Source organism: Gekko japonicus, unplaced genomic scaffold (assembly GCF_001447785.1).
Source record: "Gekko japonicus isolate JY-2015 unplaced genomic scaffold, Gekko_japonicus_V1.1 scaffold559, whole genome shotgun sequence".
Taxonomy (NCBI): Eukaryota; Metazoa; Chordata; class Lepidosauria; order Squamata; family Gekkonidae; genus Gekko; species Gekko japonicus.
In genome coordinates this window covers 910,631-969,007 of record NW_015168064.1, presented here as the reverse complement: position 1 = coordinate 969,007, position 58,377 = coordinate 910,631, and the positions used below count along the sequence as shown (strand labels likewise).

The window sequence follows — 58,377 nt, the reverse complement described above, 5'->3', positions numbered from 1 at the left end:
TCTTTCCTTCCTTCATTCCTTCTCTCTATTCTCTCTCTCTCTTTCCTTCCCTCTTTCCTCCTTCTGTGGCCCAACTCTATTGAGAAAGAGTTTAAACTTGAAACCCCTTCTCTCTTTGCTTCCCCCCCCCCCCGGCTGGCTGGGGAAGGGAAGGGGAGGCTTTTGAAGATGCCTTCCCCCCCTTTTGCTTCCCCTTCTGACATCACTTCCAGTGATATCAGGGGGCGTTACATATGCTAATGAGCTATTATGCTAATAGCCTAGTAGCTCATTAGCATACCATATGCTAATTAGCTCCTGCAGCTCTTTTTCTACGAAATGACCCCTGCTTACAAAGTAATTACAACATTATTATTCACGTAATTCATATTTTCTGTCTCTTTACATCTTACTTAGCAAGCCTGCAGGTTATTTATAATCAATTTCCAGTCCATCTAGATGCTTTATATATTTAAACTCCTTACAGTACTAAGAGGATACCAACACCATTCCACCTATTCCATAACTTAACTCGTATTTGATCTTTCTAGGGACTGTATTTGTTTTTGCACTAAAACAATGCTTATTTTCTTATGGCCGCTATTAGAATACTAAAATAATAGAAAAAACAAGAAGGCAATAAATTTTCACATTAATGGGATCTTCACCTCAACCTATTGTTAAATTTGCATTTCACTCAGCCCCATTTTCTACTTTGCACATAAAGAAATAACTATTCTAAACTGCTAGTTATAGTGCTTAATTCTTTTCTTAATTTTATGAAGTCTCTTCTTTTTAACAATCATGCTTAAATGTCTTATCCCTTTATAGGTGTGGAGTTCTATTTTCGGATCTTCCCACCATAATTTCATTGAACAGGTTTTCAAACATTTACTTTGTTTGTGTCTATCAGCATTTCTTGCCACATACCTTGAACTCTCTTTAGCCACTTTTTCGGCTTTTTAAATGTGATTTCTTGTAGATCTCCTTTTGCCATTTTCTTCACTAGTGTAGTATGAATGGGAATATAAAGATTTTTATATATAAGTTACTTCTTCTTGATTATTCATATTCATATTTCTCTGGTTTTTATATATTTATTCTTTAAGTAATATTTTATTAGGATGTTAGAAAGGCCTGTTATATAGAAGGCTTTCCTCTTGTAGGTCTGATATTGTTAGCAGACAACATAATAGGTACAAAGTTCATGATTCTGTAGTTCTTGGGGCAAACCTTTCAATGTCTGGATCAGATAAGATTTTAGTCTCGTATCAGTAATGAATACTTTTGTTTAGGTAAGAACAAGCTTTAGCCGATATGCCTTAGGTCATGTCAAATAAATATGTGACGCCATTGCATAGAATCAATCAATTTCTTACATTTGACCAATAAGGAGATTTTTATGTAAATGTTGTTTAGGTTTTTGTAACCAATTAGCCTTTTGAATATTATTCCCATGATGATGATATGATGATGTCAGTCCATGTATAAAATATAATGTGTTTCCTGAATATGTTCAGAATATGCTCAAGAAGAAAATGAAGAAGAAAAAGAAGAAAGTTGTCAATTTTTGGTTAACTATTTGGTCTAATTGTTTTCCTATTAAAAGAGGCATGTTTTCTGATTATGCTGAGAAGAAAGAAATCAGTTTTGATGGGTCCTTTGGCCTAACTGTTTTCCATATTTCATTACAATAAAATACAAGAACTTCCTCCTCATTTGACTTCATTTTTGACATGGAATCTAATGTTTACAACACTAGAGAATTCCTTGGTGTTCTCTTAGGCTTAACAATTTGGTTGGAGAGGTTTTTAAGTTCTTTAATGTGAGGGCAATGTAACTTGTACTGTAATCCCTTGGTCATAGTCCTGTTCGTCATCAACACACTGCCAAGTCTGCAATGGCTCTTCTGTGTTTTTCCCCCATCATCCAGTTCCAAATGTAAATTCTGGTGCTTCTCAATAATTTTCTCACATGCTGCCTTAACCGCTTGCTGTACTTCGTTTAACACAAGCTTTTTAAATTGTTCCCAGGTGAGCTGAACAGTCTCTGACAACACCAGTTTTTCTGTCTCTTTAATATCCGTTACTAAAGCCATCTTTATTGTTCAGTAACCTACATAAATTTTGTCACAGTAATAGCTAGAGTTCGAATATCTATGCAGAATAGGTCCAAAGCTCTGTTGCAATTGTCATTCCAGCATCCTATTAATCGTAAATTCTGAGAGAGAGTTGTTTCTTGCCCCCAAAAATCACACCGAGAGTCTTTTACTCCTATATCTCTTCCCAGCCACTTTTTTTTAGCCTCAAGTTAGGAGACATTCAAAAGGGGGATTTTAGTTGGAATGTTCGCAGATTAATGTTTGAAAATATGCATACTCACATTGTAGTTCTTATCTTTCTTGGTAAGCGTTATGATAGAATCCGATATTCTTTAAAAACGGGTGTTCACAGCGATGCAAACATGGTGGTCATGTTTGTTCCATTCCCTCTTCTTGCTTCAAGACAAACTCGATCTCTCCCCACTTGTTGTCACTCGTAGGGTGACCGGACGAGTCTCCTGCTACCGGACCTCCCTCCAAAAGGCCCAGTGGAGTCTGGTAGGTCACATGGACCGGGGGGAGCCCCAAAGAAATTAGGAAGGTTGACGATGATCGGGAGCATCCCGAAAGTCAGCCACGGCATTACTCAGAAGCTTCTAATCAACTGTATATTATGTTAAATATAATTTTGGAAATTAAATAAAAATTTGGAAATGTGTAACTGCAAAGATACAATAGATGTTAGGTTTTAAGGTGCCATAGGACTCTTTGGCCTGGTTATCGCAGATATGGTAAAACTGGGTCTGGATTGTATTACCTTCAGATTCAAAATAGAATATTCTTTCATATCCAAAAAAAGGGACAGTATGATGTAGTGGTTATAGTACAGGGCTAAGATCTGGGAGACCCAGGTTCAAATCCCCACTCTGCAATGGAAGCTCACTGGGTGACCTTGAACCAATCACACTCTCAGCCTAACCTACCTCACAAGGTTGTTGTGAGAATAAAATGGAGAAATAGAGAATGATGTAAATTACTTTGTCCCTATTCATGAAAAAGTGAGGTATAAATGAAGTAAGTAAACAAAACAAGGGAGCGGTGGTGCAGGCAGTATGATGCCTGCGGGTAACATCAATAGCGAACAGCCACAATGGCGCCCCGAAGCAACTGCGCACCAACGGGAGTCACCAGAGCCTGCCCGGAGATGGTCGCCAGTCGTCCGAAGTTGTCCGGATCGTCAGGAACAACGAGGCCCTCTGGAGAAGGAATAAGATACGCCGCATGGGTGCTGGTAGGGAATCCCCTCCCTGCGGAAATTGTGGCCCTAGCTAGGCATTCAACTACGCAAGTAGTTCATTGTAAACCGCTCTGAGACCCATTAGGGGTTATGAGCGGTATAGAAATCAAAATATAAATAAATAAATAAATAAAACCCTTCTGCGTATAGAAAACTAGATGTCAGGAAGAAAAGTTCCAGCTTAGTCTTTTCCCTAGCATGCTAGTTTGGTATGCATGCAATGTGCAAACATCTCTGCACAGATGTTAAAAAAAATGGGGAGGGTTGGTCTTCCAGGATGTGAAGATCTAAGAAAATAAGAAGAGCCCTGTATTTCTTTTTGTCTGTCCTGAATCTACTATCCACCAGCTTCATTGAATGCCCTCGAGTTCTAGTATTTTGGAGAAGGAAGGAAAATTTTCTCGTCGCTTTTCTAAACTGAAACCTTTAAAGCCTTACATGGCCTGGGACCAACATATCTGAGGGACCGCCTCTTCCCGTATATGCCCCAAAGAACACTATGCTCTATGGATCACCACCTCCTGATACTCCCTGGCCCGAAAGCCATCCGTCTTGCCTCAAGCAGGGCTAGGCCCCATTGAGATCAGGGCCCTGTGGGATCTACTTCAGTTCTGCAGGGCCTGCAAGACAGAGCTGTTCTGCTAGTCCTTTGGCTGAGGCAGTGGACATCCATATATGGCCTCCCTGAGGTATCTGTCATTCTGTTAACTACTGGCTATAGCCAAGAACCTCCCACAAGCAGAAAATCTCCTTGCTATCTGCTGTGACCATTTTAATATTTATGATGATGTTTTAAATTTAATTTTATTGTATTAGCTAATATATTTGTATATATTTGTATAAATGAAATGTTGTTACCCACCCTGAGCCCGCTTCCAGGAAGAGCAGGCTGTAAATGTGAATAAATAAATAAATAAAAGTGCTCTTCAGCCTTTCCTCATGGCACTGTTTTATGCTTCTTTAAAGGTTGAATAAAGCTGGGGGAAATAAGCGGAAAGAGTGTGAGAAAAACTGACTTGAACCAGCTGCTGTGGTAAAAAGTGTGCAGCATCCTTTTTTTTTGCTTGCCCCCTGTGTATGTAAGCGCCATGAAGTCACTTTTGAGTTAGGGTGACCTTATGAATTAGTTCTCCAAAATGTTCACCCATTAATAGCCTTGCTCAGGTCTTGCCAGAATGATGTAGTGCAGGGGTGTCAAACATATGGCCTATGGGCCGGATTCAGGCCCTGCAGGGCTCTTATCCAGCCCATGAGCAACTGGCTCCCTCCTGCTTCCTTTTCTGCAGCTTCCTTCTCCACAGCTGCCCAGCTCCCTCTGCTGCTTCCTGCTTCCTTCCAAGTCTCCCTTGAGAGGGGGAGGCAAAAAGCAAGAGAGATCCCCAGAGAGCAAAGTCTGAGTCCCCTGGCTTCTTTAAGACCAGCGAAGTTTTATTTCAGGTATAAGCTTTCATATACTTCTTCAGGAGTAGGAGGGAGGGTGGGAGGGTGGGTAGATGGATTCTTCTGACAAGCACAATTTACACTGAGATCACTGTGCTCTGCTGTTTTCTTTGAAACTGTATCCCTCTCGCTGTCTCTCTCACATACACACATGCACAGGGGCAAGTTGAGATAAGGGAAAAGGTGAATTAAAAGGAAATTATTTTGGCTTATTCTGAAAAAGGGTTTTTTTAGACTAGATTTCTTTGTGCTTATCTGGGATTTCATTTCCCCCCCAAAAAGACCTTGATTAGGAATTAGAACACTTAGATTGGCTACCAAAGTTTAATGATTCAATTCCATTGGATTCCATTGTTTAATAATGGAAGGAGATGGCTAAGTATTTAAAATACATTTATGGTTCCGTATGTTCCAATTCAAAACGTCTCCCTTTCTCCCCTCCCACCTCGCTGGCTGCCTTTCACTTCCCCTTTACTTTTTCAACTCTTTCATTATCATCACCAACACTTTTTTTTAATCTGTTTATTAAATTTCGAACTTCATTGTAATACATTAAGTACAAAGAAGTGAAGAAACAAAACTACAGAATAACCAAAAATAAATGTTATTCAGTTGATGACACTGAGAGCCCTATCAAGTTAAAAGGCTGTGCAACCCATTATGTATAACTAAACTTCAAATGCTGAAAACACAGGTAACAAACTCTCACCCTAAGACAAGCATCTTAAATTTCGGTGACTTTATATGTTCCCAATCGAACTTGTTCAAATTCATTTTATCAATAATTGGAGCCCATTTATCTAAAGGGTTTAGTAAGTGACGTTCAGCATCTTTATCTTAGCCATATAGATGCTTTCTCCTGAAGGAAGAAATCCCACACTTTATGAAGCCATTGCTACATGGTCGGGAGGGAGTCTGTTTTCCATTTACTTGCCAGAGAGATCTTTGCAGCAATTACTAAAATATTAATCAATTGTCTCCTGTTCTCAGGCGGACCATCATCAGGCCAAAGGTGCAACAAAATCACCTTTGGATCGTACAGTATATCATATCCTGTAAGGGTTTGAATGTTAGAAATGATCTGCTTCCAGTAATCTGCTACTAAAGGACATTCCCACCAAGTGTGGATGAATGTAGCTTTTGAGCCGCAGCGCTTCCAGCATAGCGGTGACAAATGAGCGTGTATATGGGACAGCCTTGCAGATGTTACATACCACCTATGAAGAACTTTGAGAGCCGCCTCTTGTATTAGAGTCGAATGAGACATTTTGACGTGTGTTTTCCAGATGATGTCCCATTTTCCGTCAAAGAGCACCTGAGATCTTTATGCCACGCTTCTTGATTTCTTGGATTTCTTGGATCATCACCAACACTTGACTGGATTTTGCTCAATCTGAAATAAATACATTATTGCACTTGGAGATGTCCCCTTCTCCAGTTTAAGCAGATGAAGGGAAAAAAGAAACCTAACAGTTCAGCTTGCAAGTTTTATTAGTGGAAAGGAGCAAGAGTCCAGTAGCACCTAACAGAATTTGTTGCAGGGCATGAGGTTTCATGAATCACTGCTCACTTCTTCAGATACAGCTAGAATGTGAGTCCATTGGTCCTTATATCATGGAGTGTGAAGTGATTTTAGATGCCAAATGACAATAGCAGGCACTGGTAATAAGACAGGAAACCTAGGTCTCAGTTCAGCCCTGGAGAATGCATTGACATTCATTATCAGTTGCAATTCAGCAGTCTCTCTTTCAAATCTCACTTTGAATTTTCTTTGTAAGAGAACTGCTACCCCTCTGCATATCACAACTAATACAATCAAGCATGCTGTTCTCATTCATCTGTTATTGCCATCTGGCATCCAAAATCACCTTTTTAAAGTTTATATCTCCGGTACCTTATGTTACATTTTATGGTATGCATGGCCCAGTCCAACAAAGTTACATTTATGTTACAGCCAGCCCTCCTAACAAATAAGTTTGACACTTCTGGTGTAGTGTTTAAGAGTGGCAGACTAATCTGGAGAACTGGATTTGATTCCTCCACATGAAGCTTGCTGGGTGACCTTGGGCCAGTCACAGGTCTCTCAAAACTCTGAGCCCCACCTACCTCACAGGATGACTGTTGTGGAGAGAGGAAGGGAAGGCAGTTGTAAGCAACTTTGAGACTCCTTAGGATACAGAAAAGCAGGCTATAAAACCCAGCTCTTCTTCTTGCAAATTGAGGGCAGTCGCTTCCTTGATTGAGTCAATCTATCTCATGTTGGGTCTTCCTCTTTTATTTTATTTATTTTATTTATATCTTCGATTTCTACCCCGCTCCAACCCCGAAGGGTCTCTGAGCGGCTTACAAGTTCCAAATTTATCCCTAGCTACTGCTGCCTTCAGCTTTTCCTAGCATTAACGTCTTTTCCAGAGATTCTTCTCTTCTCATAATGTGACCAAAGTACAATAGCCTCAGTTTGGTCATTTTAGCTTCTAGGGAGAGTTCAGGCTCTAGAACCTCTTGTCTTTATGGCAGTCCATGGTGTCCATAAAACTCTCCTTCAACACATTTCAAATGGTTTATGTTCTTTCTGTTAGCTTTCTTCACTGTCCAGCTTTAACATCCATACATACCAATGGGGAATATTATGGTATGAAATATCTTGATCACCAGCAACAGATCCTTACACTTAAGTATCTTCTCTATTTTGTGGCTGCCCTTCCCAGTACCAATCTCCTTCGGATTTCTTGTTTGCAGTCTCCCTGTTGGTTGATAATGGAGCCAAGAAATGGAATTTTTAAAAACAAGCTGTGTAAAGCTGTGTAATTCCTCAGTAGTCATTACTTTTGTCTTCTTGATGTTCAGCTGTAATCCTTTGCCACTTTCTGCTTTAACCTTTATCAGTAATGATTCCAAGTCTTCACTATTTTCTGCCAGTAATGTGGTGTAATCTGCATATTTCAAATTGTTAATGTTCCTCTACCGATTTTCACTCCACCTTCATCTAAATCTAATCCAGTTTTCTTTACATGTTCTGCATATAGTGAAGAGAGAGGGAGATAAAATACATCCTTGTCTGACACGTTTGCCAACTGGAAACCATTCTGTTTCTCCATATTCTGTCCTAATATTAGCCTCTTGTCCGGAATACAGGTTGCACATCAAAACAATCAGATGCTTCGGCACACCCATTTCTTTTAAAACCATAGGTTTTCATGATCCAGTCAAAAACTTGGCAGTAATCTATGAAAAACAAGCTGATTTTCTTCTGAAATTTTGTTGTATGCCCTAGTAACCACAGTAACTTTGCAATATGATCTCTAGTGCCTCTTCCTTTTCTGAATCCAGCTTGAACATCTGGCATTTCTCATTCTCGTGCCCTAGAAACCATAATATGATCAGGAACTCAATGTTTTTGCTTTTCAGAAGCTACGGAATAGCACTATAAAGAAAACTTAACCTATTATTGGTTTATCAGTTGAAATTCTACATTCTGCACAACAATTTAAAATCTCTGTATTTGTATTATTAAATGGGAGAATATTGTGGTACACTAGTGTTTAGCATGTCAGACTAGGACTGGGTAGGCCTGGAGTTAAATGCCTTGTCCTTTAATAGAAGCTTAATAGGATTATATTCTATAATAGTGTCAATGACTTTTTTTATTGTGTGTGTGTACAATTGTGTTGACAGTTTTTTCTCAAGTGTGTCCAGTATTTTGCTGAAAACCATCCGGCAACCCTAACAATAGAACAAGACTGAAGGCCCTTTGTTTTGATTAAAGATGCAATTGTTTATAATTCCCACTGCTCTGACAAATTGCCTTCACTTCACATAGTGCCCATACAGCCATCTGAGACCAACACAGCCAAGGCACGCCTGGGAACCACACATCCTGTGGCCCAGCAGTCAAACATATGCTGAGGCTATTCTTATGGAGTGTTTTGAACAATAGAGGCAGAGAGGAGAGAAGGCCTGAGAAATGGATAAGCTCAGCCCACAACCCTACAGAAGTTCCAACCACATTTGCAATCATACCTGCCAATAAATGTTAGACAGAATAGAAGTAAATGAGCTAGTTCTGTAGTAGGTCCCTTTATTTTCAAATAAAAACCATTTTATTGCTAAACTGTTTTGTACAAAATATCTCCAAAATGCAAAATTAAACAGGGTGTTTACACAACTAAGCACTGTTTTACAAGAAGCCAGCTGGAAAGAACAGATTGATTACAATTTGATTCAAAGCCGTTTCTATTGGTGAAATAAAAATGTAAAACATTAGATATGATTGTATATTGTAAAGTTTTATAAATAATTAATACAAAGTTCTCAAACTTTACATATTAAATCATAAATTATTTTTCTCTTTTTATCTCTGTAAATTTAGTAGTTCAAGGGAATTACCTGACACAGTGGTTTTCAAGACCTCTGCTTACCAGGAACTCTTTCTATGTCAGCTTATCTGCCACAGAACACCAACACACTCTGCAAGGGGTTCTAGGGCATATTCTAAATCACCCACTTCGTGGAGGGGCTCTGGACAAGCCAGTCAGGCTACACAATATGAGCTGCACACTGCAGGAAAAAGTGACAGTAGGGATGGGCAAGCTTGCCTTCCCATCACCCATCATTGTTTACTTTCTTACTGAGAAACCCAAGTTTCCAAGGAACCTTAGAATACAGCTTGCGAAAAGGCACCACATGTACACCATGTAACAGCAAGAGAAGCCAGACTAATATAATTAAATGTTTTGCTAAACCTGTCTCTGTAATTCTAAGACTTTTATACCCAAATGTAGTACAAGCAATAAAGAGAAAGCTGTTAATTAAAACAAAAAACACCAGAAACCCTATCGAAGCTACTAAATACAATAATAATAATAAGTTGTATTTATATATAACACTTTTCATGAGTGCTGAAAGCACTTCAAAGAAAATGTATCAGCAGCCCTTGCATCAGCCCTGTTATGCAGGGCAGTGGTGTGATTCCCATATTACAGATAGGGGGCTGATAATGACTTTCCAAAGGCCAATTCAGGGGATTTATGGACAAGCCAAGATTGAACTTCTCTGCTCATACCACACACTTTCAACCATTACACTCTTCATCCTCTTACAAACATTATAAACTGAAAACAACAGAACCCCCCCCCCCAATTTATAGAGTTTTTACATTTATGTATTTCTATTATTGTTTTAATGTTTTTAAGGACCTATGATCATTAGTTTTTGCAGTTTAAATTGCCTGGGAAAAGTCAGGATAGATTTACAACTTTACTAAATAAATAATTTACAAAACAGGCATGACATAAGTAATGACATTTAGAGGGGGGACAAATTCAAGATTAGACTTGTCCTCATTTTTTAAATTACGTACATTCAAGCAGTAGTGTAATTCAGGAAGTTTCATTTTTCTCCATTAAATGAACAGGATGCTCTTCTTAAGACATTTAAATTTTAGACTGTCTTTTCAATTGTACAATTAAAACATTTATAACAGTTTCTGAGCTGCTATTATTCATGGCACTACCACCAAAACTACACTATTATGGGAATACATTTCTCTTAACCAGAACATAGGAAGCCCAGAATATTATTTTGTTTTGTTGCTGACCATCTGACGACCTCTAAGGTTGTTCTTCATTGTAATTTTGGTTTCACTTTTTGTGAAAAGTTAAAAACAAATCAGTTAAGCTATGATCTCTTCCTATCATTTTGTAAAATAAAAACATACAAAATAAAGCTTGACATAGCCCATTTTTCTTGTTCTACTCTCATCACATCTGTCGCAAAGTTATCTATAAGATCTCTGATGCTGCTACAGTTAGTTGTGACTATCTCCTTGAAAACAATGGAAGAAATTAGTTATGACTAACTTAAGCCTTAATGATGAATTGGTGCCATGCCTGGCAATCAGCAGAAGTTTCAGAGGCGGGGACATGGGTGACACAATGTCATGTATACTGCAACATCACTTCCTGGGGAAACCAGTTAGCTCTAGGAATCACTAGAAATTCTATGGCAAAAATACAGAACTTCCAGCAATTCCTAGAGCTGCTTGACATCACTTGCAGGTTTTCCCCAGAAGGGATGCCATGGTATGCACAACACCAACGTGGGGTTATTTGAGGGGGGTCTAATTTCATTTTTTTTCTCTCGCTGCTAGTGGGAGACCTCACAGCCCTAGAGCTAATATGTTTTATTTTGCATGTGTGTGTGTGTGTGTGTGTGTGTGTGTGTCTGCCTGTGCCTGGAAGTCATGGCGACTTCTGGCGACTCCTAATGGGGCATAGCGGATGTTCAGAGAAGTGTCTTGATAACCTGCCTCTGCCTCCCAGCCCTGGTATTCCATGGAGGTGTGACTTATTTCTGAAAAGGCCTGCTTAGGTGTGTCCTATTACACAATCCCACGGCTGTGTAATAAGGGATATCAAGAAGCTAAAGGCTGTGTGCTTCTTGCCCTTTTTCATTTTTCTAACTTTCCATCATCACACACCTTTATCCTTTTCTTACATTACCTAACAAATTAGGAAAATATACTGATGGGAGTACAGACCGTCCACACTCACTGCTGTATAACAGAACCCTCAGGGCAAATTACAAAGCATCAGCCACTCCAGATCCTCTTTTCTAAGATTGTCTCCCACTTTACCTGAGATGGAAGATGCAATAGTAAGTGGTGGTGCTCAACTCATATTTGCAATTACTACATAATTAATATAATTTGGGAACATACACTATGTTTGCCAAACTTCTTCATTTCATGACCAATTTTACAAAAAACAGAGTTTTAGCTGATGTAATGTAATGTAATTATGGGATGTAATACTGATTTTTTTTAAAATTGTTGACAATACCATAGGAATGTCACATTTTCATTCAGTGCTTCTTGCTGGAATGGCTGTACATGCACTCCTTGTACTGGCAAATGTGTTAAATGTAAATTCAATGTTTTTTTAAAAAAATTAGGCATCCTACAACTATACATTAAGGCTTTTTCCTCTCTCCCGCACAAGTCAATCTACTAATTTAGGAACCTTTGCCCAAATAATCGATCACATTTTACTTAATTTTAATTTCACAATTTTAAAATTCAAAAGTTTTCATTTTCGTATCATGAATGTAAGAAATTACTATTTTAACATATAGCAAATAGCATTTTAGCATTTATTTCGATAAAACTAAAGGAAAGCATCAGATGACTCAAACAAAAACTTTCTAACACCCAGCCCCAAATATCTGCAGAAAAAACAGAAAATACATTGTTGTTTACAAAGCCGTTTGCTTATAATATTGACTTTGTTTAAAGACGCTAAAAACTAATTCAATGCTGAAAGGTAAATCAAGTCTGAGATAGTGCTGCATGTAGATGAAATTATATAGCATCCTGAAGTTTAGGTACAGAAACAATGATACTGATAAACATACTGTTAAAGTGTATTTTTTGATTAACCACTCCCACAGGAAAGGGGGGGGGAAATAGAAAAATCCACTGAAATTTTACAACAGCCACCCCTACGGAAAAGGCGATGATTTTCTGCACTGTCATCACCAAACTCATCTCTTTGCACAGGTTTCTGCTAATGTCCTAAACTTGGGTTCCAGCTGATCTAAAAAGTCCAGTGCCTCTTCTTCTTGCTGATCAGTGCAGCAGCCTACAGAACCAGCTGGTGATCCTCTTCCTTCATAGTTATATGAAAGGACATAGTCTTCGGAATGCTTATGCTCTTCATCCTGTCCACACAAATACACTTTCTGTAAGGGGAGGGGGGGAAAACCACAGGTTATTTCTTTTCTTAAAAGAACTTAAACATATGGCATAAAAATAATTTCGTTGATTTACCTTTCAATGTTTAATTTTTAATCAGAGTGTGTCCTCTAATGGGTTCCTATATATAAAAAATGCACATGATTGGTCTATATCTTTCATTCTAAGAAGAATTTAACAAAAATATCAAACTTCTACGGATCACATATGTAACAATAAAATGCAAATAACTTCTATCAGTTTTAAAAAATCAGTTCATAAAAAAAGATTTAAAATTATAACCGTATAATATTTATTATAGACAGGTTAAGTGTCTGGGGTTCAGTTCATGCCACATATTCTTTCTCAGGATGCACTACCTAAACAGCCTCTGCTAGAAAATACTGGGCAATATCATCATCATCACAGAACCTTTATTAGGCATTTGTTACAAACACTAAATCTAAAATATCACATAATCAGCACAAATATACACAGAAAGAACACTGCTGAATGACCATACACTTAAATAAAATAGAGATAAAATTATTCATGATCATTCACAACCAACCCACAGATCCTAGGCAATCCTAGAAGAGGTGTGAAAAGTTAGATCAAAGGAAGAAAAATGCAAAAATAATAATGGAAATACAAGCCAAAACAAATATGTAAATAGCAAATCCATGGTCAGATCAAAATCTTTATCTGTTTTTTTAAAAAATGTTATCGTGCCATAGGGTAGCCATAAGTCAGAAACAACTTGACAGTATTTAACACACACAAACACACACACACAACCATGCCATACAAAGAAAAAAATATTTTTTCTCTAAACCCAAACTCTATAGAGAAATGAAATCACAGCTTTTTAAAAAATAATCACATTGCAAGCCAATGAATTCAAAGAAGTGCCTAAATACTTTCTCATAACTCATGGTTGTTGTGGACAGCTGATATTAACAATAAGAAAAGGTACATGAGCTATTAATAAATACAGATCAGCATCCTTACCTCGGTTAAGTGAGGATGTGTGAAATTCTGCCATTCTGAATAAGAGTGTCTATAGGTATCCATCATGGGATGTCCGTATCCCCTTCCAGATTCCAGTGTATGATGTCCTTTGACTGACTGTAAGGTATGAATTCCTCCTCCAAGTGATTCCATGGTCTGATGTCCTCCTCCCTTGACCATTTCAAAGCACTCCTGTCCTCCAGTTTTTACTCCAAGGCCAGCCCCTTGATCACTAGTAACCACATTTCCTGTTTTCACAGGAAGTATGTTTGGATCCTAATGGAAAATATAATAGGGAAAAAAAGACTTAACTAATTGAAAAGGGGACAGGTATGGTTTGGATCAAGTTTAGAAGCTTCTTTGTATACTATAAGCATCAAGGAAGCACAAGTATAACTTGTGATTCTGTACTCAAAGCTTCTAAACATTGCAACTGGCTCTTATAATTTGACTTTTCAGTGGAAACTAATCCAGTCCCTGAATTAATTCAGTTTCAAGTAACAGACCCTGGCTGCCTTTACACAGAGAGTTCTCTGTGCAGAACTCCTAGCTGTTGCAAATATAGGCATTTACAGAGGCAAGACAGCATGCACACAATTGTCCCTGCACTTTCCCAGCCTCAACCCTCCATAGGTACCATTTTCTCCCTATGGATACCATTTTCTCCTCACTCCATCAGATCACTGTATTTAAGTAACTAGTGTTCCGGTCACACGGGCCGGAAAATGCGGGGGGGAAGCGTGGCTGTTTGCCCCGGAGCAAACTAACGTGCGGCCACCGGATCACACGTCCCGGGTTTCGGGGGGAGGTGCCGATCACACGACAATCCTGCAGCGCGGCAAAGAACTGGCGCGGCGCGATCACAACAGCAATGGCTAGGCGCTGCTACCGTGGCAAACGGGTTGTGTGTTGTTTTTTTAACCGAAGTGTGTGCATGCGCCGTTGGGTGCATGTGCCCATGGGCCGTTGGGTGGGTGTGCGCATCCCATGGAGACTTGGGGGAAAAACTTTTTGCGACGGGACATGGGCGGGCGCCGGATGCCACAAACTACCACCGGAAACATGATCAGATGCCTGCCCTTGCCCCGCGGTTTCCAGAAACTAGTACCTCGGAGGTACTAGTTTTTTATGCTGCATCTTCGGCGGGAAGCCTTGGGTTAGCCATGGGAGCTCTGCGCTTCCCAGATGTTGCGGTGTGATCGCGCCCGGAAAATCTGCCTATCTTCCGTCTCTGTAGCGTGGCTAATGCTCCGTGTGACCGCAGCCTGAGAAATGCTACACTGCTCTGGTGTTAAAAGTTCGTAATGATCTATTAGCTTTCATGAGGTGGGTGCTGTCGAACAGTAGCAAGTCAGGTGGTATAAAGTCACCTGGTGGGTGCTGCCAGGCCTGCCCCAACGAGTACTCCCTCAAAATCCAGGACAACTTAGCAGTTGCCACCACAGCACAAGGTCCTTCACTGTGCAGCTGAAGGTAAGCTGAGTGTACACAATATTTTTAACAATGCATCACTTTAAAAGGCAGCCGGTTAAACAGACTTCTGCTGAAAATGTTGAACACTTACTATTAAGAGCTATGCACGACCTCACTCCCCAATGTTTTGTGACTATTTCCTGTCACAGCCATTGTGTAGTTGCTTTGTGGTTTTTAGGATCTACCACTCTGTGTCAGAATTTCAAAGGTGCCTGCATGCTAAAGAGGTTGAACACCCCTAGTATAAGGTGACAAAATTGTCAATGCAGTCAAAAAAAGTCCAAGGCTTGATACATCAAGCAGACAATTTTCAAAAGGTGAAGTGAATTAGGAAATCCATCAATTCTAATTTCTATCACATAATAGCACTCCAGTTATTTTCTCATTCTTGTTTGAAGTACATCATTTTATGTTACAAGTGGCAAATGACACTTCTGTGTGCATGTGAATGGTTCAGCGGCAACCAAGTCAGGGTCTTCTGGCCAGAGAAGAGGCTGACTATTTCAGGTACTTTGTTTCAGTAGGAACATAGCGGGAGAATGAGGTGACAATTACATTTTCTGTTTCCTGACTGCCCTTTTTGCCTCTTGCTATTCCCCATAATTGCAATCTGCTGACCTGTGGCTAGCTTTTTCCACATCAGTTCTTCAGCTGTCATCAAGGGCTTTTACTTTTTCACCCTTTCAAACAAATTTCCTCCTCCACCTTCACTCTCCATTCCCTCCCCTTGGTGGTCCACACTCTTCAGCAGAACCCATTGCTTAAGGTGTGTTCAATACCAAGTATTTGCAAGTGATTCATAAATAACAACTTATCCAAATAACCTACCATTACTTCTTCTCCAGGAGCTTCAGTGTTTGATATGATCAAGTTCTGATTAGCTAAGTCATCACATACATGTTTGCTCACAGGCGCAGCACCCCAGCAGCCGCAAAGTGTTATCAGAATCACTGCAGGAAGGTGAAAGCTAGACATGAAGCAACAGTGTCTCCAGAATTAAACTGGTTTACTTCAAAGTGCGATTCACTGGCTTTGATGGAACACACTTCTATGTTATGATTTTATCTTTTATGTTGTGAGCTGCCTAGTTTAGGTCTCTGGTGGCATATAAATGCTTTAAATAAAGAAATAAAAAATACATGGTTTGTGTAGGATAGTGCAAGTGAAATTCCTGAGATAATAGAATTTGGCCTGTCACCACATAATATGCATTCACTACCTAGCTATCATCAGTGGTCCTAATGGTTTAACCTTAGTCTAGTAGTTTGGGAAATTTGTTCTAATAAGCTGCCAGGAACTGAATTATAGCAGATAAATTTTTCCACACGCTATGTAATCCAGACACATACCTCATATTAAGAGCTTCTACTGTTCTCCACTAGGAGACTGGAAATTTATTTGCAGTACTATATCAAGAAAAATATACTTTTTCAATCACCTTTTAAGACAAAGATAACCATCAAACTCTTCAATCAATCACTTTATGAGTAGTTATAGCAAGATGGAACTCATTAAGGATTTTGGGGGAAACACATTTTGCCTCCCCAAGTATTTCATCTTTTCCTCCCCTAAAAGCCCCTATAGCCTCTTTGGCTATAGGGCCAATTTGGTGTAGTGGTTAGGAGGGTGGACTCTAATCTGGGAGAACTGGGCTTGATTCCCCACTCCTCCACATGCAGCTGCTTGGTGTAACCTTGGGTCAGTTTCAGAGCTGTTCTTGAAAGAGCTCTCTCAGCCCCACCTACCTCACAGGGTGTCTGTTGTGGGGAGGGGAAGGGAAGGAGATTGTAAGCCAGTATGAGACTCCTTCGGATAGTGAAGGGTGGGTATAAACCCAATCCCTTCTCTTCTCCTCTTTTCTTTCCTGTTTCCTTCTTTCATTCTCACCCACCAGCCAACCTACATTTTCTGCCATCTTCAGCTTATCCTCCTTACCGCCCACTGGCAGCCTCTTCCCAGGAAAACTATGGCTTAGTTACCTGCTGCTGATTTCAGGGTCTAGTTGCATGGTGGAGAACCAGCAAGTACTTGAGTTGAGATAGGGATCTCATTTTCCCCTGTATTCTCCTCCCAACACTATTTCCTCCTTGCGGCCCTCATACCTTCACCCTTTCCTGCTTCCTTCTCTCGTTCCCCCCCCAAGCCAACCTATCTTTTATCTGCTCCCCATCTTCACCTATATTATTCATTTACTGTACTAACACCATCTTTGTCCACAAAGGTGACCCAATGTTAACTTACTAAATTCTCTTCTCCTCCTTTTTATGCTCATATCAATCTTGTGAGGTAATTTAGGCTGAAAATGTGTAACTGGTCCAAGGTCCCCCAGTGAACTTCCACAGCAGAGTGGTAATTCATACCTGGGTCTCTTAGCTCCTAGTCTGAAATTCTAACAACTTTACCACACTGGTTTACTTGGGGTGGCAGTTGTTGAACCGTAGCAAGCAGATAAGCCTGGGTGTGTCTTGTAAGACTCATGGTAGCAAGTTGCCCAGAGGTTGCTGCTAGGTCTGGCCCTGGTAAGTCCTCTCTCAAAGGCCAAAACAGCCCTAGAAAGGGCCCTGTTCCCTCCATTTACCTTTTATGACAGAAGCTAATGCTTGAAGACAGGAAATGCTTGTATTTGCCCCCATGGGTGCTGAGAGGACATTTGTTTCTTAAATCTATAGGAACTACTTCTATTAGTTTCAGTTTTTTAACGTAGTGTATTTTTTTTAAGATTTCAGATTTTTCTTGGAGATTTATCTTTCTTTTCATGGCTCCAGTCTCTGAATTTAAGTATCCACATATTTGGCCACACTGAAAATTAGATATGTAGTTGTACATTGTCTATTAATTGTACATTATTTTATTGAAACATTTATTAGCCACCTTTCCACCTTGCAGAACTCAAGGCTGCTTACAATATAAATAAAATTAAGATTATAAAACACATAAAAGGCAACAGTTTAAAATCTCAGTTAGCACTGCCAATAAATAAAAACTAAATTAGCCGAATGCAGCCCTAAATAAAACTGTCTTCAGCAGCCGGGGGCCAGGCACACCTCCCTGGAGAGGCTGTTCCATAACTGTGGAGCTGCCACTGAAAAGGCAGTTCTCAGTTGTCACAGTTTTAAAGCTATAAACACAAACCAGTCTTTCAAATAGGATCTCCATAAAGAGGTTTCCCACCTCAGGGTGTAACATTTAGTACAATACGAAATGGTTCACGTCCATCATGTTTACACTGATTAGTAAACATAGCTCACAGTGGTCATGGAATGGGAAATTCACTGCACAAGGCCTTAACTCACACACCAAGTTCTGCTTCACAATGTGACCAGAGAACTGGAACACTCACTATAGAAATGCTCAGAGGTCATTTCGGGGGGGATCGCGGGGGAACACAGTTCCCCCGGGTGAGGGGCGGGGCACATGATGAAGCCCCGCCCCCTGCTTCCAGCCGCCCCGCTTCCGGCCCTCATTCAGCCAGGAGGAGGCAGGAGAAGAGGGAGGGTAAGTTGCTTCATCCCCGCCTCTCCGCACTCCTGCCTGCCTGCGGCCAGGGAGGGCCTTGGCGGGGCTTCCTCGCACTCCCGCCGGCCTTGCAGGTCCACCGCTGGGCCCCTGATGTCAGGGGGTGTGGTATATGCTAATGAGTTATGCTAATGAGTTTCCCTAGCTCTTTTTCTACGAAACGACCCCTGGAAATGCTGATCTCCAAAACCAAAGCAACTTTTACACATATTCTGCATATCAGTCTGAAAAGTTGGAACTTCAAGCTGGCTATCCAAATTGTGTGAGTTTGTTAAAATGCAGCTGACATTACAGATGTCATTTGTGCAGCCTTGGCCAGTTAAATAGAAAGGACAAACTGCACTTACAGTAAAACCCCAGAGTTACACAGTTCTAAGCTTGAGACCTCAATAGACTTAGAAGGTGTAACTCTGTTTAGGATTGCACTGTTAGTTGTGTATTTAGCTCCTCATCCAGATAGGGAGATATATTTATATAAAGTTGTTTTCATATGAGTAGTGTACCTATACACTTTTAGGCTGGAACCTGCATAGAACCTAAAACAGGATATTGTTGTTTTGCTTGCTTGATTAAATAACAATTGCAGTATCTCCTCAATGTGTAATAATACATAAATGTTAACTAAACTAGCTTTAAGTACTTTCAGGACTTAAGATGCCAGAAGCAGTCTGTATTTTACAGTATAGTGTTCGTCAGCATTAACAGCATTTTACATTCCCTATAAAGAAGTATAAATATGCTTACATAGCAGCAATAATGATCCCAAAATCATTGCGAGTATGGCCCAAAGTCCAAGGCTAACATTAGGTGTTAGCTGATAGTCAGGTTCGTTGTATCGAGGTGGGACGGCGCCAGTACAATCACTTGGGGTCGTACAGTCACACACTCGAACTCTTACATTAGTAATACCACTTCTTCCACCACTGTCAGTGACCACAACAGGAATACTGTAATCCCCATAGGGCATATTGTCATCTGGTACCAGGTACACAGATCTATCTGCAAAAGAAACAACACAAACCAAGTGAGGAACATTATTTCATAATCATCATTTACATTGTTACTGCAGCAAAGATTTTAGGAATAAAATACACACCATCATTTTCTACCAGTCTCCATCCCAAGTTTCTATCACGCATTTCAAAAGTGAAGGGAACAGTATTAGGAGGTAGATCAGCATCCACAGCAGTGAGACAAATCGGTTTTCTGTCTCTGCACATTATTTTTTCTGGTTCAACAATCACTGGGTAATTATCATTTTCATCTTCTAGATTAATCACCACTGTTCCAGTGCCTGTTTTGCCACCTAGGAAATAGAAACAATTTTAATGTTAACCTTACTGTTTTGCTGTTCTCATATCTTGCCCAAGTTATAACTTTTTATTTTTAAGATTAGCAAGAATATAATTGTGTGAGGACTGCTTTAACAGGACATCTACAAAAAATAACTTACTGAACAATGGGATGGCTGCCCCAGCCGGCTTTTGTCAACACAGTCCATAAAGTTGCCAGGACCAACACCAAGATTCTGGAGTGATGGGGGGGGCACTTTGGTGTTCCAGGATGTGAAGGCATAAAAAATGTGAAGGCATCTAGTCCAGTGTCATGTCTCACACAGTGGCCAACCAGTTCGTCTGGATGGCCAACATCAGGGCACAGAGGCCAAGGCCTTCCCTTATGTCACCTCCTGGCACCGGATTCAGAGATTTACTTCCCCTAAACATGGACGTTCCCTCCAGTAACCATGGCTAGTAGCCACTGATAGGCCTATCTTCCACTAATCTATCTAATCCCCCTTTAAAGATGTTTATTCCTGTGGCCATCAGTACACCCTCTGGCAGCAAATTCCACATTTTAATCACTCTCTATGTAAAGTAGTATTTCTTTTTTTCAGTCCTGAATCCACTGCCCATCGTCTTCATTGGATGCCCCTGAGTTCTAGTATGCTGGGGGGAGGGATAAAAATTTATCTGTCAACTTTCTCCACCCCATGCATAATTTTATAAACCTCTACCATTTTTTTCTATTCAAATAAACTTTATTGAGATATACTGAACACAATTACAAAGCATCAAGTAAGAGCTGTAAAAGTACATAAGCATACCTTAACCTCTATCATGACCCCCTTAGTTATCTCTTTTCTAAAATGAAAAGTTCCAGACTCTTCAGCCTTTCCTCACATTGTGCCTCTTGTCTGTCATAAGGGCAAATTCATAGTCTATTTTGTTTACCATCTGAGAGGCTCCACAGGATTCCTTTAAGTTTATGCTTTTCAAACTACTGAATGATTGGAAACTCCAAGGTTTGCTAGATTTTATAAATTATCTTGATGAGGGTATGGATGGGCTACACATTAAATTTGCAGATGACACCAAATTGAGAGAAGCAGCGAACACACCAGAAGATACAGATAGAATTCAATGAGATCCGAACACACTTGAAAAGCGGGTGGATGTGAACAAGATGCAATTTTAACAAGGATAAGTGCCAAGTTCTACATCTGGGTAACAAAAATGAGGAACACTCATACTATATAGGGGATACACTTCTAGGTAGCAGTGTGTGTGTGAAAAGTATCTTGGGGTACGGGTGGACGATAAGTTAAATACGAGCAGCCAGCGTGACGCAGCGACAAAAAAGACCAATGCAATCTTGAGGTGTATCAACAGAGGCATAACATCCAAATCACAAGATGTCATAGTCCCGCTGTACGCTGCATTGGTCAGGCTGCACCTGGAGTATTGTGTGCAATTCTGGAGGCCTCACTTCAAAAAGGATGTAGACAGAATGGAGCAGGTGCAGAGGAGAGCCACTAGCATTATCTTGGAAATATTCAGTCTGGAGAAGCGGAGGCTGAGCAGGGACATGATTGCTCGCTTTAAATATTTGAAGGGCTGTCACTTAGAGGAGGGCAGGGAGTTGCTCCTGGTGGCAGCAGAGGATAGAACTCACAACAAGAAGTTTAAATTAAGGGCAGGAAAGTACCGGCTGGATATTAGGAAAAACAGTAAGAGTTGTTCAACAGTGGAATCAGCTACCTAGGGAAGTAGTGAACTCCCCCTCACTGGCAGTTTTTAAGCAGTGGCTGGACAAACATTTGTCAGGGATGCTCTAGGCTGATCCTGCATTCAGCAGGGGATTGGACTAGATGGCCTGTATGGCCCTTTCCAGCTCTGTGATTCTATGATTCTCTGTAGCCAGGGACCAAAGGGATCTGGTCCAGCTGATACAGGCCAAGAACACTCCAGCTATGTGGCCAGTTTGCAGGCCAAGTTGCACTGGGTCCAAGAGAATATAGACTCACTTGACCAAGGCCCAACATTACCAGAAACTGAAGTACAGCCATGGGTCTCGGGTTCAAGAGTTCCAGTTGGGGGACAAGGTCTTAGTTTAAGGGCTCATCTTCCCACAACAGGACACACCACTGGGGGCTCAACTATTTACTGACTGGTATCCCGACTTTGATGAATTATGAAGTACAATGTGAGCCCAAATGGACCCAAAATCTGATCCTAAATGTCTTCTCATCAATCCTCATGGGGTTTTGCCTGATGACAAAATGCTCCAGAGCCCCAAGAATGAGTACCCCACAAGTCCCACTTTGGTCCTGGAACACTCAGAGAGCCAAAACGTCAACCCTGGGTGGCAGTGTGCACCTACAGGATGTGTTCTCCAGACGTCCCGGGTTGACACTACTGATCAAACATAACATTGCCATCCTGCAAGGGAAAGTGGTTCACATCCCCTGGAGGTGCCTGCCCCATAAAAAGTAGGAGATCATGGACCAGGAAATACAAGACAACTTTGCCCTTGGGTCATAGAGCCCTCACAAAGTGAAAAGCACGTTCCCTATGGAGGAAGCTTTGAGCTCACTAAGAGAGACTTTTTGCAGCATTCATTGAAAAATTTGGATAAATATTTTGGTATTTGGCAACCTTGTGCTTGCAAATATCTGTTGAACTCCCTGAGGAAGACACTGAAACAGGAGGATATCTGGACCTCTGGTGGAAGAAGACTGAGCACTTATTACAAATAGACTTAAAGGAGTCCTCCCTCTTAAAACTTTGTATACTTAAGAAGGACTGATATTAATAAAGGGGTTGTGCAATATCTTTTCTGATATATTAAGAGACGATACTTAGATGTTTTGATATATGATTCTTTCTATGTATTAAGGCTTATATGATAAATAATATATGGTGAATAAATTGTAGAAATATAAAACAAAAAATATATATAAATTATTTGAGATATTTTATAATCGTCTGTAGCACGATGTTTGCTGATTTTTGGTATTTCCTACTTACCGTGGGTCCTATTTAGGTTTCATTCCAAGCAGACTACTGACCACCATAACCTGACTGCAATTTTTCAAATTCAAAGCCTTTCCCCTCACACTAAGTTTCCTCCCTGCCCCCCATTACTCCCCATCCCTCTCTATTGTTGCTTGCTGATTTTGGATTCTTAAGAATAGAATTGTCAGGTGAGAGGGCTGAGAACAGGGACAAGGTGGGGGGTTATTGCAGGTGTGATGACATCACTTCTGGAGAAAGACCAGAAATAAAGGCAATAGCCCTAGAATCTACCAATTCCTAGAACTACCCAATATTGCTTCTGGGTTTGCCCCAGAACTGACATCACCACAAATGGGTTTTTTTTCTACTTTCCCTCCTCTGCTGCTTGGAGCAGTGGTGGGCATGGGAGCTTGGGGCAGGGGATCTCTCACCCCAGCTAGGGGGATGGTGCCCCTACCAGAAATGGTTAAAATGGCAACAGAGTTTTCTAGAAACTGGCAAAGTTTAGCCTCTTAAAGATAAAAGATAAGTATAATTTTTGGTGTAATTCCTAAACTTGTCTGCCCCTGCATAACAAATACATCTTGAAACAGAATAGTTTGAAAGGTACTGAATGCCATTTCATATAAACAACATTTCTATATTCATGTGGGTAGCCATGTTGGTCTGAAGCAGCAGAAAAAAGTTTGAGTTCAGTGGCAGCTTTAAGATCAACAAAGTTTTATTCTGGGCATAAGCTTTTGTATGCATGCACACTTCTTCAGATATATGTGTTCATGCACACACAAGTTTATACCCAGACTAAAACTTTGTTGGTCTTAAAGCTGCCACGGGACTCAAACTTTGTTCTAACATTTCTATATGGAAGGCATTTCCATGTTAAACTCTTGAGGTTTGCACAAATGTTGCAAGAGCCAACAATTGTCTTCTCCCCTTGTAATCTACCTTCTGCATTATTCTGTGTAATGCCGTAAAATAGTTTTTCGTTTCCACTGTTCTCCAGTTCTGCAATCGTAGTCTAATTGTTCACTGGAGGTCTTGTACTGACTGACTGAATTGTATTTTGTAATCTGCCTCGAGTCTCAGCATGAACATCTGGCTAAATGAAATTAATTAATACTAAATAAGAGTCCAAGAACAAGCAAGTCCTGCTTTAAAACATGGCGGGAGGTGGCTGAGGAGGTCACAACTGGCCACCTGCTCCAGTCAGTGCAGCACAGGGCTGGCAGGAGGAGAAGGATATCCACAGACCTTCCTCCTCTCCCAGCCTGAGACCGCAAGGGGTGAGAGCCAAAGATCATGCCAAATATACAAGGTATTTTGCCCAATAATAAATACTAAATATCTCTATAAAAACTATAAAAGAGACAAAAACTGAAAACTGGAGAAAGGTTATTTAAAAAAAAACCACACAGCAGTCTAATAAGGGTAGAGAGAGAAAAAGGCCTATGTTGTTTTATATAGTTTTAACTATTAAATACGTGGATAATTTCAGAATAATCTTCTGACATCCTACACTCAATTAATTACTTCATACAAACTATTACCTTTATGAAAATCTAAGATTTTAAAAATACACTTCATGCCAGTGAAACAGCCTGAGCTGATAATAGTAAAATAAGCATAACAGTTATTCTAGTGGTATATGAAGTTATAAGCAAAAAACCCTATATTTAATCTGCCAACAAATGAGGGTAGTCAGGGGGTCTGAAAATCAGGACTCAAATGGCAGTTAATCTAAGGAAGTTTCATATGGAATTACTGTAGTCAACTATAAAACAAATAAGCTATTTATAGCATTTGGTACTCACTTCGATCTGTAGCAAAAACTGTTACATTACATTGGTAATTTTGCATATTTGGTGCATCTCTGTCTAAGAGTCTAGTGGTTATGATTTCACCTCTTTCGTCCATGGTGATCCAACCACATGGGTCTTGTACTATTCCATACCTGTTGGGAATAAATGTAGGTAGCTGTTAGAGATAAATAAACCACCTTAAATGCTTGCAAGCCTAGTGTTTGGAATTAGACCACTGCAAATATTTCTAAAGCATCATGTTAACAATGGCTTCTCAATGGCATATCGGTCCCTACGCATCGGGCCTGTCACACGCTCAATTTGATCTTCACGGCGGGGTTGACAGTGGACCGGATTACTGCAGAAGCAGTACCATAGTCAGACCACTATGCCCTGAAGGCCCGTCTGAATGTTCCACCCCAACCCTGTTTAGGCAGCGAGTGGATTTTAGCTCGCCCGCGGAGCCAAATGGACCCTATGCGGCTTCAGATGGCTCTACGGGCTCCGAGGCCCCCTGACGGCTCGTTGGATGAGCTTGTGGAGGACTGGCATAGCCAACTTTCCACAGCCATCGACGAGATTGCTCCCAGGTGCCCTCGCCGCACTCGCTCTAAGCGGGCACCCTAGTATACCCAGGAGCTCCGGCGGATGAAACGAGAACTGAGACGGCTAGAGAGACGGTGGTGCTGCGCTCGCGACGAGGCATCAAGAGCATCCTATAGGACGTTTATGAGATCCTATGAGATGGCAGTCAAGGCCGCAAAGAGAGAATTCTATGCGGCCAGGATTGCGTCTGCTAGCTCACGCCCAGCCCAATTATTTAGAACAATTCGGTCTTTAACAGCACTGCCGCAGGGCAGGCAAAATGCTAGGGAATTGGACATTGGCTGTGAGGCATTTGCGAGCTATTTTGCAGATAAAGTCTTGGCACTCCGCCGCGACCTTCCTGTCACAGTTGAAACAGTGAGCGAACTTGAGGCACCTTGCACGGCTTCGGTTCCGGGTTTAGAGTATTTTACCCTACTCAGACTGGAGGAAGTAGACAGATTGGGTGCACAGATACGAGCAACCACTTGTAGCCTTGATCCGTCCCCCTCCTGGCTCATTAAAGCAGACCACGAGGGGTTTCAAGGTGCCCTACGGGAGATTATCAACAAGTCCCTCTCTGAGGGACGGTTCCCGGGGGCACTCAAGGATGCAATGGTCCACCCTCTCTTGAAAAAACCTTCTCTGAACCTGGCGGAATTGGCTAACTACCGACCAGTGTTCAAGTTGCCCTATTTGGGCAAATTGATTGAGAAGGCAGTGGCATTACAGCTGCAGAGCTTTCTGGATGATGCTTCCATCCTAGATCCTTTCCAGTCCAGTTTTCGCCTGGGACATGGGACGGAGACAGTGCTGGTGGCCCTTACTGACGACCTCTGAAGGCACCTGAATTGAGGCGGTGTGGCGGCACTGTTGCTGTTAGATCTGTCAGCCACATTTGATACGGTCAACCACCAGTTGCTGACCCACCGCCTCGCTGACGCAGGGATTAAGGGGCTGGCCCTCCAATGGCTTACCTCTTTTCTCCAAGGTCGGGGACAAAAGGTGGCAGTCGGGGAACAGCGGTCCCAGAGGCACCCATTTGAGTGTGGGGTGCCTCAGGGGGTGGTGCTGTCCCTGATGTTATTTAACATCTATATGCACCCCCTTTCCCAGATTGCCCGGAGGTTTGGGCTTGGGTGTCATCAATATGCAGGTGACACCCAGCTCTATCTGATGTTGGGCGGCCAGTCAGACTCCAGCCCAGAAGATCTCTACCGGGCGTTACAAGCCATGGCTGGTTGGCTCAGGCTGAGTCGGCTGAAGCTAAACCCAGCAAAGACAGAGGTCCTGGGCCTGAGTTGGGTTGGTTCGGGGTTGGGGCTCCCTCTCCCAACCTTCGATGGGGCGCCTCTGGTGCCAGCGTCGGAGGTTAGGAGTTTGGGAGTGCTCCTGGATTCCGCTTTAATGATGGAGGCCCAGGTAGCAACCACTGCCAAGTCGGCCTTTTACCATCTTCGGCTGGCTTGGCAGTTGGTCCCCCTCCTTGACCGCGATGACCTGGCCACAGTGATCCAAGCAATGGTCACCTCGAGGTTGGACTACTGTAACGCTCTCTACATGGGGCTGCCTTTGTCGCAAGTCCGGAAGCTGCAGCTAGTGCAGAATGCCGCGGCCAGGCTGCTGATGGGTCTCACTAGGCGGGACCATAAAAGGCCTGTCCTGAAAGCGCTGCACTGGCTGCCAATAGCGTACCGGATTCGTTTGAAAGTGCTGGTTCTTACCTTTAAAGCCCTATAGGGCCAGGGTCTTGCACACCTGAGGGACCACCTTTCCCCATATGTTCCCCCAAGGGCACTATGGTCGGGGACTCAACATCGATTGGTAACCCCAGGTCCCAAAGATATTAAATTCGCTGTCACCAGGGCCAGGGCGTTTTCGGTGGCAGCTCCTACCTGGTGGAATGAGCTCCCAGAGGAGATCCGGGCCCTGAGGGACTTGGCACAGTTCCGCAGGGCCTGTAAGATGGAACTCTTCCGCCAGGCTTTTGAGTAGGAGCCACCACCATCACTATACCATCACCGTACCACCATCACTAAATGGAGTGGGTGTCATCGGGGAACGAGATAGCCCTGGGAGGAAGGACGGATCGTTGTACCACCTGGAGTCTATTGTGACACTCTGGGACCACTTTGTTATGTGTGACCCCATCTGTTATTTGTGACATCTAGAGCACTTGTATTTTATATGAATGATCGTTTTATTGCTTGTTTTATTCTGTTTTTACCTGTGGAATTTTTGCATATGTGCCCATCTGTTAGCCGCCCTGAGCCCATCTGGGGAGGGCGGGGTATAAATTTAACAATAAATAAAATAAATATAAAAAATAAAAGGCTTTACAGTCAGTACTGGAATATGGAGGGCAACTTCTGTAGCTCAAAACTGTAGCAGTTCCTTAAAACCCAGTTGTATTGGTGTAAATCACTCAAGGTATTTAAAGATGTCCCTCCCAACTGACCCCTTCCTCCACCTCCCCATCTCTACTTCTTCAGAAACTAGTATAGCTTGCAACTCCCTGACCAGAAAGGATAGGCCATACAGCAACCCTACTGGAAGTGTACATATACTACCCTACTGGAAGTGTACATATACTACCAGGTAGCAAAATAATATAAAAAGTTAGTTTTGTCACACATAAGCAACTCACCAGTGTGGTGATATACTATATCTATGGATTATGTTTTTCCTGTAGGGTCTGTATTTCAATATTATGAAACAAATTTGGCAATAAAATGCAATACCTAATGTCTTCACTATTTCCGGTCTCTGGGTCCCTTGCTGGGTAATGGCCAACCACAGTTCCACCAGGCAAACATTCCTTAATATTTAAAATATACACACTGGGGTCAAATACTGGTCCTTCATCTACATCCTGTACTTTGACAACAACAACACAAGAACCTTGAGAAACAGCTCTTGAATTTGGTGGTAGTACATAAGGTTCTTCATTATTTACAATGATTTCCAATCTTCTCTCCTTTGTTTTTTCATAGTCTAGACCCTAGGAAAGAATAAGCACTGTGTTAATAGGTCAAACACAAGATATGCTATCACCTGGGGGGGAAACTCATTGAAATTTTCAAACAGATAGCAAAAAAATAATGAAGCACATCCAAAGTAACCTTTTAAAAAGAAATCTGAAATTCCATTGAAAAACAGTTAATGGAAGAATTGTCCCCCCCCCCCAGTTTCTTCCAGAGTGCTCTCTTCACGTTCAGATAGGCACTGCCCAGAAAGCAAGAATTTGTATGGGCTCTCCATCTCATGAGACAGGAGTCAACCTCTTGCCTTGCATTCCATATTTTTGCTTTCTAGTATTGTATATGTTCACATGACATTTTTTAAAAAGCTACAGTCTATTTTTCTTTCTTCATTTTTAACAAGGTGGCCTCAAAGAAGCAAAGATTTTCTCTCTCTGCTACCACACAAAGGGGAAGGCAGCCTCAGCCTTTACTGAACAGGATATGGCAATTCAAAGAACATGCTATGGCAACCAAGAAAGCTCCTCCTGAAACCAGGCTGAACTCTTGAGGACTGCTTTGGGTATCAATGTCAGCTGAAGATAATCAGCCATTCTCAGCCATAAACAATTGTAAATTGTGGAAGTGGACAGGTGAACACATGCTTTACCCAAGACTTAACTAAACTTACAATGATCATCCCAAAGTACTGTTGCAGTTGTGTTAAACTGAGTGAAGGAAGGAGTCAATCACTATTTCATCTAAGTTCCATAGCTGAGTTCTGAGTTGAATTTGAGAGCTGTGCTGTTTGCATGAGGCCTAATAAAGGGTTAGCCCCAAAACAAATTTTTCTTTGGTGGATCTGAACTTTCCTGCTTTTCCCCCTTCCCTGCTACTGATCTCCAAAACTGCTACTCTGGGGGATTGGGGACCATGAGGAATGATATGTGAGTCTGCAGCATGAAGGGAAAATTGGTGGGAAATTGGCTGTTTTGTCTCTAAGCCACACAGACTCTCAAACATGTGATCTGATATCCGGCGTTGCCGCTTGTTCGCTGCCCTGGGCCGCTTGGGTAGGGCGGGATATAAATCCCAAGTAAAAAATAAAAAATAAAATATCCTGATCAGGAATCACACATGTAAACACAAGCAGGGCTCTGCAAGAACTTGTGCAGGCATCCCCCTCCACCACCTTTCCCTCTTTTTCTTCCATAGCAGCCCCCATAGCCTTCTCTCTTTTCCTGCTTCCTTCTCTTCTTCCCATTCACCAGCCAACCTATTTTTATCTGCTCTTGTCTTCATTTTCCCCTCTTTTCTTGTTGTTTCTATTATTGGGGGAGGGGTTAATCCCCCAATGTAGGTTTTTTTGTGTTTGTTTTTTTTGAAGATTTTAGATTTTTCTGCAAACTTGGCCTTCCTTCAGGTTTGTAGAGAAATCTCCCTTATTTCTCTGTAGCTCCATTGTGCAGATCTAGTAATCCATACTATACCCCAGTTGGGAATAAGAAATATAAGTAGATATATGATATAAGCCTCTGCCCAGATGGGATCCTTGAATACACTGAGATCAGAGGAAGGAACCACACGAACAGCCTTAATCATAGAATCATAGAGTTGGAAGGGACCTCCATGGTCATCTAGTCCAACCCCCTGCACAACATAGGAAATTCACAAATATCTCCCCCCCCATCCCCAGGGACCCCTTCAACCCCTTCTGTGCAGTCAGACGTACTTTATAAATGCGCTTAGATTTCCCTCCCTGTTCTGCAAACTTGAGCTGTTCACTGCCTGATTGCACATTTGGTAAAAATGTCTCTGTTTCATGTCTCTGCTCATTCTACTGTTTTTGACAAATGAAGAGAGTGGAGCCTGACAGCAGACACATTTTTCATACAGCCTGACACTTCTTCAACTATTTGGATCCTCTCTATCATCTATCTTTGGATAAAGTTCAAATATAATAAATCTTTTTTAAAATATATGAAAAAAGCCATTTTAATCTCATTCCCATCAAGCATATTTGCCAGTAATTTCAAAGGATACAAAATGTATTTTTAAAAAAGTTTTAAAGAGGGATTTGTACAGTAAAATGTCCTTTGGCATGATATAAAATTGGAACAGTAATATGCAGGTTTTTCTCCTTCCCAAATAATTGTTTAAACATACAAAAGATAAAACGGCATCTGCTTGAAATGAAAGTAGACAATGACTATCCATTGAAATTAAATTCTGAGACATTAAGATATATCAATTTCAAGGAGATTGCTTTGGTCAAAAATAATAATATGTATTATTTCTAGCTTAGGGCTAGAATCCATTAAAAATCAAAAATACGTCTACAAATACCACCCATTACATTTTACAATCTCTCATTGTCAGTTACCTTATCAATACATAAAGTCCCAATATTTGAATCTGGATTTGTCTCAATTCTGAATGCACCATCTTCATTTCCCTTTATAATCTTGAAGGTAGCATGCCAGGCTGGTGTGTTCGGCATATCTCTGTCTATGGCACCAATCTCTATTACTTTTCCACCAACTGTGTTTTCATACACATGCACTTCATACTAAAATAAACAAGATCTTCAATTAATTAAACATACATATTTGAAGCTGCTCGAATCATAAATAATATAGACTATATATATTGGGTGTCTGTGAAGAAGAGGTAAGTGACTGGGAATTCACATCTAACACAAATCTCCAGAATCTCCTCTAGAATATTAGGAGTAAAGCAGGCCGAATTTTCATTTCCCTCCTTCTCGCTCCTCCATCCCCACACATACTAACTGATCCTCAAAAAAAGCAGTGAGTGTGCTTAGTCTACTAAAGGTCATTTGGGCGGGTGCTCTCTTTTAGATTGTTTTTTCTGCGTATCAAAACTTTCACACCTAACTCTTGGTGGGCTCCTTTCGCTATATTTGTGAGAGGTACCTTAATTCTGAATTTTGGCATTAATGACAGCAAGCAGAGAGGCTGTAAAGAAATGTTGGAAGAGGAGAAAATTAAGGTATTGGGAAATTCTTTCCATATAAATTTCTGCCTCCAAAATTCTATAATTTTGGGCTTGAGGAGGCCAGTTTCCACATCACTCTGTCATTGCTTGTTTTGTTTCTTTAACTGAGTTGCTTCCAATATTCTGTGCCTTCTGGAGTGCACTCTGTTTTCAAGAGGCTGTGTTTGTTTTCTTAATTTACGGTCATATATGCATACCCAGGGAATCCCCCAACTCTACCAAAAGCATTGCCTTCTCTATGAATGGCCTAGTTTTGCTGCTTCTACAAAGGATGTGTATCTTGCTGTTAGGGTCGCCAACCTCCAGGTGAGGCCTGGAGATCTCCCAGAATTGTAATTCATCTCCAGGCTAGAGAGATCAGCTCCCCTGGAGAAAATGGCAGCTTTGAAAGATGGACTCTACATAATTATACCTCACCAAAGTCCCTGCTCTGTCCAGATTCTATCCCCCAATGTCCAGCAATTTTTCAACCCAGAACTGGCAATATTAACTATTATAATTAATTGTCTTTATAAACCCACAGGGACTTAAGGGATTCTGTTCTGAGAGGCTTACCAATTAGCAAAGGTATGATTAAATCATGAGGTGAACTGCTGCCATAGAAACGTTTTTCACTGCATCAGAAGGTAAAAATAATACCGGAAGGAAGAGTAAGAGGACCAGCATTTTTTCTTACCATGACTAACATCAGCAGAAAAAAATTACAGACTACAGTCTTTGACACATATTTATAAGGTTTATGGTAATGACACAAAAAACAATATTGTAATATATCAAGAAATAAGAAAAGGGTAAGAAAAACACTTTAAAAAGTGCCAAGACATACCAAACCCTTTTCACAAACAGGCGCATGGTCATTTCTGTCTTGAAGTTGAATCACAGCTGTCCCAGTAGTGCACAAACCAAAGGGCTGGCCTCCCATATCTCTTGCTTCTATTAGTAATACATATTCATTTACAGCCTGAAAATAATGTAACAGTATATAAATGTACTTGTTGTGCATTTATAGCTACATAGACATCCTAAGGATTGAAATTTTACTTAACTGCATTCTACTGTGCATGTTATTGCACCGGCATCATATCTGCCCACATATTCAAAGATTTTGCAAGCCTTAAGTTTAAAATCTAATACTTGGTCACATAATAGCAAGCTCAATCTCATAAAAATCTTTGTATAATGCAAACCAGACCAGCCTTGCTGTTCTCAAACTACTTAATATCAGTGGCTCAGAAATTCATATCCCCTCCACATATCAGGATCGGGAATTCAGCTCCCAACACTTGGCAGGGTGCCACTGATGCCAGCGCCAAGCGTGAGAAGCCTGGGGATGATCCTGGATGCATCACTTTCTATGGAGGCCCAGGTTTGGCTGGTCACACAGCTGGTTCCCTGTCTCACCTCCCAGGACTTAGCTACAGGGATCCATGCAATGCTCATTTTCAGGCTGGATTACTGTAACTTGGACCTAACTCAGAAACTGCAGCTAGTGCAAAATGTGGCGGCATGCCTGCTGACAGCAACATCTGTACAGGCAACACATTCAGCCAGTGTTGTCTCAATTGCACTGGATCCAGTTCAGGCTCATGGTACTTACTTTCAAAGCCCTATGTGGCCAGGGACCAACATACCTACGGGCTTTCTCTGCCCTGGCCCTGGCCTGGTGGAACATACTCCCAGTTGAAATGACAATTCTGCAAGGCCCGTAAAATGGAGCTGTTCCGCCAGGCCTTTGGTTGAGGCGGTGGTCATCCAACCATCTCGGCCTCCCCTGCTCCCACTGCTGCAGTGCTTATAGTGCTCATTACAATTTGCCCTGCTCAAGGAGACCAACAAAGCATCATCGCAGAAGGCACTATGAATCTGCCTTGACTAGTTGCTATCTATTTGCTTGGACTGAAACTCGATTTTATATTTTATCTTTTAATGTTAATTTTGTTTAATTTGTTTGTTCTATTTAAACGCTAATGTCTTATTGTTATTATGTTGTTGACTGAAATGCTGTGACCCACCCTGAGCCTGCTTGAAGGAGAAAGCCAGATATATGTCTAATAAATCAAATCAAATCACTCTACCAGTAAATACTACACCAATAATAATAAATATACTGGCCTTCCATGAAAATTTACCTCTCTATCCAGGCCTGGGGATGCCAAAGTAATAACACCTGTATCTCCATCTATAGCAAACATTTTGGAATACTGAGCAGACATTGGATTCTGGTTCACAATTCTGTATTTCAGTTTAGTGTGTAGTGTACCAATCTCATCTCCATCTGTTGCAGTCATTTCTCCAATCAAGGTACCTGCACATACAAGTTATTAAGGTTACGCTTTAAATGCTGCAGTATAGAGTACCTCAAAGTAGCATTTGAGACCTAGCCAAAAAAGAGAGAGCCTTGCACATACAAAAGCATGCCCCCACACTTACAGAAAGTAAAAGCCATGCACATTAAACAACACTGATTAAACAGCATTGCTAACATGCAATTTTTAATGAAAGCTGTGGTCACAACTTACCAGGCATGACTGTTTTTCATTTCAGTGAGATTCGTACCAAGCATTTCAAAGTATGCTCTACCAAAATGAAAGCAAGCTGAGCCATAGAAGGAAAGACAGGCAGATAGACGTATTCCATGCAATACCAGTATCTGTATTTTATCTACAGATTGCACGTATTAGATGTGCCAATCCTAACAAAGAACACTGCTAAAACTGATGAAAAGTTTTGATTTCTAATTACAGAAGCAGATAATCTAGGTTTGATAACAAGACTTGTATTTGGATATTCTATGGTGATAAATACCTAAGCACCGTATCAGTCATTTAACATAAAAGCATAAGAGAAACCAATGTTGGATCAGGCCAATGGCCCATCCAGTCCAACACTCTGTCACACAGTGGCCAAAAATACTAGGTGCCATCAGGAGGTACACCAGTGGGGCCAGGACGCTAGAAGCCCTCTCCCTGTTGCCCACCCCCAAGCACCAAGAACACAGAGCATCCCTTGCCCCAGACCGAGAGTTCCTATCTATACCTTGTGGCTAATAGCTACTGATGGACCTCTGCTTCATCTGTTTATCCAATTCGCTCTTGAAGCCGTCCATGCTGGTAGCCACCGCCACTTCCTGTGTCAGTGATTCCATGCATTAAGCACTCTTTGGGTGCTTTCCTTTTGCATGTTTAAGGGAGCACAATCTTATACAAAATTTCACTACTTCAAGGTATATTATTATGCAGCCACATGTACCACTATGTGGGTTTTCTTGCTAAGGCTGTATGTGGCATTTCCCTTTTGATAATCATTGTGTAATGTTTGCCTAAGACAGCACCAAGAGTCTTTGATTCCATAAATATCCATAATTAACTTCTATGAGAATCAGTTTTTGCTTCATGTAGGGATAAAATTCCTCCTCACCACATTATGGCAAAACTACAAGCATCCATTTATTCAGTGAGATACAAAATGTGACATTGGGTACATATTTAGCAAAAAAATATATTTTAACCTAAAAGGACAATACAAATTTAGTGAAAATTTCAGTAATAACTGAGACTTTACAGACCAAGACCATCTCATTCTTCATATCAAGTATCAATAGCTCCCAAAGGGTATATTAAAGTATATGTATATGTATCCACAATTTGGAATATAGGTAAACTTCCATACAAGAGGATCTATATACAAATTCTATGCTGTAATTAGATTTTTTTTTGGCAAAAAAAATATTTTCAACATGGTTTAAACAGAGATACGGGTTGGGCAGTTAACCTGTCAAAAAAAGATCAGGTCTACTGACTGTTGCTGTGAAACAGTGGAATGACCTTTCAAAAAGGTTTTAGAAGTGTCCTTTGCCATTATGGGTATATTCAGGTATTCAATTGAACTGCTGTTAAATAAAAACATGCAAGAATCCAGTTTCTGGCTGCCCTGCATATGTACCTAACCTTCATGCAGAGCAGAATGATGGAATGGTAGTTTCAGACCACCAGTTGCAGTTTCCCATGTTGTATAAATGCAGGCACAGCATAACCAGAATTAGTTTGCCTTCCACTAATGGCTATCCTATATCCTGGATTAATCCATGGTTATGAATCCCAGTCTCAGATGAGAAACTAACTCCAGTTAATCTGCACATCTGCATTCACGGATGACTAGAGCTAGTTCTGAACCACCATTCTTTTATTGTGTTCCATGTGAAAAGAAGCATGTAGGTAAAGAGGGAGAAGACAGGCACGTGGATTAAACTGGATGTCTGAATACTGCTACTATCTGCTTATCTTCCTCTTCTTGTTGGGAGAAAGCTGCAGTCGCAGTAGGCAGCCAGTGGGAGAAGATTTCACAGCTGTCTTTGCTGGCTGCAGCACTGAACGGCAAGCAGCGACCAATCCTACCTTTGTTAACCAATGCCACAATGAAAAGAACAAAGTAAAGGTAAGCTGCCATCTTGCACAATGGCATCCTTGACTTTATGGTACAACCGACAAATGTTTGGCCATGATTAAATAATATGAGAGAACATACTGGTATGACAAGTCCAACAAGCATATGTTATTAAAGGAATTATAATTTCTTTGTTATGTTTATTTAAAATACCTATAAAGCCACCTTTCTCTTGATGACTCAGGATTTAAATTTCTAACTTGCCACTTTTAAGTGCAGACAATACTGCAAAAGTCCCAACAAACTCTATATAGTTATCCCACACTGACTTAATCATCTCAAACAATAAATATAAACCCAAACAGGAAGATTAACATATTTAATATTTTATAACACCAACTGAAAAACAACTCTGTCCTTACCAGATCTGCTGTTTTCAGGAACAGAAAAAGTACAGACATCTGGGTTAAAAACTGGGGGACAGTCATTGTCATCCTCTACTCGTATTGTATGTACAAGTGGCATCTCTGGGGTATAGCCATTGGATGTCCTTGCATAGCAAATTATCTGTACAAAAAAACAACAGTAAGTAATTTTTGTTCCTTGCCATGTTGAGGTGTTTTTTTTTCATCAGATAATACTACTGGAACAGTGACAGTCACGGTAAGCAATGCGTTTCTTGCTCTTCAACTCTGTTGTGGTTACTTTTTTTACTTTCTAGTTTACCATTAGCAGCATTTACTGCATTTTTATGTTTGACCAAAAAGCCTTGTTTGAGACATTTTTTTCCAGTATCAAGTGTACATCAGTTTTATCTATCAAATAAAAATTGTCTTCACTACACCAGAAGAATCAGTGGTTAGTGTTAACACATTTACTTATTTATATATTTATACCCCACTTTTACCCCCCACGTGGACCTAAAAGCACTTTACCACATTGTTCTCCCATCTTCTGTTTTATCCTTACAACAGTCCTGCGAGGAAGTTTAGACTGGAAAAGAGTGACTGGACCAAGGTTATCCACTGAGCTACCATGGCAGAGTGAGGATTTGAACCTGGGTCTCCCAGATACTAGTCCATCACCCTGCCCACTATGCCACACTGGCTCTCATATGAGTAGAGATCATTGCTGCTATGCAATCCAAAATGAACACAAATAGCAATAAACATGATTGATTCTTTGTTGAAAACACAAGAATTTATACATAATCAGTAAACAAAACTTATAACAGTAAAGCATTTAATTACAAGCTCTACTTTTAAAAATCCACAGTTTGTATCCATACCTTAAATTCTGCATACTCTTCCCGATCTATTGGGCATGTAACAAAGAGATTTCCTGTTTCTTTCTCAATGTAAAAATAATTCCGTGGTGGTTGGTCAACACCAGGACCACTTATAGAATAGGTGATATTGTACATTTGGGCTGTATCAGAAGACAGCTATAAAGAGAAGGATAAATGAAACACAAGAAAATCACTACCCCTTAACTTACATCAACCAACTTGATGAAAATGGATATCTGTCTCAACTTTTTTGGGGCACTCATATTAGTTTAAATCCTGTATATCTCGTGGAAAATATCTGGATATTAAAACTTCCTTATTAGAAACATTTTGAATATATCATTTGGTATGTAATCTTACTTGGAAGAAAGCTCTACTTCCATTTGGTACACTCCACTTAGCAGACAAACGGAAATAAGCCCTCTTTGTTTTAGTAGAGCTTTCTTCCAATTAAGATCACAGAGCAAATGACATATTTATTTGTGAGAAGATATTAGTTACTACGGCTTTTGTAGAATCCAGTAAGAGAAAACATGTAATATGCTAGTATCAGCAAAATTATTCCTGGCAAAAAAAAAATGGAAGCAGAAAACGAAGGGGGAGGAGATTGGATTTATACCCCGCCCTTCAATACCTGAAGGAGTATCAGAGAGGCTTACCATCTCCTTTTCCTTCCCCGCCTCACAACAGACACCCTGTGAGGTAGGTGGGGCTGAGAGAGCGCTTTTGAGAACTGCCTTTGAGAGAACAGCTGAGAGAACTTGTGACTGACCCAAGGTCACACCAGCAGCTGCATGTGGAGGAGTAGGGACTCAAACCCCACTCTCCCAGATTTGATTCTGGTTCACCATGTTGACAGATAAGCAGGTCTTCTAGTCCCATACCCAGCTCCTGTTTTCCACCAGAAGTAATGTCAGTCCTCTATAGGAATCATCAGAAACTCTATGATTTTACCATGGAGTTTTCAGTTATTCTATCAGAGGCTTCACATCACTTGCCAGTTCTCCCCAGAAGTGACATCAAACCATCACCAACATCTGTCCCCCATGGGGTCTCTTGCTGGTTGCCAGGCAACCCTACAGATAAAATGACAGCATATAAACACCTCCAATACAAAAGATTCACAAAAATTATTTATCAAGAACTGACAGTATTTGTCCTACTTTGGAACAGGATCAAGCCAGATGAAAATGTTAGCATATATATATAAATGGTGTCAGATTTAGCTGGTTACGATTGGGGAATATATTCCACAGAAGGCTCCTTTACTCTGCTTGTTTCAAGGGTAAATATTTATAATATGTCATTGCAATTTGATATAATTTGTTGTATTATATTTTTCATTAAAATAATAATAACAATCTTATAGAATGGTATCACACTATCACTGCTAACCTAAGGTCCACTCAGAATCCTAAGGTCTATTCCTTTGGGGTCAGGAATCAATTTTTCTCTACGCCACTTTGGCTGGAGATCATGGAGGTTTTTTGTCATCTTCTGGACATGGAACAGCAGCACTGGGGGTGTGGGGGGGAGGTATTTGTTAATTTTCTGCATTGTGCAGGGGGTTGGGCTTGATGACCCTGGAGATCCCTTCCAACTCTGTTTCTATGATTGTATTCATTGGGCTTACTCCGAGGAAAGAGATTCTAGAATTGTACTCTATATGTATTTAGAAGCAAAATGCAAGAAGAGCAGCAATCCTGGTTCATAATCACTTTTACAATGAGTTCAAGGCTCTTTTTTAATCTCATCCGTAATTTATCTTGTGTTGGAAAGGAAATCAAGTTGTAGGTGTAGCTACAGCATGCAGAGTTTTTCTACAAGTTCCTCTTTGAATATGATCAACACACATTATACACTGGATCTATAAACAACTACATACATTGTGCTTTTTTTACTCAAACCTAAGTCACTGCTATTTTTTATCCTAAGATAATAGCTTACTTAGGTTTTCTCAGAGTTATATCCTTCATAGAATGTATGCCTGAAAGTAAAATAGGAAAGAACCTTTTTAGTATCATCTATAAAAGCTACCTGCTGAATTTGCATTGGAAAAGGTCCCAGAGAGTTTTCCATTATAGTAGTTGGAACAGGAGCCCATCTTCGTTTACTTCTTCTACGAACAGTCTCTCCTTTTTCAGGGACCTGATTTTTGGAAGACAGAAACAATATCGATACAACATTCTAATGATATGTGTGTCTGTTTGTTTTGTTATATTCCCAATTTTTTCATCTATTCAATGGACTAGTATTTCTGTCAGCTTCCTCTAGCACTTGATCATTTTCTTCTTCTTCTTGAATTGCGATGATGTTTTGGTATAGCACTCACAGCCCAAAATAGATTTTTTTCTAGTATTTTAATACCTTTGGTAAAGAGCATCATCCTTTTTTACATCCACTGTAAGTGGAAAGAAACTCTCTACCTGGGAGTTGGTGCTAAAGTTATGCACTCTACCCATATCTTCTGGTGACATATCTTGAGCCACATATCTATTAAAATCAGAATGATACAATATAGAAGCTGTGTGGCTGTTAAAACCAGCAAACCTGACCTGTGTTACCTCTTCTCTCCCCCATAATGTCTGGTATTACAAAACACGGCATAGTGATGTTGCCTCATATGGAGTTTCCCTGCCCCCACTCCATTTCAATGGGCTGCTGTTTGCAGGAGTGAGCAAACTCAAAAGTGCAATTCTGTCATGTGCTTCACTTCCCTAGATGTTACTGTGAAGAAAGGAGATTAAAAACTGCTGTTTTCAGTAAAAACCATATGGGTCCTGAAATAGCAAGTTCCACTGTACAATGAATTACTTAAACTGCACTGAACTCAATGAGATAAACTTGCTTAATCAAAAATACCCTATTTAAATTTGGGCGTGAATCAGGAAGATAATTACAGTTGCTGAAACAGCAGTGCACATAACATTAACAGTTTTGCATGCGAGGAATATACCTGAAATGCACCTTGCTCACATATTTTTTTATATAAATGAGTATCCCTTACCTTTTTCTGAACAGATTGCAAAATGACAAGCAATTTCTTTTGCACATGTTTTTGTGTGTCCTTAAGCAATATGGTAAAATTTCTGTCAGTAGATAATGAAAGGGCATTTGCTGAAAACAAAGAACCATCATCTCGAACTATGAAGTCAGGGTCACTTGAACTGATCAGGTCTGAAGTCGTGAGACACTGTTTCAGATTTACTGTAAGAAAAATTGTAAAAAGAAAGGGCAATAATACACAAATAATCTTCAACAATGGCTAGTAATCATTCCTAATTTTTCTGCCTACGAATAAAATTAGGAAATTATACCTAAACGTTTGAAGCTGTATACATACTTGAAATGCCTCAGTAAAGTTGTCATAGAGGAATTTCATATTACCCTTTTTAAGCCGGTTTGAAGCCGTTTTTGATCTGTCGTGGAGTAAACTGATATAGGGCTGCCATTTCACACATGGCTTTCCCCTACTGGTAAACAGCTGGATCTGAAGCGATTTACCGTTTCAGACTGCACTGCTTCTTCCTGCTGTTTTCGCCCGCGCAGGCGATCTCTGGATTTTTTTAAATGTTCGCTTTAGAGTGCTATAGCGCTATAACACAACACTCCAGGCATTCCAGTGGGGTTGCTATAACACTGTTTTGCTGTTGTGTTATAGCGCTATAGCGCTCTAAAGCAAACATTTTTTTAAAAGCTGGAGATCACCCACGCGGGCGATAAACAGTGGGAAAAAGCATTTCAGATCCGGGAGAAGAAACTGAAGACTACTTGGAAGTGGTTTACAGGTAAAACGGTTCAGCCCCGTTTCCTCAACGGGACGGAAGCATTTGTGTGTGAAAGTGCAAATATATTCTAGTAGGAAATCGGTTCTAAAACGGTTCTGTCTGAAATGTCAGACCAGAAACCATTTGGGAACCGTTCCTGAACCGGAATATATCGCCTGTCTAAAATTCCTCATAGTATTAGCACAGCATCACCCATTGTGACATTACACTGAAGTTGCCACTAGCTATGCCCCACGATAATAATTTATTTGGTAGCATAGCACATTAAAAGATAGGGCTATACATGAAATTTGTTCAGCTTTGTATTTTCAACATTTATTGAATATTTAGCAGCCAGGAAAATTGTGTTTAACTGTCATTTAAATCTAGCATCTAAATTTGAAGCTCTAAGTAATGAACATTTAAAGCCTATGCACTGAATATGTGTTGACCATTCCTCACAGTATATTGTGCTTCAATTAACATATCTGCAACAAATGGAAGATCACTGCCACATTTATAATAATTAAGGACAAGATCCTAAAGCTGCTTAGCAATTTTTTTAACTTGATCATGAGTAAGGTTGTTGTTGGTGTGTGTTTTGTTTAGAATCACCAGGGGGAGGGGGGAATCTACAGCTTGCCCATGTCCTCCGCATTTGTGGTGCAATCCCCAACAGCTGTATATCTAAAGTCTTCTGAAGTCAAGTGGCTTAGAAGACTGTAATTCTGTGTACAAGTGCACTGTTGTGAAAAAATAGAAAATATCACTGAAAAAGCAACACCAGAAAGAAGATAATTATTATTTTAATATATTCTTTAGGGGTGTCAAACAGATCTGGAAAGAACAGTCCTTTTACTTTAATAGAGGCTTAATGTGTAGAAATGGTAACTGAAGCTGTTCATGGCATTTAATCCTCTATCAAAGGCAGGGGTCATTTCTTGCGGGAGCGCACAGGAGCGGAGCTCCGGCAGTAAGGAGCCCAGGGGGTGGGCACATGCAACAAGCCCCACCCCCTGCTTCCAGCAGCCCTCAGTTGGGCCATGAGGAGCAAGAAACAACCGGGTAAGTTGCAGAGCCCCCCCACCCCCGGCCCATCTTCAGGTACAAGCTCTCCCTCCTCTGTGAGGGCAGATCTGCATGTCCCCCCCCAATAGCTAGCAATCCAAAAAAGTCCAGTGGAGCCTGAGTGGTGGGTGTTGCCTTCTGACACACTTCCAGTGATGTAGGGGTGTGTGGCATATGCAAATAAGTTATGCTAATGAGCTCCTACACCTCTTTTTCTATGAAATGACCCCTGATTAAAGGTACATGATATTTTTTCCCTCCGATAGCTAGCAACCCTAGTATTCTTGCAGTTTCTCACCTTTGCCAATCAATGTCCTTGCTTCTAGTTTGGAAGGCAGATTAAAGGTCACTTTCCTGCAAGCTTCACAAAATAAACTTAGTACCTAAAGGGAAAGAAAGAATTAAAAATTACATTTTGAACTTTTTCTAAGTAAATAGATACAAACATAGTATCAATAGTTTTAGTGATATAAAAAAATATGTGCATCAATGTCTCACTACCAATTATGTTTGATAATATTTTTGAAATATATTTATTTAAAACATTTTTCTTCTTGCTTTGCACCCAACTTAGGTCCCCAAAGAGAGAACAATAAAAAAAATTAAAACTAGTTTTAAACATGCATATATATGTCTGTAAAGTGCTGGACTTATACCGTAAAGTATAAGGGTCAAGAAGCAACAGTTAGAAACGGATATGGAACAACTGATTGGTTTAGCATAGGAAAAGGAGTACGACAAGGATGTATATCGTCACCTGGCTTATTTAATATATATGCAGAGTACATCATGCGAAATGCTGGCCTGGATGAATCACAAGCGGGAATTAAGATTGCTGGGGAAAAGATCAACAACCTCAGATATGCAGACGCTACCACTCTAATGGCAGAAAGTGAAGAGGACCTAAAGAGGCTCTTGCTCAGGGTTAAAAGAGGAAAGCGCAAAAGTGGGCTTGAAGCTCAACATCAAAAAAACTAAGATCATAGCATCTGGCCCCATCACTCCTTAGCAAATAGAAGGGGAAGTCGTGGAAGTAGTGACAGACTTCATGTTCCTGGGATTCCAGATCACCGTAGACTGTGACAGCAGCCATGCTCCTTGGGAGGAAAGCAATGGCGAACCTAAACAGCATGATAAAAAGTAGAGACATTACCCTGCCAACAAAAGTCCGCATGGTCAAAGCAATGGTATTCCCAGTAGTCATGTATGGCTGCGAGAGTTGGACTATAAGGAAGGCCGAGTGCCGAAGAATAAATACTTTTGAACTATGGTGCTGGAGAAGACTCTTGAGAGTCCCTTGGACTGCAAGAAGATCAAATCAGTCAATCCTAAAAGTAATCAACTCTGACTGTTCCCTGGAAGGCCAGATAATGAAACTGAAGCTCAAATACTTTGGGCACCAAATGAGAAGGGAGCACTCACTGGAGAAGACCCTGATGCTGGGAAAGACTGAAGGTCAAAGAAGACGGGGACGGCAAAGGATAAGATGGTTAGACAGTGTCATAGATGCAACGAACATGAACTTGAGCCAACTTCAGAGGACGGCGGAAGACAGGAAGGCCTGGCATGATCTGGTCCATGGGGTCGCAAAGAGTCGGACTCGACTGAACAACAACAACAACAAAGTGCTGTCAAGTTGCTCCCGAGTTATTGCAGCCCTATGAATTTAATGATCTCCAAAACATCCTATCATTAAAAGCCTTGCCCAGGTCTTGCAAACTGAGGGCCATGGCTTCCCTTATAGAGTCAATCCATCTCATGTTGGGTCTTCCTCTGTTTCTGCTGCCCTCAACGTTTCCTAACATTATTATCTTTTCCAGTGACGTCTTCTCATAATATGACCAAAGTACAATAGTTTCAGTTTGGTCATTTTAACTTCTAGGGAGAATGCAGGCTTGATTTGATCTACAACCCACTTATTTGTCTTTTTGGCAGTCTGTGGTATCCATAAAACTCTCCTTCAACACTACATTTCAAATGAATCAACTTTCTTTCTGTCAGCTTTCTTCACCGCCCAAGTTTCACGCCCATACATAGTAATGGGGAATACTATGGCATGAATTAACTTGGTCACCAGTGACACATCCTTACACTTTAGAATCTTTTCTAGCACCTTCATGGCTACCATTCCCAGTTTCAATCTCCTGATTTCTTGGTTGCAGTCTCCTTTTTGTTTAATGATGGAGCTAAGGAACAGAAAAACTTGAACAATTTCAACTTCTTCATTTTCAACCTTAAAACTGTATAATTCCTCAGAAGTCATTACTTTTGTCTTTTTGATGTTCAACTGTAATCCTGCTTTGGCACTTTCTGCTTTAAACCTTTCAGTAGTTGTTCCAGGTCTTCTCTATTTCCTGCCAGTGATATGGTGTCAACTGCATATTTCAAACTTTTAATGTTCCTTCCATCAGTTTTTCACTCCACCTTCATCTAAATCTAATCTAGCATTCCTTACAATACATTCTGCATACACATTGAACAGAGAGGGAGATAAAATGCATCCTTGTTTGATACCTTTGCCGATTGGAAATCATTCTGTTTCTCCATATTCTGTCCTAACAGTAGCTTCTTGTCCAGAGTATAAATTATGCATCAAAACAATCAGGTACTATGGCACATTCATTTCTTGTAAAACCAACCATAGTGTTTCACAATCCATACAGTCAAATATTTTGCTGTAATCTAAGAAACACAAACTGATTTTCTTCTGAAATTCTCTCATATGCTCCAGTAACCAACACAGATTTTTATTATGTCTTCTAGTACCACTTCCTTTTCGGAATCCAGCTTAAGCATCTGGGGTTTCTTGTTCCATATACGGTAAACATCTTTGTTGTTAGATTTTGGGCATCACTTTACTTACAAGATAAAGTAATGTGATCATCCAATGGTACTGCAGTCTTTGATATCTCCTTTTTTGGAATTGGAATGTAAATTGAGTGTTTCTAGTTTGTGAACCATTGTTTTGTTTTCCAAACTTGTTGGCATATTCTTGTTAAGATTTTGATGGACCCTGTTTCTGTGGCTTGGAATAGCTCTATTGATATCCCATCTACTCCTGGTGATCTGTTTCTGCCAACTGTTCTCAGTGCGGCTTTCACTTCACTTTCTAAAAGTGTAGGTTCTTCTTTAAAATATTCTTCTTGGAAGGAATCTGTCATCCTTTTGCATCTTCTGTATGGTTCTTCAGTCTATCATTCCCACCATATGTGTATTCACCTTTTGGCAAAAGACAATGACGGACATAAATCTTCCGTAAGGTTGGTGGGTAGGACACGTAAGAGATTTTTATCATGCAGCAGTATCTAAGCCATGGTAACTGTCTAGGCAAAAAGTGTTTTACTTGGAAAATATACCAAGATTTCAAGCCACCTTTTAAAACTTCTGTATAGTTTATGCTTCAAACTTTCTTTCTTCAGCAAACCAGGTACCAGTCGTTCCCATGGTCTTACAGAGACAACTAGCCATTTTAAACAGAAGTAAGAAGAAAGCATTAAAAGTAGCACCCACCCAGAAATAAAGCTGAGGTGATAAAGAGTTGTATCCCATCTCTCTAATGGTAGCACTCTCTGCCAGCATAAGAGCCTCTTGCATCAGATAAAGGATTTTTGCACTGAAGGTTCCTCCATTAGCCAAGTGGAATAGTAAGAGACAACCTGATGTGGGTCAGGTGGCAGGGTCCAGGGGGGAAAACCTAACCAGCAATTTCAAAACTACATTTGATCTTAGCCAAAAGGCCAAGAACATGATCACACAAATAACACCTACTTAACACAGAGGAGATCAGTACAAAGCACGCATAATGGTCCTTTACGCATATGCCTGCCACTCCGGATTTTCTCAGTGTTCAAGTCAAGGCAATTTAAATCCACAGCAAAACAGCATCCAAATAACCCCAGGGCAACAACAGTCTGAAACAGGGCTGACCACTGAAGGGAGGTAATGTAATGCAGAATGGTGGGAAACCCCGAAATAAAAAGGTTGCACTCGGTTTTAGTGCAGAATGGGAAAAAAACCCTGGATTAAAAGGTTGAATTCAATTTTAGTGCAGAATTGCTTGGAGGACACTGTGATGAACATAGATTAAAAGGAGAGTGCAGAAAGGGCCAATATCTCCCCTTATGCAAGTACCAGAGAGTATAAACTCCTTTTACGATTCTCAGCACAACAAAAAGACCTATGTCTTTTTGGGGAAGCATTTGATCAAGATGAAAACATTGCTTTATACTCAAAAGAACTTATTTTTCTGCCTGTAGACCTGACTATCATACCTTTTGTTTAGCTTTACAGAAGATTTAAAATATCTAAATGAAATTATTACATGCTTACCAGTAACCTGAGTTGCCAGCCTGACCAGCCTTTAGTTCTAATGTGTCCAAAAACCCAACAAATAATAACATGGTAACTCTCTACGCAAAAAGAGTTGTACTTGGAAAAGATTCCCAAAAATAAAAGGTAAGATCTGAAGCTAAACAAAACTAAAGCAAGCAACAAATTCTATGGGACTGTATAAGTAAATGCAGAAATTTAATGTAATTCAAGACCAATGAGACGGCACAAAATTTATGCAGTAAACACAGATTATTCATTTGGGAGACTGTGCTTATGTTCCACATGGTTTTGGAGTTTGTAACCATCGGTAAAAACTGCTGCATAATGTTTGTGGAATAAATAATCCTCATGATACAGCCACTAGATAAAACAAGCCCTGCTGGATCAGATCAATGCTTTATCTTCGCTTCCTATTTCATACACTGGCCAATCAGTTGTTCCAGAGGGCCACCAAAAAGGGCATAGAGGCCATCCAGTGATGTTCCCTCCTAGCAATCTCATTCAAAAGTATACTGCCTCAGGACGTGAAAGTTCCCTTTACTCATTTTGGCTAATACTACCAGGCTTCCCAAGTACTTACCGTGATTCAGCGGGGGACACAGACGTCCTCACAGGATCATTCCTGCGGGGACAACAGACGCGCCGCACCATGCCGTCGCCAGGAAGTGATGCCGGGCAACGCTCTGGCAATGGGGCTGGAAACTCAATGGTACCATCAAGTTTTCAGTCCCATTGCCAGAGCGTTGCCCAGCATCACTTCCTGGTGACGGCATGGTGTGTTACAGGGAGGAATGGTCCAGCCGGGGAGCATGTTTCCCCCGCTGGATCACAGTAAGTACTTGGGAACCCTAGTAACTACTGATGGACCTAATCTCCACAAACCTGTCTAATCCTCTTTTTTTAAAAAAACATTTATACTAGCTAATATCACTGTTCTGTGGCAGTTTTGGTTCACCTCAAAGACAGATTTCAGAGTGTGGTGCTAGGGGACTGCTGCTTCACCCTTGGCTTCAGGCTTACAAGGTCATGCAAGGTTCCATCTTGTCCTCCATGTATTTCAACATCTATGTAAATCCACTGGGACATACCATCCAGAAATTTGGGCTGAGTCCTCACCAATACTAGTATGACACTCAGAATTATCTTGTGCTTCCAACAGATCCCAGGAAGGCTGGGGAAACTGTTAACAGGCACTTTGAGACAGTTTCAAATAGATGAGATGCTCCTTGCGAGGGGAAAGGCCTGACCCAGGAAATCTCTTATTCTGGATGGGGTTGTACTCCCTCTAAGAGAACAGGTTTGCTGCTTGGCAGTTCTGCTGGACCCCAAGCCTCCTATTGGATAAACAGGTGGCAGTGGTGGGCAAGGTGCCTTTCACCAGCTTTGGCTGGTGAGCCAACTGTGGCCCTTCCTAGGCAGGAAAGGTCATGCAGCTGTGGTGCATGCCCCAGTTATATCTGCATGAGGGGCTGTCCCTGAAGACTGACTGGTACAGAATGCTACAGCCAAAGTGTTGATGTACAGACAGACCATATCACTCCAACCTTGATCATACTACATTGGCTTCCAATTTGTTTCCTGCGCAATTAAAGGTACTGGTATTGACCTTTAAAGTCCTACACAGCTTGGGGCCAACACACCCCATCATTTAAATCAGGTTTTTTATTTAAATCAGATTTTAATAGAATGTTTTTTGAGGGAAAATCTATTAGTTTTCTCTTTAAGATACATTATTGTCCAAAGGTTATTCATCATGAAATACGGATTAATTATGAGGCTGTATATTCGTGTAATGTTTAAATTTTTTGGTAAATGAACTCCATTAATCCATTCACAATGTCATGCTCTCCCAGAGGTTTCTGTAAGATTATTTTGGGCAATTTTTGTATCTTAAAGATATTATCACAGATGCTTGGTTTTGCAGTTCTCAAAACTGTGCCTTTGTGTGTGCAGAGATAATGTGCCTCTTCTTCACAGCAAAAATGTTATAAAATAACATAGAGAGTTGAGAAAAAGACCCTAATTGCATTGTTCCTCTGCAAATCTATGTACACAAAATCAACCCCTTACTTCTTAAGCGCTAAATTTCAAGAAGTTCAATGAATAGAAGATTGTTTGAAGTGGAATAGATCTTCACAAGGAGCTAAGTGTGAGAAGGGAGGGGCAGGCAGTAAAAATGAAAGTGAAATGTTTTGAGCAGAATACTCCACAAGTCTTGGGATCTTTGTGTGTATATCCTGAGGTTTATCACATTATTATTTTCCTGGAAGAGAAAACCTATAATAGCAGCAGGCCATAAAAGAGACCCAGTTAAAGAATACTTTAATGAAGTTCCCCTACCTACCGTATTATATTCAGCCACGTTGTATCAGGTCTAGAGTATAGTAGGGACCACATCCAGCCTGTGCTGAAAGCGCTGCACTGGTTGCCAATAGCGTACCGGATTCGCTTCAAAGTGCTGGTTCTTACCTTTAAAGCCCTATATGGTCTGGGTCCAGCTTACCTAAGGGACCGCCTTTCCTCATATGCTCCCCCATGAGCACTTCGGTCTGGGACGCAACATCTTCTGGTAATCCCAGGTCCCAGAGAGGCCAGACTGGCCGCAACCAGGGCCAGGGCTTTTTCGGTGGTGGCTCCTACCTGGTGGAATGAGCTCCCGGTGGAGATCCGGGCCCTGTGGGACCTTGTACAGTTCCGCAGGGCCTGGAAGACAGAGCTCTTCCACCAGGCATACGAGTAGGAGCCGCCACTACTACCATCATTTTTGTTCCATCTTGCCTGGCCCTGGAAAAGGGAACATCTGTGTCTCCCTGGAGCAGATGACACTGAGGAATAGAGTACGAGTAATACTAGCAATAGAGCAGTGAAACACGCCATCTGTGAGATAACATCTAGAGCACTTTATCAATAATTGGCTGTAATGTTATTTGTATAGCAATGGTTTTAAACTGGTTTTAAATATGTTTTATATTGGCGTATGCCCTTGTAAGCCGCCCTGAGCCCGCGCAGCGGGGAGGGCGGGGTATAAATTGAATAAAATAAATAAATAAATAAATAAATAAAATATAACCAAATCAGTAATTTCTTGCTATAACTGTAAAACTAATCTGAAAAGTTATTATTCTAAAAATGAAACCTCCATCTGGTAGTAAATATTAAGATTATACAAGCAAGAATTAGTCTTTATGTAGAAAACCATCATTTAAATCCAGTCTTACTGACTAGTGATTTAAATTGTGGGTAGAAAGGCAGCACAAAAATGTTTTAAATAAAGTGTATAAATAAATACCTCAGTTGATAGCAAGTTTCAAAATCTAATTTTCATTATATGGAAAAGAACTTCCTTTTTTCATTCCTGAATTTATTATCCATACATTTCAATAGAACCCCTAATAGAACTTCTAAGTTCTAGTACTATAGAGAAAAAGTTTACTTTCTAGACTCTGTACATAATTTTATAAACTTTATGCACTTTGCAATGTTTCAGTATACTTCAGAGAAAGCTAGAATCTGGTTGGTAGCTGTGTTGGTCTGAAGCAGCAGAAGGTAAGCAGCTTTCATTTCATTGTGTCTGACGAAATGTGTGAATATTGGCAAATCAGATTGACAAGAAAGAAGATTGACAAAATCAGATTCAGAAAAATTATGTGTTACAAAGTTTAAAGAAAATCTGGCTTTGGTTAGCTGCCCTATATCCTCTAGCTGAGCATTTAATACACCTGATACTCCACTACATCAGTCAGGATAGAGAGAGGTGGGAGGAAGGGGTGGGTTTTGCAACACCCATTCAAAGGGAGAGCAGACCACCTTTACACTGAGAGCCAGTTTGGTGTAGCGGTTAGGAGCGCGGACCCTAATTTGGGAGAACAAGGTTTGATTCCCTACTTCTCCACATGCAGCTGCTGGTGTGACCTTGGGTCAGTCATAAGTTCTTTCAGAGCTGTTCTCTCAAGGGCAGTTATGCAGAGAGCTCTCTCAGCCCCACCTACCTCACAGGGTGTTTGTTGAGGGGAAAGGAAAGGCACTGTAAGCCGCTCCAAGATTCCTTTGGGTAGTGAAGGGCGGGGTACAAATCCAATCTCTTCTTCTTCTCCTTGTAAGGGCTGCATCAAATATGTGGCAGAGAAAGACTACATAGGGGTCAGTGGTCACTTGTCCCACCTTGACCAAAACACTTGTATTTTTGTATAGTCCATTGCATCAGCATTATTACTGTGACAAAGCTAGGTTCAGAACTCCAAGGATTGATATATTCATCAGGAATGGGCTCGGAATTACAGCTGTGGCAATAAATTCACCTTGTGTAATGTGGTGAAAATATGGCAGGCAAAACAGCAGCCACAACTGAACCCAACCCAACTAAAACTATTAAAGAGTAGTCTTATTGAAGTCTATACAACTGAATTCCATAATAAAGGATTTCAGCCACACCACCCAGTTGCATAATTGCACACTATTTTAAGACAGCATTGCTTGTAAGAAATAGGTCCTAGTAGAATGATGTATTACTGGTAATAATAATAGTACTCTTCATACTCAAAGTAGTTTAGCACACATATATTACAAGCCTTCAATATCCATGAATCTCTAAAGCATAGAATTCCCAATTCTATCTCCTATTTCAATCCAAAAAGAAGTAGCAACTTATATTACAACATACACAGTGTCCTTCAGAAGCCTCTTCAGTGATGCACAGAGGAATACACAATAACAAGGGTTTCTGAAAGTATTTGGCATCACCAAAAAGAAGAGGGGATATGTTCACAAATCCTTTGATTTCAAATGAAATTTAAGCATGCTTATACACTGATCGTAAATAATTTATCTGAAAATAAGACACATGATTTCACTGGAACTTAAAGGTAAAGGTTCCCTTGCTCAAAAGCCAGTCAAATCCGACTCTAGGGTTGCGGTGCTCATCTCCGTTTCAAAGCCAAACAGCCAGCGCTGTCCGAAGACGTTTCCATGGTCATGTGGCCGGCATGACTAAACACCAAGGCGCGCGGAACGCTGTTACCTTCCCACTGAAGTGGTACCTATTTATCTACTTGCAATTTCTTGCTTTCGAACTGCTAGGTTGGCAGTTCTTACTTGTGAACTATTTCATATAAAGGCTGTGAGCTTCACTAGACTGTCCATTAGTCAGAACAAGGATCAACTGAAATCACTAAGACACACTGGGAAATAAGGCACCTAAGTGCTGGAGCCTGTTCACCAGCCATCCCCCACCCCCAAAAAAACTGTTACTGCTGTAGAACTACAATGTCAAACACTCAGCACTATACACTAAAACTAGAGCAGGAAAAGTCCTCAAAGTAAGATCTATAAAATAAAAGTATTGTTGATCATTCAGGAAACCAAATTGCTTGGTGGCTCTAAGCTTCAGAACCAGAGTTGAAATAATGTACACAGCTACAAGTCTCTCCATAAAGCAGCAGATGCTAGATCCCATACAAAACATTGGACTAGGTTCCCCTTCCCTCATGTAGTCATAGAGGTAAGAAGGATTTTGTCAGATGTGCTTTTGGTAGAGCTTCTGCAGTGTCTTTTAGAAATTCTTTCTTGTTGCCAAGCAGAATAAGTCTGGTTTTAATGTACCAAATAAAATAACCAGGAAAGCCCATTAAAAGTTAGCATCATCTTTTATAAACTTATTTATTTCATGAAACTTATTTCATATCTTTTTTAATTAATAGCAAACATTTCCGCCAGTTTGATTACACAACGTGCTCTTTTTGGTGCTAAAATATAGTATAATTAAATCTACATTCATATCAGAAATATTGTATAGTTGTCAACAAAGTAATTTTTAATGAATCACTTATTTTGCCTAAAATTAAGTACATTGTGATTAAGTGTAATCCTGAACAGAGTTACACCCTTAAAAGGGTGTAACTCTGTTCAGCATTGCACTGTAAGAACATTAAGGACCTCAAGGCCAAATAAAATAATTTAAATAACATTATTGCTTGATGTTGTATAAATTGAACTCTGGTCTTGAGTTTGGGGCAGGAATGTACCAACAAACATAGCAACCACAAATGTGTATGAAGAAACTGGCATGTTTTTATTTAAAGACAGCCAGGCGTTCATAATCAGCTATGAAATGCTATTTCGGTTAAGTCCACCTGATTACGGCAATGGTTTAGCCATTTCATTATCAAAAGATGTGTTGATTGCTGTTTTGCAGGGGTAGGTTAGGGAAGGAGATGTAACATTCATGAACAGATGAATTATTATTAATATATTACACATAAAAAAAGTAGACAACCTACTACTGAGAATGGAAATGTGCTAAATTTGCAAGCCTTATTAAAAATAAGCTTCAGTTCTTAACACAGAAATCATCTGAAAAACCTTTGGAAGGAAATGGATAGTCACTCAAGGAATGGGGAACTCAAATTTCAAGCAACCGGAGTTGCCCCTTTCTAGGGATCAACAAAAAAAAAACCCACCCTACATTGAGCAAGAGATGTATTCCCAACAATATAAAATGTATACCTATACTCTTCCTTCCTTCAAGGGTACAGCTTTATTTGCCAGAGCTTTAAACCTAAAGCTTAATACCCCATTTGATTAACAAAATTTCCCCATTATTTTATTTTGTCTTAATAAAGAACATAGGTCCCATTTGCCTTTGACAAATGGATTGCAATGTACATACACTTTATTTCAGTTGTATGTCTGTGTCACCCTATGAAACTTTCTCCCATCCTGCATTTCTTTACAACCTTATCACTACAGTTTACAAACCCCTTCCCTTCAGCCACCGAAGCCAGGTTCAAAGATCAACAACCGGAGACATTCAGGCCAAAGTGGAAGAACGGAAGAAAAACAGAGACTACTCTTCTATCTACAGGTTGGCCTTGCCCACCGCAAGTTTCATTTCATCCAGGCAAACCACACTGCCGGTTGTGGTACGGAAGTATATACACACCAATTGACAATCTCACCGACAATAGTAAGCAGCTAACCCCTATGGTGTCGCCATACATTAACAGCGACTTGAAGGCACTTCACATACACAAGAGCACACTTCCCCTCCAAAAGTATGCAGGGCATATTCTGGTTGAAACAGATCCATCCAACACTAGAGATGCTACTTAATTTCAAAGAGCATTCTCTATTTTAAAGAGTTCTCTTTCACTCCTTCGGGTCCCAGATAGGGATGCCTGCCTCCAGGTGAGACCTGGGGATCCCCTGGAATTACAGCTCATCTCTAGACTACAGAGATCCTACAGAGATCCGTTTCCCTGGAGAAAATGGCTGCTTTGGAAGGTGGACTCTGTGGCCTTGTAGCCCACTGAGGTCCCTGTCCTCCACACACTCCATCCCCAAATCTCCAGGAGTTTCCCAACCTGGAGCTGGCAACCCTCCCTCCCATCCCCCGCCTGTGGCCAGGGGTAACCCTGGCAGCTACCCCAGCGCCGTGAAACCAAAAATATCCCTTACGCCGCAGCGAAGTTTGACTCTGGCAACTTTAAAGCTGCAGCCCTTAAACAAGCTCGAAGCAGAAGCGCCTGCGGACGCGGTGGGGCTTCCGAGTAAACAGGCGGAGGGCAGTCTCGGGATTTCACAGCCCCTTCTTTCAAGGCAGCCAGCCATATTTTCTGATGGCCAGAGCCTTGTGGGAGGCAAGTCTTTCGCAGCTTCTTTCGGCGGACTTGTCCCCCTTTCGGTATTTCTGCGTTATTCGGATGAACTCTTCAAGCAGTTTGCAGAGGGCAGCTACTTAAAAGGGGGGTCAGCGGCATTCTCGGCCTATGGATTGTGGGAGTCTTTCGAAGAGAAAAAGCATTCCCCTGACTCTTTGCTGCAGCAGCCGCTCCCCCACAGAAGACGACACCCGCACGGCCCTTCCCAGTGTTAGGCAAGCGACCGCCGCTCCACGCGCCCCTCCTGGGGCCAGTGCTCGCCGCACACACACCTAGCTTCGCCCTGCTTGGAAACCTGCCTCGGGTGAACTTCCCTATGCTTCGAGTAGCGCCGTCCCCTCAGCCCTCTCCAGAAAACCGTCGCCCCTTGCCCGGGAGGATCCTACTCACCAGGAGACTGATCAGAAGTTGGAGGCAGGAGGCTCTGTTCGAGTGACCCCCGTGCCCTGGTCTTCCTAGCGGGGCCATGTCCCGGTGGGAGGGGGCTTGGCGGGAAAAAGGCTTGCCGGGCTAGGACGGGGGCAAGCGCCGCGCGACGGCGCCCAGGTGAGGTTGTGGCGGTGGGTGCCTCCCAGCCCGCCTCGGCAGCTGCAGAGCGAGGCTCGCGGCGGTGCTAGTGGACGGGCGGCAGGACGCGACTTTCTTTTCTCGCACTTTTTCTCTCCACACACACTAGTCCGGCGGGCTCCGGGGCTGTCTCCTCCCGTCCGCAGGAGGACCTGGCTCATCGAAAGGGCGGGGCAACACCAGGGGCGGAGCGTCTCCTGCCGCGGCTCTTCAGAGCGAGCATTTTAATTGGGGTTGTCTTCGTCTTCTTGTTCCCTTTCTTTCTACCTGGGCAGGGAGTGGTCCGAACCCCGCCCTGCGCTGGGCAGATAGGAGATACGTTGGGGATTTACACGCCCTTCCCGGCTGCCTCGCCGCTGACTGTACCGCGAGAGAAAGAGACGTTCACACGGGCACGGCCAAAGAGGGAGGCGGCCAGCGCCTCGGAAGGCTGCCTCCACGCCGGGGCCTCCGCCTTCAGGTTACCTTTGACGTGCAGGACAGGCCAGCGCCTTAGGAACTTTGCGCCGCACCTACAAAGTTCTCCTCCCGCAGGAGCGTTTTATTGACTGATTCTCCTTCCCGCGCCGCGAGAGGCTCTGTTTATTCTCCTTGCAAAGGGGAAGGAGAGTTAAGTACCTGATCAGGTTTTATTTTCTTAGATAGAAGTGCCTTCCGCCTTTCCTCGGCTTCTCTCACGCTCCCCCCCCCAAAAAAAATAAAAACATACCCACCAAATGTACCTGGTTCCTCGTTAGGTTGCCCCATAAGTCTACCGTGAATTTAAAGCTGTATTGGCTGGCTTATTACAATTTTATTTTTGATTTTTTGGGTATACAGGCTCTCTTCATTGTATACTCTTTCTACCTCGTCGTGGTGCAAAAAACATGCACGTGTAAGAATTGGTTCTCATTATTTTTTACATGGAATTCCTGAAATTCACCAGCATTTCACCTCCATCATAACTATGTCCATGGACTGTACTAGGAAAAAGATCTAGAGCTATGTGGCACCACCATGGTGCAAAAATTGCAGTTAAAAACATGGAACCTTTGCTGGAGTGGGACCCACATTTAATGGCCAGGCAATAGCAGAGGATAGGCTGGGCTGCAACCAGGTGACAGGAAGACACACAACATCAGCATGATGTGAAACGAAGAGTTGCAGCCAGACCTTTGATTTCCCCAGAGGGAACTGGGCTGCACAGGGCAAGTACATGAAGGCTATAGAAGGGTCTACTAGCGTCCAGCGAGAGTTGGACTATAAGGAAGGCCGAGCGCCGAAGAATAGATTCTTTTGAACTATGGTGCTGGAGAAGACTCTTGAGAGTCCCTTGGACTGCAAGAAGATCAAATCAGTCAATCCTAAAAGAAATCAACCCTGACTGTTCCCTGGAAGGCCAGGTAATGAAGCTGAAGCGCAAATACTTTGGCCACCAAATGAGAAGGGAGCACTCACTGGAGAAGACCCTGATGCTGGGAAAGATTGAAGGTCAAAGAAGATGGGGACGGCCAAGGATGAGATGGTTAGACAGTGTCATAGATGCAATGAACATGAAGCTGAGCAAATTTCAGAGGACGGCGGAAGACTGGAAGGCCTGGCGTGATCTGGTCCATGGGGTCGTGAAGAGTCAGACTCGACTGTGCGACTGAACAACAAAAGTGTTCAGCTGGGAAAAAGAGAGAGGAGGCAAGGGTTTCCTGTTGCAGGGGAAGAGGGTTTTTGAACCCACTAGTGCTTCAGGAGACTCATCTTCATGTTGCATATATCACCCTGTTCCTCTCAGCATGCTTGCGAAGAGAGGTAAAAAGACTGACACCTTTGCTCTCTTTCTATGGCACTATGGCACACTTAGCAGCAGGTAGAGATTAAGGTCCTTTTCGCATTTGCTTGCCACTCCAGATTTTCTCAGAGTTTGAGTCGAGGCAATTTAAGTCCATTGTTAAACAGCATCCAAATAACCTGCAGCAACAGCAGGCTGAAACCGGGCTGACCACTGAAAGGTAATGTAGTGCAGAAAGGGGGGGATGGAATAAAAAGAAAGTTGAACTCAGTTATACTGCAGAATGGGGGGAAAACCTAGACTAAAAAGGTTGAATTTGATTGGAGTGCAGGATTGCTTGGAGGACACTGCCGTGAACATGGATTAAAAGAGTGTAGAAAGGGCCAAAGACACTTCAAGTTGAATTAATAGTTTTGCAACTCCTGTAGATATTATTGAGAACCTCATGACATATATACATGTTGCTATAATTTGACCCATGGTACATTTATTCAGCCATCATAACATGACAAGAGCCAACAGTGGATGTTGCAAAGCAACTCTTCTGTTGAAGAAACACTGTGGTGCTGCTGTTAAGGCAGGTGAAAATCACCAACTGATTTCATAGTAAGCATATGTTTTATAATAATACTAGGAAAAAGGCTCGTTGTGGGAATAAATACAACGACCTCTAGAAAGAGGCTCTGGGCGGGTGCCCTGGCCTTGGACACTCAGTGTCAATTTGCTGTGGCAACCTCAGCAGGGTATAATGACACTGAGTCCACCATTTTCTCCAGAGGAACTGATCTCTGCTACCTAAAGAACAGTTGTAATTTTGAGTGATCTCCAGTTCTCACCTGGGGATTGGCAATGGTGGTTCCCCAGAAGGGAATAGTTGGTTTGGAGGGTGGAGTCTATAGCTTTGTACGCGTCCGAGGTTCCACGCCTCCTGAAACCTCACCCTCTCCAGGCTCCATCCCTCGAATCGCCATGAATTTCCCACCTGGAGTTGGCAACCCTATCTCCTTCCCAGCCAATCATCAACCTACCTTTATTTCCCCCCTCACTCTTCAGATTTCCACCCCCCACACACCTGCAGCCTCTCCCGTGCTCTGAAGCCCTGACTTCTACGTCACATTGGCTGTCATGGGGGCCACTTCAGCAGCATATAAGGATACAGAGCCCACCATTTTCTCCAGGGGTTGAAGTCCAATCAGCTTCCATATGCAAAAGACCAGGTTGTCGCAGCAGTTGTGGTGTGGGCGGGACCCGGGCTTTGCCTTCTGATTGGTGGCGATATATGCTGAGGAGCAGTGCCATCAGCCATACACTAAGGGAGTGCATTTTAGAATTAGAACTTTGGCACCCACTATTCAATTATATTTAAGGAGAGATTATTTTGTGATGTGGATTGAGGGAGTTTTGGTTTGTTTGGGGGAATTCTGAAATGTTGGTAATCCAAGGGACAAGAGTTTGAGGTGGCAGCACCTCAGGGTGTACCTCCATTTCTTCCTCTTGGTGCACTTCCAGCCTCTCTCCTCCATCTCCTTGGAAGGCCTGCTGGAGTCTGGAGGAAACAGAGAAAGGTCCCACAAGATGTGGGGCACCTGGGGAAGCCAATCCTGGGAGGGAGCTGTGCTGTCAGTTGTGTGGCCTAATATGCTAATGAGTTTCTGCTGTTGGGTGTACCCTATTGTGCTAATGAGTTCCTGCTGGGCTTTTTCTACAAAAAAACCCATGTTTATTTCATTGTTGTGCATCAGAATTTTCTTAGGCCTGTGGACTGTTTTGCTCCATGTCTTTAACTCCTTCCCTCTCCATAGCAATGGCATGTAGTCTCCACCCACTGTGAGGAAGTGCAGGGGTCCTGAACATTTCTGGTATTGCTCTTGTTAGCTGTTCAGTAGTAGTGAATCATGACTGGAAATAGTTAATATGTTTTTTAGAGGCCCAGCAGAAAATGAGTTAGTTCGATACAATGTTTGGGTTCTCTACTAGAAGCTCCTGCCTGTGTGCAGGGTTGCCCCTAACATAAGAACATAAGAGAAGCCAATGTTGGATCAGGCCAATGCCCCATCTAGTCTAACACTTTGTCACACAGTGGCCAAAAATACCAGATGTGATCAGGAGGTCCAGCAGTGGGGCCAGAACACTAGAAGCCCTCCCACTGTTGACCCCTCATAAGAACATAAGAACATAAGAGATGCCAATGTTGGATCAGGCCAAAGGCCCATCCAGTCCAACACTCCGTATCCCACAGTGGCCAGAAATACCAGTGCCATCAGGAGGTCCACCAGTGGGGCCAGGACATTAGAAGCCCTCCCACTGTTGACCCCCCCCCCAAGCACCAAGATGACAGAGCATCACTTGCCCCAGAGTCCCTATCTATACCTTGTGGCTAATAGCCACTGATGGACCTCTGCTCCATATGCT

The 58,377-nt window shown here is 41.5% G+C and overlaps 1 protein-coding gene across 2 annotated transcripts; it reads right to left on the bottom strand.

Annotated features, from left to right (window-relative positions):
• Positions 1-11,031: 11,031 nt before the first annotated feature.
• On the bottom strand, positions 11,032-54,415 carry LOC107113259 (desmocollin-1-like). Of its 2 annotated transcripts, XM_015414567.1 has the most exons (17): positions 54,027-54,415; positions 41,948-42,032; positions 39,822-40,021; positions 38,852-38,962; positions 36,815-36,970; positions 35,949-36,093; positions 33,273-33,448; positions 31,970-32,104; positions 30,509-30,694; positions 27,907-28,166; positions 24,593-24,732; positions 19,583-19,792; positions 19,231-19,485; positions 15,799-15,920; positions 13,498-13,773; positions 12,583-12,628; positions 12,426-12,494 (listed from the first exon to the last, which is right to left on the bottom strand). In XM_015414567.1, exons 1-16 carry the CDS (start codon positions 54,102-54,104, stop codon positions 12,593-12,595), a joined length of 2,571 nt encoding a protein of 856 aa, XP_015270053.1. In that variant the 5' UTR covers positions 54,105-54,415; the 3' UTR covers positions 12,426-12,494; positions 12,583-12,592. The 2 variants fall into 2 exon arrangements, with proteins under 2 accessions (XP_015270052.1, XP_015270053.1); XM_015414566.1 differs by lacking the exon at positions 12,583-12,628 and having other exon boundaries at positions 11,032-12,494.
• Between the last annotated feature and the right edge of the window lie 3,962 nt (positions 54,416-58,377).

What these genes read in the sequence shown, in the direction of transcription:
- LOC107113259 (XM_015414566.1), bottom strand. Translation starts at nt 54,104, where the DNA reads ATGGCCCCGCTAGGAAGACCAGGGCACGGGGGTCACTCGAACAGAGCC. An exon ending in AACTTCTGATCAGTCTCCTG is followed by an intron (nt 42,033 to 54,026) that starts GTGAGTAGGATC and finishes CTTTCCCTTTAG; the next exon opens with GTACTAAGTTTATTTTGTGA. An exon ending in GGACTTTATGTATTGATAAG is followed by an intron (nt 28,167 to 30,508) that starts GTAACTGACAAT and finishes ATTCTTTCCTAG; the next exon opens with GGTCTAGACTATGAAAAAAC.